The following is a 72,089-nucleotide window of genomic DNA, read 5'->3' as shown; positions in this document are numbered from 1 at the left end:
TTCTCTTGAATATAATAACTATTTTCAATTGTATTTAGGTCCTTTTATAGTGTCCTTTTTTGCACTTTGTCTTGATGCATTTTGATGTTTACGTAATCATCGGCCGTTGTGGACACACCTAGCTGAGATCTGCGCGCTACTGAGTGCTCTTCTATTTTCATTATGCGATTTTCATTGTGCTTCAAACTGAATCATTCATTATCTTTTTGATGTTAAATATGAATGATTTAGTTGCCACCACTGATGGCTCATATGTACTTGTGATGAATTAATAAACAGGTGCCGTATATATCCACAGCTAACAGTCACATATACGGCTGATCTGACATTGTTGGAGAATCTTGCCGCCGTGGCACAATGGTTAGGCCTATAATTACACTTCTCTGCCGTTCTTTTCATTGACAGGTAGAGCAAGTGGTTCAGCGGGTAGAAGTATTAATATGGAAACAGATGATTAAGATCGTGTCTGCATGAAGAGATTTATAAAACAGAATATATTTTTGATGCAAACAACACGCATGCTTGACATATTTCTCTGTGTTTTACTCATTAGTTTGATACATTTGGCTCCTGTTATCCCCAAAAAATGAAAAAAGGTGACAGTTGAAAAATAATTTTGCAATCAGACTTCTCCACTATTGTTTTTCCCATTTAGTATTTACTAGGTTTCAATATTCAATAATTATGCTCATTTCAAAAAATATTTAAAACAAAATTCTTTTAGTGCATGTGAGTATGCCCCAATAGCTCGCTCATGACCGCACCTCTGCACTTTACGGTGGTCGCAAGTGTAGTGCCAAGCCTCCGGTTCCCCCTCAGGTATAAACTCTGTTAGCTCTGTCAGCACTGTTGCTGGTGTTTGCACTGTTAGCGCTGTTAGCACCGTTAGCTACAAAGCTGCCGGGTCAGCCATTATACGAGTCATTTAGAGGCAATAAATATGCTTTAAATTTTGCGTTTAGCACCTTTTAAAACTTAAGACTAGTGAATGATGTTCTTTAATATTTGTCATGTTCCATAAATCTCTGGGGCCTCTCACTCCTGTAAGGTCTCCTATTATGACACCTGAGTACATTTCTCACAACAGCCTGATAGGTCAATGTGGGATAGAGCTACCCAGGGGCTTTTCAGCACATAACACCCTGATACCATTTTCATCAACGGAGAGGTACACCCGTGTACGGTTAATGTCACCGCCCCCCCCCCCCCCCCCCCCGCCACGCAGGCCCTCCTCTATCTATTTTTTTTCGTATCAACTTAATCTGTGTCCAGTTCACAAACCTCAGCAGCTTAAAATTTAATCTCAGAAAGAATAGAACTGCACTGTGCAAGCCTGCAGTTTGTTTGGCAAGCTGAAAAAGATTGGCCATCTGCTCAACAAATAATACAATGTTCATAATTGTATCTTCTTTCCAACTGCATGTGTTCTGCAGTTGCCACTTTTTTGTTTCAGAATTGTGCAGACAAACATGTGCATGCTTTTGTTACATTGCTACATGTTTTACAATTCACCTTGAATTAAATATGCATTGCACTTTCCTTTGTGATTTTGTAATGTTGCTTGGACCAGCAAAAAGAGATGTAGCTTGGGGTGGGAGGCATCTATAAAAATATACATAAACACTATTGAGATGGTCAGGTTTTTGTCCATCCATCCACCTATACTTTTATTTTCTATATGCTTATTACATTCACAGGCACATTTATTTATGGTAATAGTTTGACATTTCACATAGAAGTTAAATGAGAATTGCACCTGAATATATGAGTGCTGATGACAAAGAATGGAACTACGTGACCAAATTCAGAATATATAATATTTTTATTTTTACTTAGATTATACCGTATATGCTAATTTATGATTTCCATTTACATCCTAGACTAGAAAGAAATGTCGTCTTTTGTGCTCCATTTCGATAGGCTGGGTAGCTTGCTTTTATCCTGGATGTGAAGAGCCTCGTAGCAATATGTAAGCATCTGGTTTGGAAGCAGCCAGCAAGTAGAAACTGTTGCAGTGTGAGCTTTGTCAGGTGCATATATGGTGCAGTCCATTGGGAAAACATTGGAGGACTATTTGGGACACATCGTGATTTAATCGTTCTTGATAAACAAGTGACTGGTTTCTGCTCGTGACGATTACATGAGCTTTCGTTCATGAACGACTATCATCCCTCTAATTGCAACTTATCTATTGTTACAGGAGGGTTGGTTAAAATATTTCAGTTCCTTGACCAGGTAGATGTTTCACCAAATTGTGATTAGTGTTGCACAGAAAATATCTTCGGAGCAATGCTGCTTAGTTAACCAGATTTGCTAGCTCGCTAATCAGTCTGATGGAGCTTGACACTACCCAAATCATTAGCGTCATGACTGGCCAGTGGATGAGTGCATTAGCACTGGTCAGACATGTAATTAGCAATATTTCACAGAGTGAAATTAGCATTCATTTGGAGATATTTTTCTGCTGATGTGTAAATTCAAATATTCACTCTCCTTTTAGTTCTGTTTGTCTCTACAAACTCCTCAGCGGCTAAATCGTCGACCATGTTTACCAGCCAATCTCAAACTTTGTTTGTCTGCTGTTTGTTGCTGGGCAGGCTGCATACGGTCGTATTCTAAGAGTTTCTTTGACTGAAAACAGCTGTCTGTAGAAACAAGGTTGGTGAGAAGTAAGAGTGAGCCATACAGTAAATGTGCTGTAAAACCAAAAGGTCAGGTAGGTTTGTCACCAGGAGCCACGTCTTTCACATGAATCAGTCATTTGAGCCATTGTTAATTAAAAAACATTGATTCATCGTTGCTTCAACTTCCAGGTGCGTTAATTGAGTAAAATCAACTAAAATCAATAGCAAGATGATCAGCTTTCATCCAGCAAAGTACGTTTAGAAAGCCAACCAGCTCTTCACAGCTACTGTCCTAATATGGCATGCCTCTTGAAATATTTATATTCTGTAATAAAAACCTCTTTTGCATATTTGACACAAATCTCAAAACTGACGCTCTAGCCACTCTCACTCACCTTAGAGGTAAAGGGAGTGTGAAGACGACTTCCCAATCTTTAGCCGAGTATCTGATAAAGAGCTATGTCGGATTATATTCAAATAAATCTGCCCGGTACTGACTGGACAAGACTATTAAAAGCACATGTGTGACACTGGTGTTCAGGATGATAAGGGCGCACCACTGACTTGCATTAGCTTCTGGAGAACATTTTGCTTGGTTGATAAAAAAAGTTAGAGCCTGTCATCGACTGTAGGCTGTATCCCAAGATGATGCGATGTGACTGGGTTTGAATGGGCTTGCTGCATTTGATGAGGAGAATGAGCTCTAACCATACACTGCAGTCTGGAGGAGAACGACAAAGAACAGTGATGGAGTTATATGAAGCCACAGTAAGCCTGAAAGTTATGTATCTATTCACTGGCTGACTGTAGAAAAGATGTCATGTGTTTGAAACTTTATTTGCGATGGATTAGCATCGATTTTTGTGTGATCTTCTGTCATCGTGAGAATCCAGCTGCCGTACAAGTTATTGAAGGCTAGGCCTATATTTTAAAACCTGGTCCAACTTAGATTTCTAGGAATTTAGTTTATAAACATAAGGAGAGAGATCGTGTGAATGTCATTTCATTGTTATGTTTAGGGAAATAAAAGCAATTGGTTTAGATATGACTAGACATTTTGGGGGAAAAGCTCATTTGCTTATTCAAGAATTGTCGAGAAGATCGATACGACTCGCATGTTTTGTTCGGTACAAAAGAAGTGATCACCTAGATTAGCACAAAGCAGGGTTGAACAGCCACCCTGGCTATGTGCTGAAGGTACATAGTACCTCCAATGCTCACAAATGAACAAGATATAACAAGTGCCCTGGTCAATGACATACAAAGGTAGGGTAAGTAGGGGTAGAAGAGTTCAAAATTCAAACATCTAGATGTTATGGACGGGTTTGGATACACCTCACCTTGAGGTGGCACTTGCGTGGGCTTCAAAGCCCTCCTACATCTTTGATAGCTCTGATGAGTGACATTTACTGGACTGAAAAGCCCTCAGAGCTTTTTGCATCAAGGGAGGGAAGGTGGGAAGTGATTTTCAGTATTGCTCACAGGAAATGTTACTAAAAGCATGCGTGAATAAGCAATCACGTTGCCAGAAATGTGAACATGCAGCCAAACAGAATGAACACAAGCATGCATTGAATTAGCTGGAAAATAGGCAATAGGACACTCTTGTATGGAGCTTGCATTTCTCTCCTCCAAGAGTTTGACTGTTTGCACTGCTCCACATATACTGTATGTTGAATCAGTTCATCAACAGGGTTTTTACTGATGTAACTATAAGCTATTCAAAGCAGCAGATAATAATCAGCCCGGTGAAGCACTTAGAATGACAAAGACCCACCTAATGTCTAGAGCTCTTTGTCCACAGCAGAATTACATAACACTTTGTCATCCAAAAAATTAATATGGATCCTTTACCTTGAGCCTGCTGTGTGCGAGAGACGCTGGACTCTTTCTCCCCTTCTTATATATCACTGCCTATCGCCAACGTGTGTTTTGGCAGAACGCAGCCTCCGTCTAGCCAATGCTGGTGTGTATTTGTATGAATCTGTAGAGCTGAAGATATCTAGTGTTTCTGATGCCAGCGAGTGGGAACTACACGCGGCATGCTCATTGGTGTGAAATCGCGGGGGGAGAGAGCAGCCGAGACGGATAGAGGGAGAGGCAGAGGGGGTGGAATAAGAGAGAGATGGAGGGGGAAGAGAGCTTTGTTTGCACGGGGAAATCTCCAAGGACAACCTGAACATATCTGTGAAGTGGAGAAGTGCTGTTCAGTGATGTTGTGGTTGAAGAGATGTAAATGTGTAGTGCAGCAGGGATGCTGGGGGTGCTATGTCAAAACCTCAACAGAAAACTGAAATAAATAGAATGCATTTGTTTTCACTTCGTGCTGAATGAATGCTCTGCATTTAATGGATCCAGCTTCTGAAATGTGATGATTTAAATATATTTTTTTTTTTTTTTTTTTTTTTTTTTAACCCTTCAATGGACAAAATAAGCTATTTGAAGATGCTAATGTTACATTGCATTATTTAATTAATTGTTGGAGCATGTGACAGAAAGAGACAAAGAGAGAAATAGTGGATCCGGTTTAAGACTAGAAAGGAGAGTTCATTATTAGGCGAGACTAAGTATTCCACAGATGATTTATAGTAAATGCTATGGATTTCGCTCACTAAGCACAGACCACAGCAGGTTCACTACCATGCCATGTGCATCTGTGTACATGTTAATTAACACAGCATATACAGTGCACACATGTAAACTAGCACTCAGAAGGTGCCATGGGAATAATAACATGAACGTTCTTACTGGTAGCAACAGCAAGCAAATCATTTCTCTCACAGTATCTCTCTTCTCTCTTGAAGTCAGGTGCTTTAGTAAATATTGCATATCCACAAACACACGCAAAGGACACAGGAATTGCGATTGCACCTTTATGCATATAAAATCATATTGAAGATGAAGTAAGTGCATAGAAAATAAAGAGGGAGTGCAGAACAGTTATCTTGCAATCTTGAGAGGAAGATATGATCTGCAAGGAGCTGAGAGTGTGGAGGAGGCAGCCTGGCAGAGGACAGATAATTCCTGCTACTGAATAGACAACCAAGTGTTACATAAAATCACTCACACACAAACACGCACGCTCACACACAGAACCATGCAAAAACACTGCCTACACACACACATGTTCCATGTCTCTATCCTTCTTTCTCTCTTTCCTCAATTTCAGACACTTACAAACGCATCATCATTCTATCGTGTCAAGAATTCAGGGTTGCACACAAGTCTGTAAAAGCTATGGTTCAGAGAATTAACTCGAGAAGCCAGCAAAATCCATTAAGACATTTGAGTAGCTTTATTGATCAATACTGTAAATAGAAATGTTGAAACAACCAATTTAAGAATCAAGAGAAGGCGTGGAAATACAAGACCAAGAGTTGATGATGGGGTGTTTGAAAAGAGATTTCTGTATTCTGATGAATTGCATAACCACAGCAAATACCATTTGAACAAAAGAGTGAAAAAACAACAACATTTGGTGCGCTTCCAGTCAGGAGTAACACAGCTAAAATGGCCTTTCTGAATTAAGTCTCTTCCTGTCGCACCCGGCAATGATGCATAGATCCCCTGAATCACCCATTATGGCGTAAGAAGAAATGCATGCACCCTCACAGCTGAGAAAGGAAATCTTGCAGTTTGACTGATTCTATTTTTCCATCATCCAGCAGTGAGCAGATACTTAAACTATGTGTGTTCAAAACCCTTTTCAAAACGCGAGGAAGCAGACCACAAAAGGGTGAAAGAGTGATGAAAAATATTCGCCCACATCGTTGTTCAGATATATGTGACCTTCATGACGCTGCAGATGCTTGTATCGTAGCTTTACCATTCAGACACCGTCTTTGTCCCTCACAGTCTCTCTGGGTGACTAATCAGAAATCTACCGGAAGCAAAAATTCCACACGTCCTTACTCCATCGAGTAATTATTCTTTCACATTGTCTGACAGGCACGTCTCCCAGTTCTGTTTGGCATTTCACACATTTCAAATGCCAATACAAAATAAAATAAGATGATGAATATGGTAAAGATTATACCCGCTAAACATCAGCATGTTAACATTGTCATTGTGAACATGTGACCATGCTTCCCTTGGCATTTTAGCCGAGTATGAGGTTATAGAGACGCTAACGTAGATTATATGTTTTTCATCATGGTTACAATGAGACGACAAACAAAAGTTTAAAGTGTCATAGATTCCAATACCCTATATATATATATATATAGGGTATGCTTATAATATCACTGTTTATAATATTAGTATTGGATCTCATCAACAGAAATAATTCGACTTAACATTTAGCCCATTTCTACAATTTGAAATCGGGAAACAGACAACCCTATTCCACCTAATTTATCTAACGGGGACAGCACACATTAATTCAATCAATCTGATGGAACTGTTCCATATTTTCATCTGCAACCCCTGAGATGTCATGCTGTTTCTTTGCTTTTTTGATTTGCAGGCTTGTAAAAATAAACCTGTTCTTAGTGAAAGGTTATTTTATTTTTGTGATTCACAAAAATGTGTTATGGCTTCAATTTGACAACATCAACTTTCCACCATCACACACTGAGTAGGGCTTCTGTCTGGTAGATTTATTGGATACTAATTTTGGTGTCAAATCCTCTGCATCTATGTCCCAGCGTTCCCCCTCTGATCCCTCATCTCCATTATTATGGCTTACACAACAAAGCCATTATGACTTACACAAGGAGGAGGCTTACTGACCTGCTAAAATAGGTCATAATACCCCTGGAACACATGGACATTCTGAAATGATTGTCCGCAGGTTTAAATATATTCACCCTGTTAGTCATTGTTGTTGCGTCTGCCTCCATGTTTATCTCAGGCTGTCAGATTTAACTTTACAGCTTCTTCATTCATCTTTCTCACCTTTTTTCACATTGTGTTTTGCACAGATGGCCTTAATTTAAACCACCTGTGTAAACAAGTTTACCAGATAATTTAGAATAGTTTAATCTCTCACTATAAAAGACTCAAATCAATACATTGTGATGTAAAACAAAGTTTTGTGTCATCAAGGGGTCCTTTTGGGCTAGTCCAAATCGGACTGAAATTTACACTTTTTGTTTGTTTTCTATTTAGTCTGGTTCAGTTCACAGTGCACAAATTAAAGTGGACCAAATAGTGATCTCGGACCAGTTGTTTTAGTCCTCGCTAAATTATGACTACTGCTTTCAGAACTGACCGCACTGGAGTTCATTTTAAACGGACTAAATTTTGGCTTGTAAAAGCGCCCTAGATAGTAGCCAATATTGGAGTAATTGACTGCTGACCGCTAGAATGCCTCTTCTGTAAATTTCATTTGCAGGTGCGTCGTTGTTTATTACACAGTTTGGCGAACTGGAAGGGGAATCATTCAGGGTTTTGGCTCAGCGGGGGAGAAGGTCTTACACTTTTTTCATTTCAGGTTGTCTAAATATATCTCCTTTGCTTGCAAACAAATTGCTTCTTTATTGATGTTTGGCAACATAATCATAACCTCAATGTGGTAATCTGTGTTGTGAGATTACAGTGTGTTCCACTTTGAGCCAGCATTGTCGGTCTTGATTTGTGCCAAACGACTAGCTTGTGGCTTCCCTACGGTAACCAGACATCCCGGTTTGACAGGGATTGTCCCAGTTTCAAGCTGAATGTCCTGAGTCCAAACAAATATCCATAAAACACTAGAATGTCCCGGTTTTCAACATAATCAAAATAATAATAATAATAACCTGTCAGTTAGTTAGCTAGCTAGCAAGCTAACTTAACTTGTAGTCTATTTTTTACCTCTGGAAAACTTCTAGTTCGGTACAAATAGTCTTGGGCATTTACAAAATGCAGGCTCAAAGTGTTCAGGCGGGAGTTTACTCAGTTTAACCGCATCATTTCGGGTGTTAGGGTGCTGAGGAATGACATACAGAACAGAAACTGTGGGTTTGGGGGGATGTTTGCCATACGCATAATGAAGCAGATGGGACAAACACCATCCATGCCTGCGACCAGAGAGTAGAGGCGGAGATGACTTTAGAGGGCAGAGGGAGAAATGTGTTGCACGTCCTGCCATATTTGTGATTTATTTTGGATGGAGAACTAGCCCAGATGGATCATATGTTTAGCAGAGACACCAGTGTACAGCTCCCCTCCTTCTCATGTAGCCTACCACTGAATCATGTGTGTTGTTAACCCACGTGTTTCCTCAATATTTGTATAAACATCTTTGCCACAAAGTTGGAAAAAAAGTTAAAATGTCAGAATCTGTAGACTCTCCACTGCTTAAGTCTGTAACATTGCGAGATCGTACGTGACTCACACAGCATGCTAGGAGGCAGAGGAGGGAGCTCGACACACCTGCCTCTCACTGTGCATATTTGGTGGATCTGTGTGTCCGTCTACACTTTGAGTGAAACCAATTGACGCTCAAGAAATAACCAAGGACCTACCCATCATCTTATAAACACTGTCGTTATCGGTTTGTTGACATTGGAGAGGATTGAAAAATGTCGAGGAAGTGTACAGTTGCTGAAGTTGTAGCAGCGGTTTGGCAAAGCAGGGATGAGGATGACAGAGCTTCGGAGCCTGAAAGGGTTTGATTCCTCTGATAAAGAGAGCCTTCTTTACATGAACTGAGTTATGAATGTCCTATTTAAAAAAATATATATAATTCTTTACAAAATGGATTCACAGTTGCCAGGACCCGGTGAAACGAGTTGCGCCAGGATAATGTTTCTGGTCGATCTTATGAGAGATACGCTTAACGTGGATCAACCAATCACACCTCTTTAAAAGAATGCATCAACCACGTGTCCTCACTTAGGTAAAAGTTTATTTTTCTTACTTGCTCAGAGTTGCTCTGAGACGTTTCTAAATCACTCTGCAACTAGACGTTTTTAAGAGAGTATTCTCCGACTGTTTGTGAATACGGCCCAAGGACGGTTTAAATCAATATTAATTTAATCACCCAAGCTGTCTAGAAATAGAAATCGTTGGGGACACAGTGACATTTTTCTCTCTGGATCCCGATTCGTTGGACTGGTACAGGACAATTGCAGCACACTCGATTAATCTACATCAAGCCGACTTTTCTCCATTTCAGTCATTTCACCTGAAAAATGATATCAAGTGAATGTGGAATATGTGCAGAGGTGGCCTTGTCACTCCCCACAAAGATACACCAAACTCAGGCTAAACGTAACCTTTCTTTAAAGGTCCAAATGTCTGGAGAGGTCTTCAGGATGAGTCATCAGCAGGTTGACAGTTTGATTACCGGGGCCTGCTGTCCACATATCGTAGTGAGCTTGAGCAAGACTTGGAACTCCAAATTGCTCCTGCATGATGGTTAGATCGTGTGCCGTGTGAAAATGATTGAATGAGAGGCAACATATTAAAGCGATTTGGATTTAAAGTACTGTATGAATGCAGTCCATGTAACTCATTCCCTAAACTGCTGCCAGCCATGTGGAATGCGTTACATTTTTGGGGATTTAATGTGACATGTTCTTGAAATAAAGTCAAAACTGAAGAAAATAGAACTGATTCATCAAAAACAAGTTGGATCACGTACAAAGCCAGTTAAGTTGTTGATGTAATATTGTCTTTACAGGGTGCTCAGTGTGAGTGTCATACAAAAAGTGTCACCAATAAAATCATAAATGTGGAACGGACCTGTAGTTACAGTAGCCTTGCCTCATATAGCTATATTGAGGGAAATACCCTGGTTGTCATTGCTGACCGTAACTATAAATAGAAAAGGAAGTTGTCTGAGCTCCTGTGTGCCCCTTTGCTAAACAACATCTTAGAAACTGGGGTAGACCTGCATGGCAGTTGCAGACATGAACAGTTGGGAAATGAATGAAATTATTTTCTAGTATTTCCAATAGTTTAACACGATGAAATAATCCCACTAGCATCTAACAAGTGTGAAAAAGAGGAACTGCGGCAAACATGTTGGCCGTAGAACAGGTTTGTGTGGGAGGTACAGCAGAACATTGTACAAAGTGATTTCTCCCACTCTAACCAGTGATCACACGGTCACCCAATTGAACAGTTCTTCCGAAGACAAAACATTTGGCATTTTCATTTGGTGATATCATTTTTGTGGAGACCATGAAGCAATCCTCAATAAATGAGGTAATGTGTGATGTTACAATGGAGCCAAAAGTAGTAAGAGCTTACTCTTATGCATAAAAAAAACATTATATATATATTTATTATATATATATATATTTTTTTTTTTCAGTTTCTTCACCATCAGCTCTCTTATTTTCTCTTTTTTAAACGAATATTAAAAAGGTAAAAGAAGAAGTAACGTAAAATGTTTTAGATGCATGCAAACATAAATACAGAGAAAATAAACCAAATTGAACTCATCGTTTTTTGTTGAATTTACCACTTTTATTTATTGCTGTTAGATGTGTGACTTCAACAAGTGAAACAGGTTAAGTATGATTCTTTTACCCTCGGTTAACATACTGTAAAGTTCTGACGACTCATTCCCAACTAGAAGTTCTGACTTTGTACATACATTATGACGCTGCAGATGACCTGTACGGTCCACGAGGATTTTAACATGTGCGAGGGTGAGTAAACCTGTGCGTCAAGACAAAGTATTAAAAAGCTCATTAATTCTGTCGATCTTTAGTACTTCTGCCTCTCGTTCAATAAATCCAAACCCCAAGTGATCTGGCTGTTGCTTTCATTTCTCTCAGAGGTGAGGGAATGATGACTGTGTGACCTCAGGGAGCTGCAATAAAGTGGGTGGCTGTTTATTTGCAGCTGATAGTGAGTTACGAGGCTGATGATTATAAACCTGCTTCCTTAATTCTTTTACAACACTATAGTGTCTACCTCTGACGGAAAGACTGATAACCGCAACTGAATAAACTGTACGCACCCTTTTTTTAGATTCACATGAAAGCTTGAATTCACATGAATAACCTCCGAGACTCCAAATTCATCCTCGTCTGACAGCGCTGGCAGAGCAGTTGTTTTTTTCTTCAAATTTCAGTTAACTCCACTTTAAATCAGTTCCAGGAATATATTCTCACAGGGAGACATGCGTATTATCCCAATAGGTCTTTTTCACAGAAGACATTTTGACCTGTCACAGCAGGAAAAGCACAAGTGTGAATAATGAAATTAATGATGGCTGAACAGCTGCTTCAGTTTTGGGGGTGGGCATGTCAGCTGCGTGTCACACTGTCATGGCTCACTGTGACATTTATGTAGAATACAGACTCATTGTTATTATTCACAGTTGAACTTTTCCAACTATGACAAGTCAAAATGTCTGCTCTTTCCCTTGTTTATATGACATGTTGTAAAGGGCCAGTTCTCCCCAAAAAGCACAAACATGGGCTTATAGCTCGTGGTACTTAATTCCAGCACCCTATAATATGCAGTAGACGTTGATTGGCATTGGGAAACATTTTAAAGCGATCATGAACAATGCTGAAATGAAAGAGCTAGTCTCCAAGCAAAATATGCGTAGTTATAACAGCAGTACAAGATTTTATGCAAAAAGACGAAACATTTTCAGCGGAAGTCAAATCAAGACTAAGAGTCTACAGTCATGCTCACAGCAACAGGGTTAACATGCAGTAGGTATAATATTTACAATTTCCCCCATCTTAGCTTAGCATTTGCTATTTAGCACTAGATACAAAGTGAATTTTGACCTTATGGCAGCTGTACATGAAAAGTTAAGGGAATCACCAAAGTGTTTACAATCCATCCTTATGAAAATACAAACATCTGTACAAATTGTCATTGCAATCTATCCAGTGGTTGTTGATACATTTCAGTGTGGACCAAAGTGGTGGTCCGAGCGACATTGCCATCCCTCGAGCCATTGCATAGAATGCCGCTAGCATTGCTAAAAATACAAGTGTGAAGTCACAATAGCTGCGGCCATATGTATGCATTCACACACACCTCACAAACCCTTGACCTTCGTGGCAAAATGAAAAAGGAACTTGTGCCTCTCACAAGTGTCTATGAGAAACATTTTAAAAGTTATAAAACTGGCCGTGGCTTAAGTACAGTGGGCAGGGCTAACCCACACCAACGAAGGAGTGCAGCAGTTGGTCAGTCAATTTAATGTCAACCACAATCTTTTCCTTAACCAAGGTGGTTTTGTCTTATTATTGCAAAGCTCTGCATGAGGCACACTCAAGCGCACACATAAATGCATTAACTTTAACACAATATTGTTAAATATTGACCCCTCCTTTTAACATGATGCTCACCTGTTTTCCAGTGGATGACCCACAACACAAGCAAAAAAAATATCATTGTATTTGTTGAAATTGATATTTTTACTGACAACATAGAACCAATATGCTGAAATTACTTAATCAACAGCTAGGTAATTGTAATAATCCAACCCTAGCTTTGAGTAGAAAAGAAGCTCGGTAACACTTTATAATAACTACACGCTATGAAGCATTAGTTCAGTGTGAGTAAACACTTCATCATTTTTAAAGCATTGTTCCTACACTAACACTCAGTATACAATTTATAACAGTTACAAATATTTTTTTCTTCATTAATAAGCTTGTCTATTATATGTTTCATGATTGTGTTTTCATACTTTATAAATGATGGATTCCCCATTTGTAAATAAAGTATTATATATATTACAAACCAATTATTAAGGAGTTGTAGATGATTAACATCCTTTATAAAGTGTTAGTAAATGATTAATAACTGATTTAGATATGCGCTAATGGTTAGGGACTATGTTAATATATGCTTTATAAATGCGTATTAACACTGCAATTCATGATTAATTCAGGTAGTTACTATTCGTTAGTTAAGTACTTTGTGTGACCTCATCTAAAGTGAAGACTATCTATGCTTTACAACGCATTTATAAATGACATTGAAAGGCCAGCAGTGCCTGAAAAACCAAAACAAAGAGATTCTCCTTCAGAAGAATATGGCTGTATTTAGGAACAATGCTTTAAGTGTTTACTCATACTTAACTAATGCTTCATAGCGTGTTATTATAAAGTGTTACCAGAAACTCTTTGCTATACATTTAATGAGAGTCTTAACACCAGACAAAACTAAGGGACTTGTCATCATCAATATATTAACAATAAGCAATAAGTGCGACACATAAAATGTGCCAGCTCATTCCAGCTAATAGCTGCCCTTAATATCCATCTCGGGACCTTCATTATTGACTGTTGTAATTATGAATTAAAGGTCAGACGTGACTACGCATGCATCATCCGACCACTTGGGGAGGGTCATTTCCATTTTTTTTCTATCTGCCTGACTGCTGTGTGGTGTCATTCATGAATGAGGACAGAAATTGCTCATCGACTAATATCAACATGCAGAACTAGAGCATCAGGTTTACGCACCACATGCTGAGAATCGCAGCACTGAACTGATTGTAACAAGGTCGCTTGATTGATTACGGCACATGATTAGCAAAAAAACACGTACGCAATCATGTCCCTACACATGTATAATAAAAGCTGTTGTACACTGTAAACCTGCCCGAGTGGCCATGGAGGCAAATGAAGAGTTCAGGAGGCCAGAGTAGTTCAGAAGATGCTTCTTTTTATTTTTAAAAGGTCGACCATCGCACCAACGTTGACACCAGTATCTAGTTGCCTTTACTACTCCCCACACAAACAAAATGAGGCCCTTATATACACACCTGGTCCAGCTAATTGGACCAGCCCTGCCATCTACGGGTAAGTATATTGCTAACATATATGTATAATAAATATTTACCAGATTTTACCCACACCACAAGTATCTATAATAATGAACAACGAATTAGAATGCCTATAAATAAAGTAAATGATAAACACCATCATTTATCTAACTAAATACAGCAACACCTATTTTCACTTCCCCCTATCCGCTTCCTGTAGTTGGTATTTCCCGGAACTATAAATGGGTGCTCGAGCCCCCGGGGAAGTATTTTGCCCGAACACCCTGGGAAGAGGAAACAGGCAGAGGTAAGTTGTTGCAATATATACACCCGATAATGTTCCGCCACACAGACATCCACTACCGCCACTTGTACACTATCCGTGGTCTAAGTAACGGCGGTGCGTCGTTACATTTCCTCCCCCCTCTCGAGAGAGTACAGTACCTCAGTCTTCATGTACTCTGGAGAGACAATCTGCCACAAGGTTGGCTTTCCCCGGACGGTACATGACTGTAAAGTCATAGGGTTGTAGGGACAGGTACCATGCCGTGAGACGCGTGTTGGAGTCCCTCATCCGATTTAGCCATTGCAGAGCACGATGATCCGTCTCAAGGATGAAGTGACATCCCAGCAAGTAGTACCTCAATGACTCAATGGCCCACTTCATGGCCAAACACTCCTCCACAGTAGAGTATCTTGTCTCTCGGTCCAGGAGCTTACGACTCAGGAACAACAGCGGACGTCTCTCTCCATCCGTCTCCTGAAGGAGCACTGCTCCAAGACCAACCCCTGAGGCATCTGTCTGCAGAATGAATGGTTGAGAAAAGTCAGGACTGTGGAGAACAGACTCACTTGAAATTGCCCCCTTGAGGTCTTTGAAGGCCTGGTCACATCCTTCATTCCATCTGACTTTGTTTGGGGCCGAGTTCTTGGTGAGGTCGGTGAGTATGGCTCCTTTCTCAGCAAAGTGGGGGATGAATTTGCTGTACCACCCCACAAGCCCCATAAAGGCACGAACCTTCTTCTTGGTGGTGGGCACAGGATATGTATGAATGGCATCCACCTTTCCCACTCGAGGCTTGACCACGCCTTGTCCAACCACGTGGCCCAAGTACTCCACTTGCTTCTGGGCAAAGGCACACTTGAGTGGGTTGATGGTTAGCCCAGCCGTCTTGATCAGGTGGAGGACCTGTCGCAGGTGAGAAACATGTTCCTCCCATGTCTGGCTGAAGATGACGACATCATCCAAGTAGGCAGCCGCAAACTGTGGAACGTCCCTCAACACCTGGTCCATGAGTCGTTGAAACGTAGCCGGTGCCCCCTGGAGACCGAATGGCATCACCTTGAATTGAAACATCCCATAGGGTGTCTTGAAGGCTGTCAGCTCCTTGGTCTCCCGAGCCAGGGCAAGCTGCCAATACCCCTTGCTCAGGTCCAGCGTGGTGATGAACTTGGAGCTCCCAACTCTCTCAAGCAACTCATCGATCCGGGGCATTGGGTAGGATTCAAACTTTGAAACTGCATTCAGGTACCTGAAATCAATACAGAACCTCAGCGAACCATCCTTTTTGGGGACCAACACCACCGGACTGCACCACTCACTGGTTGACGTTTCAATTATCCCCAGCTGTAGCATCAGCTCAATTTCCTTCTTGAGCTTTGGCACCAGCCGTTCAGGGATCCTATACCACTTCCGACGAGGAATGGCGCTTTCCTTCAGGTGGACCTTATGCCGGACCAGAGTTGTGAAGCCAGGCTTTAGTTGGAATAGCTCTGGGTTGATTACTGCTTTGATCTCCACCTGCCGTTCCGGATGGAGGTGGGACAGCTCAAACGAACTGGCTTCCGAGATATCGCTGGGAAACGACTGCTCTCTCTCTTCCTCCTCAACCAGGGCACGGATCAGGAGCTGCTGCTGGACCGGCAGCTGGTTTGGTGGTGCAGGCTCTTGAAACTCCTTCAGCAGGTTAACATGAAAACACTGATGCTTTTTCACTCTGTCAGGCATGTAAAGCTCATATGTGACCTTACCCTGGCGCTTGGTGATTTCATAAGGCCCCTGCCATTTGGCCAACAGCTTACAGTCACTGGAAGGCAGTAGAAGCAAGACCTGCTGTCCTGGATGAAACGTCCTTTCCCTGGCCTTCTTGTCGTACCAGGTCTTCTGGTTAGCCTGCGCAGTTCTCATGTGTTCCTGTGCAAGAACTGTCATTTTTTCCAATCTTTCTCGCATCTTAACCACATAGGAAACCACATCCTCCTGGTCTCCAGTCGGATTATCCCAGTGTTCTCTCAGGAGGTCCAATGGCCCCCTCACCTGGCGTCCGTAAAGAAGCTCGAACGGTGAGAATCCTGTTGAGGCCTGTGGCACCTCCCGGTATGCAAACAGCAAGTACGGCAACCATTGATCCCAATCCGAGCCTGTTTGGGAGACAAACTTCCGCAGCATGCTTTTAAGTGTTTGATTAAACCTTTCCACCAGCCCGTCTGTCTGGGGATGATATGGGGTGGTCTTAATGCCTTTTACTCCTAAGAGCTGATACACTTGTTGTAGCAGTTTGGACATAAAGTTGGTGCCACAGTCTGTAAGGACTTCTTTCGGTATGCCTACTCTGGCAAACAGTTGTAACAGACAATTGGCAACCTGTCTGGCCTTAACAGATCTGAGGGGAAAGGCTTCTGGATAGCGGGTGGCATAATCACAAATGACCAAGATGTACCTATTGCCTGATGAACTTTTCTCAAGGGGCCCTACTACATCCATGCCTATTCTATCAAATGGGGTAGCAATGATAGGCAACGGATGAAGCTGAGCTCGGGCTACTCCCCTTTGTGATGTTAATTGACATTCAAGACATGAAGCGCAAAAATTCTTAATCTGGACATACATGCCTGGCCAAACAAATCTCCTGGCAATCCTGTTGAGGGACTTTTGAAATCCTAGGTGGCCTGCCCAGGGGATAGAATGACCCAGCTCCATGACTTTCTGACTAAGACTCTGTGGCAAAACTAAGGCTTCATCCTTCCCCTGCCGCTGATAAAGGATGCCATTTGTAACCACATAGGTAGCTTCTGCTAAACAGTCTATCCTGCCCCGTCTCTCACCCTCAACCTCTGTGACCTTATCAAACCAGGATTTCAGTGCTGGATCCGTTAGCTGCAATGCTGCTATGTCAGAAGGGATGTGCAAATCGAAAGGCTGGTTGGGCTTTGTCACACCTTCACACTGCTTCTTGGCCGTAGCCAAAACCTTCTCTCGCCTTCTCTGGGCTCTGGACTTGGGCTGCTTAATTGTCCCTGCCTCCAACTCAGCATTGTAAAAAGGTAACTCCTCAAGATTATTCCTGTCTTTCTGTGCCCTAGTTGTGACCATGTTGCATGCAGTTACTTTAGGTGGGGGGTCCAGCTGCTGCTCAACCTTCTGGACTGGTGCCTCTACAGTGCCCTCTATCTGTCCCTCAGCGGTAGCCTGGCCCTCCCACTTAGCCTGCTGTATCAAATCTAACAGTGTGGGGACATCATGGCCCAAAATAACAGCATAGGGTAGTTTGGGTGCTAATGCTACTGACAATAGGTAAGTCTGCCCACCTACAGTAAGATAAACCTCAGCTGTGGGGTACCTTTTTTCATCACCGTGAACACAACTAATGTTGGAAGTGGTCTCACTCCACAGTTCTCGGGGTACTATACTAGACCGAACCACAGACTGAAAACTGCCCGAGTCCAAGAGTGCTTCCTCACGCTGACCATTCACCAACACTGGGGCAATGAGCGCTCTTTTTTGAACAGGAAATGCGTGAGTGGGTCTGGGGACTGAACACAAAAGAGAAGGCTTACTTTGTCTGGTTGCAGGGCATGTGTACTGAGTGTGACCTAGGGCATTACACTGATAGCACCGTGTATCTGGCCTAGAACTGGAGAAAGGCTTTTTACTGGCATTGGATTTACTGGGAGAGAATTGTCTGCTACTGTATGGAGGCCTAACCTGCGCTTGACCACCCCTTTCACCCCCATTGGACTTACTGCGTCCGGTGAAGTGGCTGTCACGGCCAAAGGTGGTTCTTCTGTTCCCGGCTCTGGCTGACAGGAAAACCTCTGCAAGGCGGGAAGCCTCTTTTGCCGTCTCGGGGTCACGTTCCCGGATCCAAACCTCCAGCTCTGGCTCAACCATCCTCAGAAATTGTTCTAGAATCAAGAACTCAGAAATCTCTTGTACAGTGGAGCTCTCTGGTTTTACCCATTTGGTAAACATGTCCTTCAACCGCACATACAGTTCACGCGGTGTTTCACCACGATTAATATCCAGTGCACGGAACCTTGGTCTGTATGTCTCAGCTGTGATCTCATATTTAGCTAAAATAGCTTCTTTGACCTTTTCATATTCTTCAGACTCTGATACTTCCATAAGCACATAGGCACTGCGTGCTTTACCTGTGAGCAAAGGAACTAGATGAATAGCCCACTCGTCTTTTGGCCAATGGCAGACATTAGCCATTCTTTCAAACGTTGTGAGGTAATGTTCAATGTCATCATCTGCAGAGAGAGGTATAAACTTAGGGTCTCTGTGGATGTGTGGGGCCCGCCGTAGAGGTTGTAGTGGCTCATTCTGCTGGCTGGCCATCATCCTCGGACCTCCCTCCTCTACGTCATCATCACCGCTTAGATTATCCACTCTGCTGTCATATTCACCCCTCATTTCAGTCACCTGCGCTTGAATCCGATGAACGTCGTGCTCCATACTTCTCCATCTCTGGTCTTGGCGTGTGGTCTCTTCTTCAATCAGTTCATCTCTTGCTGCTTGGGAGCGAACCAGCGACTGTACCAGGTTTGTCAACTCCTCCATGTTGTCAGGCGTCCTGGCTGCTGCAGTCACTTGCTGAACCGCTGAAGTCTCTGGTCCCCCCTTCTCTGGGCTCTCCTGGTGCTCGCTCTTCTTTTTCCTTCTCGTCCTTGGTCCCATCAATATATCGACAGGCCTTTACCACTGCCGCCACTTGTAAACCTGCCCGAGTGGCCATGGAGGCAAATGAAGAGTTCAGGAGGCCAGAGTAGTTCAGAAGATGCTTCTTTTTATTTTTAAAAGGTCGACCATCGCACCAACGTTGACACCAGTATCTAGTTGCCTTTACTACTCCCCACACAAACAAAATGAGGCCCTTATATACACACCTGGTCCAGCTAATTGGACCAGCCCTGCCATCTACGGGTAAGTATATTGCTAACATATATGTATAATAAATATTTACCAGATTTTACCCACACCACAAGTATCTATAATAATGAACAACGAATTAGAATGCCTATAAATAAAGTAAATGATAAACACCATCATTTATCTAACTAAATACAGCAACACCTATTTTCACTTCCCCCTATCCGCTTCCTGTAGTTGGTATTTCCCGGAACTATAAATGGGTGCTCGAGCCCCCGGGGAAGTATTTTGCCCGAACACCCTGGGAAGAGGAAACAGGCAGAGGTAAGTTGTTGCAATATATACACCCGATAATGTTCCGCCACACAGACATCCACTACCGCCACTTGTACACTATCCGTGGTCTAAGTAACGGCGGTGCGTCGTTACATACACATACAAACCCATCAGAAGCTCGAGCAGACTGACTCAGACCTCTTTGCACAAAGCTAAGCCTTAAAAAACTAACTGGGTCTGTTACCTGGCAACAACATGTTGCTTTAAGATATTCGTCCTATTGCACCTAATAATGCCTCAATTCACCAAATTCAATCCCAAGTTTATTGCTGATTCAGTGTCTAAACATCAACAGCAAGCTGAGAGGCATTTAGAGGTATTTGCTATAACAAAACATTGAATGATACTTACTGGACATAATTACAGCAGGCTGTTGGTGCTCGGGAGGCTGATCAGCATTTATAAAAGAGTTGACATAAATGTTCATGCAAGCCTGATAAATATCCCGTAGATGCACTTTTGTAGATTCTTTCATCAATCAACCACAAACACAAGAAGCAAACATCAGGCATATATTTACACGTAGGTGAACACTAACTTACATAGAACATACTGGAAACAATATCGATTACAACACGTCAGCATCTCAACTGGAAGGACTACTGAGATTCATAGCTTTGAACGTCCAAAACGTTATAATTCACATATTCTGTCATACTTGATATATTTACTTTGAAAACATAAATCCAGAATGATAGTCTACAATTTCTGTGTTAAAATTAAACCACCACAGAGCTGCAGTGTAGTGTTATCATTGTTTTACATTGTGCAGGTAGTGTCCTCTGGTGGCCACATTTAAGAAATGCACTTTCCTTAATTTCCTCACAGCAGGTCTGTACAGTAGAATCGATAAGTTACATCATGGTGATGACAGACTGATAACTCAACCACATTGAATAGCTTGATGTTCATGTAAGTATGAATCTTTAAACGTCTTTTTTTTGATTGAAAAGATAATTGGGGTCTTCAAAGGCGTGAGGCCTCTGGCAGGTTGGTGCCTCTCTCTGTCTGGTTGCCTCCAGCGGGACGCTTCATGTGGAGCACAGTATACACACCTCGGACTGTGAACAGCAGGGAAATGGCAACAAAGTACGAGGCGTAGATAAGGAACTGAAAAGATGTGAGGGGGTTACTTGCACTGTGGATGATGACTTGTAAATCAAAAAACAAAAATCACCCAGTCATTCTATTTTGATCCGTCTCCTTCTGTATGCTTATTAAAAGGCCCTTCAAACAGCATCATTTTGTTCTGAGGCCTTTAATCAGCACTCTTAATTGTTTTTATTTAAGCTCTAATAGAAGCTCTTTATATTCCAAGTTAAGTTCATACGTATAACTCAGTATTCTACTTTCAATGAATGAAATATAAAGCCTATAAATCATCTCCTGAACTCAACGTGTGATGTGTGAGTACCTGCGAGGTGATGGTGAGCTGGAGAGACTTGGAGCTGATGACGATGGCGGTGAGGACACTCTGGAGGATCGTGCCCACAAAAATGTTCATGCCGAATACCAACGCGTAGCGCTCCCTGCTCAGCATCTTGGCTATCTGAAAACTGGGAAATACATACATGATAGTGCTCATACGCTTTGATTAATTCAGTTATAACTTATAGTAATATGAACATGGACCTACAACAAAGGATAATCAAATATTGAAAAAATGAATTAGACAATTTGGTGGTATGAGCTAAAGTCAGCATGCTATTATGCATGAGGATGCATAGCAGATTGTATTAACCCTATTCACCATCCTATTTTAGGGTTTTAGCATGCTAACCTTTACTAATTAAACACAAAGTATAGCTGAGGCAGATGGAAATATAATTTGTTATTCATTTGGTTATAGACAACAATTTTGAACAAATACAATGTTTGACCTGATTGCGTTTGTTTCCTGTCAATTCATCGAAAATAGACCACAAGTTTCAACCTCAGCGAGCCACAATAAAGGAAAAGTTAGGGCACCACCAAAGTCATTAGGATTCATCGTCTGGAACCATGAATGTCAATCCGTCTATTAGATGTTAAGATATTTCACGAGATAAGTAAAAACCTTAACTTTATGGTGGCAACAGATAAAGTTAATAAGTCATCCGCATTGGGATTTATCTTCTGCGGACATGGTTATACTGTATCTATCAAATTGTATGGCAATCTAGCCTCACATTTCAGGGACCATGAGAGTAATATATCCAATAATTGTTGAGATAATTCAGTTTTGACCAATGTGGTGGACCGGCCAACCGTCATTGCCATCGCTAAAAATGATTTGACTGAAAGCTCTTCATTTTGTCCCACACAGCAGGGACAAGATATGAGTGTCACAATGATATAAAAAAAGGAAAATAACCGGAGTTGAAAACAAGCAGAGTAATTCATTTATCTTGTGGTGTTAGTGGCGGATGTAATTGACTTATGTTGTGCTCAGGGAAATCTTTGCACAATTTGAGTATTAAGCATCGCTGGAGCCCAAATTACACACGCAAGTACAAATAAAAAGATAGATCAACCTGCACGAAGTGATTATGTCGTTAACTGTGCAACAACACCATTAAATACAGTTAGGATGCGTTTGGAGGTTTAGAATACTCTCCACTCGCCATAGAACCATTGCAGCCCGTGAGGATCTAGACTTGTTTAACACACAAAACATCTTTGTGGTGTCATACATTCAAATTCAACACAGTATTTGTGGACTGTTGTGCTGCTGACACTTCTATAATGCATTCTTACATGCAGATGGTGGTGAGCGCCATGTAAACGGTTTTGAAGAGGAAGAAGCACGAGTAGCTGATCCAGATGTTGTCAGTCAGATCCATGAGGAATATAGCTCCTGCGATCAGGAACGTGAAACCCCCCAGGACCAGTTCCCCCCACACAGACCACTCCAGAGACATGTGTCCCACAGCAACAGTGGCTGCGGCTCCTAAAGGAGAACACATTCACTCTGAGTCACTGCATGACTACCGGGTTACTTAATGAATTACTGAAATGTATTCACAGTTCATCCCAACACAGTCAAATATATTCAGCTTTGTCTTCAATCTGTCACATAATATCTATGTCTACATGAAATAATGACAATCTTTAGCAGCAGGAAATGCATAGATATAATTCGGTCCAACATTTGACTAGTTGAACTCTTCTCTTTTGGAAAGTGACGTTTCTCATTTCAGCCACAAGGTGGCACAGTGTAGCCCAGGCACATCACAAGACTCCTCGTATGACATGTGAATTAGTTATGAGACCTTCATCCCTGTCGATGGATGTACGATCGGGGACTCCACTGGCTCTTTGAAGCATTGGTTATTTTATGACACTTGTCTCCCTTTTTTTGCCCTCTTTTTATCTTTTGAAATTCTCTCTGGTTTCATCCCCCGACTCTTCATCTCACGTCACTTTAACTTGCTTGCTACATATTCATCACAATTTCCACAACTACAACTGCCATGTCGAACCTTTCTTGTAATTGCTGAAGATTGAATAAAAACTAAATCTGAGGCGAGTTCAGTGTGGTGAGGGTAAATAGGGAATACCAGAGACATGGATCTCTTCACTCAGAGCTCTTTATCCACACGACTATGAAGAGAAGCTAAGTATAATTGCTTCACTCATCTAAATGTGTACATTGTCCATTCGTGATCAATCAGTGCTAATAGTCCAACATGGACACCACTGGAGCTTGTGTGTATTTAAGATATACTTAATCAATCCCCGGGTGCTGATAAGCAGAGGTGGGTCAAATGGAGACTGAATAATTGGACCAGTTTCCACAGCAGTGTCAATTGGAGGCTTAGCAGGGTCAGCAGGAGCCAGCTGTACAGCTTCATAGAGAGGAATCAATAATGCAGCTGGGCTCTACAGTGTTTAAATTGGTCTCAGTTTAATTGGATACGTTTTTGTACTTATTCTATGTTTTAACCAATTGTATATGTGACAGCAAGAGGTGTTAACAGAGATCTTGAAAGTTAGAGGTTCACCAAAGGTATTAAGACTCATCCCCTGAGAATCTGGAATATCAGCAGCAAATTCCACAGCAATCCATTAAATAGTTGATGAGATATTTAGGTCTGGACCGAAGAAGTGGGCAGACCCTCCATAAAGCACCGATAGAGCCATGTAGGTAGTGTGGCTAAGAGAAGAACAGTCAGAATTGATGGCGAGGGTATCTCGGTATCCTGACTATTAATCCCGATTTAAGAACTGCATTATTGTTTCCAAAGATTTGCTTCTTACTGCCCATGTTTTCCCAACATCATGACCACAGTTTGTAACACGGGCTTTCTGTTTATAATCTGAGGTATTCATGCCCTATTTGAGTTAACCTTGACGCCATCATTAGTTTCACCGTAATTGTAGTTATGAAGGTTCAAACACAAGCTGCATGCAGGTCACCCTGCTTATGAACCACTTTGTAATATGTGTGGCATAGAAGAGGAAAAATATGTGACATCACGCTGCGTTTGGCTTTTCACGCTGATTAGATAACATCATACTGTGTGTGTAGTGTATGTGTGTGTAGTGTATGTGGGGGAGTGAAATATGTATTTGCAAGCTTTAAACTGTGTGTGTGTGTGGCCTGAATCTAAACTGAAAAAACAACAAAAAATATCGCCCCTTTTGATGAATGGTTGGGAGAAACCATAACTCCAATTATGAACAGTCAATTTTTTAATTGAACAAAAGACAGGAGGTATTTCTGAAAATATGGGGCGTACTTAATTACAATATTGAATGGCTAGAGTTAAGCTGACAATGTTATAAGATGTTATCTTGGGTTGTGAGGGATGGCCTGCATTGTAGGTCATTTTGTTATCATTATGATAAGTGTCCGATAGCAATGTGATAAATGATGTCCTGATAGTGGCAGTAAGTGGGACAAGGGTTGCTACTAAAGGCGATTCTTGTAGGGTAGGTTTCTTACATTATGACATATAAATGATACCTCTGAGGATGACATTTTCCCAATACATTTCATTACTATTGGATATGTCCATAGCAGCTCTCTATGTACATTTATTGTTATTTTTTCTCTTATTTTCAGTCGGTTTTTTTATAGTTGTATTGCTATTATTGTTTTAATTCTGTCTGGCGTTACCTCTTTTGCAATAAAAACTGAATTATAAATATGTATGTTTGAAGTGTAAATTATTTGTAATTACTGCTTGAGACCATAGATAAAAAGATGGAAGCCTGATTTTCAAAGGAAAAGGAGTTGCACACTATACAAAAACATATTACTGAACATAACTCAGTTTGTTCTGCATACACATTTTGTTTTATCTTAATCCTAATGAGCTACAAGAAAATGTTGTTTTCGAGCTCGAGGGCGTACAGTTATTAATATACCGAACATGAAAATAGTAAATTATGTGCCGTATTCTGCCGTATTTTATCATGCTGGTAATCCATATTCATAGCTTCCCTTTCGGATTCCACCAACTTTTTTTTTCCTCAGGGAGGTCTCAGTGTGGAACAGAAGAGAATACAGCAGGGATCTTTGGGGAAATATCAGACATGGGGCCCTACAGCTTGACTGCATGTTGGGCAGAACCATTTACAAGTGAAATGCATACAGCTGGATGCGGTTTACACGGAGTAATTGCCTTTGGGGAATACAGGACTGTATCAGTTCTATAATCAATAAAAGTGTACTGGCTGGATGGCAGCAGCTGCTGTACCCATATGGGGATGAGAGCAGGCAATTAAACAGTCTAATTAATGTTGCTGCTATTGTCTGCCGTACTTTGGGGGTTGTGAATACTGATAATAGAAAGGGATTGACTTTTCTTTCTGTCTATTTATTCAATTATTTTTTTTGTAGCGGAATGTGTACAATGAAAATGTTTGGAAAACAAAATCCACATACCAGCACCTCTAAAACTCAATAATCAATAAATTATGTCTCATCATTAAACTGCACAAAAAAAATGAGTTAAAGACTTCATGGAGAGCTACAGTATGTGCCGGGCTATTTCTTTGCAAGGAGCCTACAGTCAAGGCTGTTAATTGTTAATTGTTGTTAAATGGATTATTATTTCCGATGCATTACATGTTCATCTTGAAGCTTGTTAAAGTGGTGCTTGTAACGGTGCATTAGTTACCCGACAGTGTGCTGAGGCTGTCCACCCCTCCATTGTAGGCCGTGAAGTTGTGGGGCTGCATGTAAACCCAGAAGAGCTGGACGTACCCTGTAACCTGGTAAAAGCCACATCTCCCTGTAGCTGCCCATATGCAGAAGAAGAGCACGGCCACAGACGAATAACATTTCTTGCAGTCCAATACGAGTCTCCTAAACATCCTCCTCACGTGCCTGGCAGCCGTCACGCTCTTGACCCACGTGGAAAAGTCTTGGCTTTCAGAGTCGTGACTGTCTTCACCTGAGCTTCCCTGTTGGGCAGAATACGTCCCCTTAAGAAGTAAACTAGTCTCAGGCATGGGCAGGGAAAAGGAGGTTATGAGTGCTACGGAGACAGAGATGAGAGTCACAATAGCTAAGCAATACAAGGACACCCCAGCCAAAGACACTAGCAGTTGACCCAGCAGAGCGCCCACAGCGTAGCCCAGCAGCACGGCCCCTTTGACATAACTGGTCACTTTCTGATAGTAGCTAGGCTGCACCACACTGTAAATGTAGGAGAAATAGGCCACATCTGCTGCCATGGCAATGCTGTAGCTGAAGAAGGCCAACTGAGCCGAGCGGACCCCCGAGCCAACTAGTACCAGCAAAAACGTTGTGACATGGCTGAGCCCCTGGAGGATGATTACAGGCTTGTACCTGAGGAAGTCTGTCACCAGGAGGACTGGGATGAGGAGAACCAGGCTTGAGTAAGTCCACACGGGATACACCTGTCTTGTCACCTGGAAATGGAGGAAGGTGGAGACCTAATTATTCTTTAGAAAATGATTCCTAACTGGTGATTGCAAGAGTGTCTGTGAAACACGATGAGAGCAGCACTCCGTGATGCAGTTCCACCTCTTTTCATAATCAATGAAAAATGACTTCTGCATGCACATGATGGAACAGGAAGCACTTCGAATGAGGCTCATAATGTGATAAATTGATTCATTATAATATTATGACAATAAACACAATGGCTCCAGCTTGGAAGGCAGGTCCCTTTAAGCAACAATATGGTTATTAAATTGCTGTTCCAGTTAAGTTGTTTTTTGGCGTTTCACTTTAGCCTCGACTGAAATCCTATTCAAAGATGGGTTTTTATGGCAGTGGCACAATTTCAAATCTGCCCCATCTCTATCAGCTGTTATGTAACAAAACAATGTGTGTGAATGAGATCAGACAGTTGTTGTAAATAGTGATTTTTATAGGAAGTGTCAGAGTCTTACATAAATAAGAGGTTTGATAATGAGTCATCTGTCCCCAGCAGATAAATTATAATGACTTTGGTGTCCATATTCATTTCCTTAGTGGTACCATAAGGTCAAACTGCCCTCTTAACCAACACTTTGGTAAGGATAAACTGAATAAAGTAACACCCATAACCCCTGCTGTACCAATCAGTAGCTAGAACAGTTAACTTAACATTTTTCACACCAATTAAATAAATGTGCATTGAAATAGAGATGCCATTGTGCAAGCTGTTTGAGAGAAAAACTTAGAAAATTCCTTCATTGTACAGACTTGAGCTATTAGCTAATATCCCAACCCTTACTCTCCTAATTATGTTTGTGGCAAATACACATGGAACACTGCGGTAGTCATTCTGTAAAAGCATGGATCAAACCAACTGTGTTGGTAAGTATTCAGTCTAAATGCATCCTTAAGAGCTCCTTGAGCATATTTTAGTCACTCTTGTGTCAAATGTACTTTGTTGGTATACGTTTGGAACAGGACATTGAATCTCTGGAGTCTGCACTTTGTTCACCAACTTAGTAAATTCCTACAAACTTCATATGGAATCTCAACAGCCTCTCAGGACCACAAGTTGAAACGTAATTTGCATCATACATGGTTGAGCATGAAATGAGTACACCTCGGGTGAACCTGCCATAAAGTGGCTCCCAGCCCGCCTTGTGCATCACAAAGTGATTGTCATTGCAGAGGTGTGAAGGACTCTATTCAGTTTCTTCTTAATGCCCCCATGTGAGGCGCAATGCTGTCGAGGCTCCCCCCGTTTCCTCCAGTCTGAACCAAAAGCTTTGAACTCTCTCGTGTAAAGAGGACAGCTCTGCTGATGCTAGTCTAGCTAGTGCTTACATCAGTTTGCAGTGGCTGTACATTATTATTAGTAGTGGTCTTTTCTCTCCATGTATGGAGAGAAAATAACATGGTGAATAATGTGAAGAAGTACCGGTAATACAAATTACATTAAGAATTCGTCCTCTAAGATGAATCCTTCCTCTTAGACAACATGTTAGACGATCAACAGATGTGATTACTTTACCTTGTACGGGTATTTTACACATTTGCCCACGTTTAAGAATAATCTTAACAAAGACTGGCGAGATTAGCAAAATTTTACTTATAAATTCTTGATCTTACTTATTTAAGTAACCTTCTGAACCTCTTTTTTAGTGCCACCATCAGGTTAAACATTTTGTGAAAGGATGTAATTTGACAACGTTAGGCTACATCTTTAGTTATCAGGTGGTATTGTTCAAAATATTATTTGACTCAATTTAAACTGACAGTTCACTAAACTATATTAGAGGCATAGCCAACAGAATGCCAATATTATGAGCACAGCATTAATATGTCATAATGGCATGAATAATGGAAAACAATTATATTGTCTTATATTTACTGACATATTACATTTGTAACCAATAAAGCAACTAGTTACTGTAGTTCTGACTATGTATTGACAGATGTACCTCTGAACCAAACATCCACTATTTGGATTCATCCTGTATATTCATAACTTTGTTTACATGCATTTAGATTATTCATATTATGTATATTAAAACAAAAACCTAGCAAACCTAATGACCTTAAAGCCTCCATCACTGCGCAGCAGTCACAAATCTCATTTCATAGCTCAGTGCCTCACCTGCTCGGTGGTGAGATTCTTGTAAGTCCCTGTGAGGAACTCTGTCATGAAGGGCTCTATAGGCCTCATCATGGAGCAGAAACCATAGATGCAGAGCGGCACGGTGGGGCCCACCCAACCAGCAAGGCAGGGCATATAATGGCCTGCCCAGCAAGGACTGCTACCACACTCCCCGCTCCAGCAAAAACCCATCGTTCCTCTCCGGCTCCCCGGGGACGTCTCGCCGTGTCCGGCGAGAGCACAGTCTACTTTAGGCAGTTTAATCTGTTGAGATATGGAAGCGCCTGATAAGGCCAAGGTGAGACTGATTGTGAACACCGAGTCACCTGCTTTGCCATTGTTGATTCTCTCCTCTGAAGTTTTCTACGATGAGACAGAAAAGAAGAAAAAAGTGAGGCTGTAAGGCATTAAGATGAAATATGAGGTAGGGAGCCTCGGGGACTCCAGCGGGTTATAATAAATACTGTCTCCTCCTCTGTCTTTATACAACACCTCCTCATTCCTGCAGATATTGAGGAAGGGGTGGAGGTCAAGCAGAGGAATATGTATGAGTGCGTGTCTCCATGCAGGTGTACACATCATACTGCCCGTACACACAAAGCATGTACATATGCTGTGCCTGTTTAGCTTCTGCCACTATTAGCCAGTGGAGTCTAAAAAACAAAGTGAGTGATGCATAAGATGATTCAACACTGTTTTAATCAAAGAGATATTAGATTATATAAACTATAAATTTACAAAATACTTAATGCACTTTCTCCAGACTGCTAAAGAGTTATGTAGACACTTGGACACATCCACAAATATCACTCAGCTCGGAATTAAATCGACCCAAATTTCAATTTTCCAGAGTAGCTCATCTGATCAAATTATCTTAACTTTCAGCGTTTTGTCTTTGTGACCGTGATAAATAACGAGTTCATAACTTTAAAGCCAGTTAGCAGGATGGCTTGGCAGTCAATTCTTAATACTTAGGGAAAGAAATAAGCAAGGCAATCATTCCCGAGCTGAGAATTACTGTAGTCTGTAATTTAAAATATCCCACGGCGAATTATGAGTCACCAGTGGGGTGTCAACAGAAAGCTCTGCCTCAGCTCAAACTGTCAGACCGCTGCCATGACTTAATTCTCAACATCAAGGTCACCGGATAGGAAAAATATTATTCATATTTATACATTTGGCATTTCTAGTTTAATGTTGTCAGATTTACTGTATGTGATGCTCAGTGACTATGGCTGGAGGGAGCAGATACAGAGACACACAATCTGACCTTCACACCATCAGAGTAAAACTGTAGTGTTACGAACATTTGGTTCTATTATCAATCCATGTTGTAGAACAGTAATAAATAAAATATTCACCCCTTTCATCTACAAAGTACCTGTGTTTTCTACAAAGTACCTGTGTTTTCATTAATGTGCTTCTGTATCAATGTTGCTGAGGTATTTAACTTAGTTAAATTCAAAGCTAATACCCATGATTACATGATAGGAGTAGTTATATATTTTTTGCATTGGCTGCACTGGCAGTATTTGCATCAGTACTACTCTTCCTTTGCTTCCTCCTCTTACGTTTCCCACATTGAAAGAAGCTTATACAACATAACAAAATACATTCTTAAAAAAACCTCCAGACCAAAAAATACGATTAACACAACACGACTGCAAGATGCTGTGCCAAGATCGCACCATCCAACACCCTCGCCCTACTCTCTGGACTCATTACGCTCTTAATCATCTCTGACCCGCAGTCTTATTCCTTATTAATCTACAGCAGACAGAGATGAACCTCATTCTCATTTGGAGAAGCCAGATTAACTCATTTTCTTTCTTTTTTTCCCCTCTGTAATCTCCTACAGTCTGTACTGGGACAGAAGTGATGATCAAAGGTATCTCTCCTCCATTTCCCCTTCCTTTCCGTCTGCAAATTCATGTGTAAAGATGGTGAGACGGCCTGATGATAGCTGGAGCAGAGTGGGGGCCATGGGAGGCAATGGCAGGTAAATGTCTGAAATTGCCTGCTGCGCGCAGTCGGGCCCAATGGAGCTCAGTGTGGGGAAGGACATCTAAAAGCTCAGGCCGCCATATATCGGTGTGTCACCTGCACCGGCTCAGTAAAAAAAAAAAATCCTTATAAGAAACCATTTGGAATTTGATTTTGGGGTGAACACGGTCGACACTTTGTTGAGTAAGCTCTGAAATGCCCGGGTTGACCCTGCTGTGAACAAGGAGTTTAGCACCATAAGCAAACCTTACTGTACCAGCACATCACAGATAGAACACGAGCGCCAGCTCTATACTTTTTTTAATCTCACCTTTGTCAAAGGGACATCTTTTACTACATGTTCTCCTTCTCAACAGCATTGCTCTTGGGTTATGTGATTTCCTCTCCATACCCTCACTTTATATTTCATCTAACCTATAGCCTATTTGTCCTTTCTTCATCATCACTTCTGAACTGCAGGATCTGAGATACAGCGAGTGTTCAAAGACAGCCCTGATGCATTGATTCCTAATTCTTCACAGACTAAACCCCTCTTCCCACAAGCTCCCTTCCCCCCCCCCCCCCATCCTTGCTGGCAAATCATATGAGGCCGCGGCAGTCAGGAGCCTGACTTTGAAACAAACAGTGAGTGTGGGATGGGGGTTTGGGTTGGTGTGTGTGAGTATATTGAGGTGTTTTGTGCGGCTCAGATAAGCATATGTTGGCAGTGGTTTGGCTGGAAAACAGAACTCCCACTGCCTTAAGCTGATAAGACTTGGAAGTTCTGTGCATGTGTGTGTTTGTGTGTGTGTGTGTGTTTTTCCCACCCTCCATTATGGCTCTTGTTGATTTCACTGGACAATGAGTTGGATGTATAATAAGGTGACTGCTGCAAGTTTCTGGTTTAAACAAGAAGACAAACACAATATAATCCAGCACCACTTACAAACACTTTTTTTTTTTTTTTTGAAATACTTTACATAAGTGCAACACTTCATTTCCACAGTGCCATTTTGATACAGTTCTCAACAAGACTAATGCATATTGAACATAGTGTAATTGGTGGTCTGTTTTATTCCTGAATATCTAGGTGAGTGTAAAATGAAGTAAAATACTTTTGTGTTAAATTTACAATATATTTCTTCAAAAGCCAAGTGATCTGCTGTGAACTATAGGTCTTTGGTGCCCCTAGAATCACGGGGCCCTGAGACAGAGTCCCTAAAGCTGGTAATTCAGCCTTCAACTATTACCTGCATCAGATTCTAACCTTATCATGAACCAACATCTAAAACAAATTTCACCATTTGTCAAACATAGATAAAATCCTGAAACACAGACTACATTTCACTCAACTCTACCAAATCAAACACATTACACCTGTGATGTAATAAGTTGCATATCAGCACTGGACTGTCTTAATGAAGCGAGTACTCATCTAAGAGTGCATTTCATTCCAATATACTGGATTGAATTGGAAAACATCCAAATATTTACTGCGCCAACAGATTGTTTGAGTGCAGTCTGGTAGTAAGATCGAGAACAGAGTGTTGAAACATCACGTTGTAATCATCTATCTGAAGGTTCTCAGGAAGCCTTTGGGCCAGAAGCACTAAATGCTGGTCATCATGGAAAGCACCCGTAACACTAGATGGAGCTCTTGCTTCATCATACACCCGCAACATCACTCCTCATCTCTGTGACGCACGGCGGTCATGACACATTCCTGACGATTTTTGACAGTCTCAAACTTGTGGGAGCTTCAGGATGAGCAGCACATGATTGACACGCTGATGGACGGACAAACAGTGAAAACCTCAAAAACCAGCTGTCCTTACCACGCGGCCATCTGCCGCTTCCTGTCTAATTGGATGATGAGTGCTTCATTTGGAACGCTTGCTTGATTGCTTAATATTTTGTCTCCACATGTTTTGAATTATCTTCCAGGCTTTCTATTGTTCCGACACGGTTGCAATGGATGTAGCAGAATTAGTAATAGCGCTGGCAGTACAAGCAGTAACAGTCAATAGATCGTAGCTGTAGCTGACAGCAGCCGTGATCTATTGACGTGCTTGTGGTGAAGATATAACTTGGTCTGCAGAATCATATAAAGTGCTGGTTGTTGGCTTACAGCTAAGCCCCTTTTGACATTTTGTTCACTCAACCATGGGGTAACATCTCCTGACACTGAGAAATATTGTAAAGATCCAGGATTTCACAGTATTCACCTACAGTAATGTGTAACAAAAAAATCATGCTTTATCCTCTCAACTCTGACCACAATGTACAATATGATGGATATGTCTGGACATTGCTGCTATGATCAAACCCAGAAAACATATGAATTGTACAGTAGAACCAATTTGTCACTCTACCTGTCAGTCGAAGGAAACATTTCCATGATGCATTCTGGCATAACTCTGAATAACCCTGCTGGATAACAGATAAAGGGTATGCAGGTATACAGTAAATACATGTTATCAGTTTTTACTGCAAACACTGCCACACCATTGCTAATTACTGACTGTGGACAGCCCCCAAAAAAGAAGAAAATCAAGAAATATAGTAACAGTATGTTACAGAATAATCAAATCAAATGAATATGTTAAGAAAAAAACAAACAAAAGAGAAGCTTGTGGAATTCAAATGTCACTGAATATCAATACGTCAATGGCACTGTAAAGCTCACAAGGAGCTGCTTCCGATCAACACTTCACATTTGAGCCAAGTGGACCTATGGCTGTCAGCGCTGATCCCAACCCTGTGACATTTAAAAGGGGAAACAAGGAGGTTTTTCACTGCCTCATTGCACAAAATGACAGTAATAAGGTGTGTGACAGGGATGATAGTCGTAGCTGGAATTTCTGGCATTCAGAGCTCAACTCTCTTGGCCATACTTGTTATTTTGATTTCAACAGAAGCTTTCTTCCTATTCAATCATTTTGTTTGTAAGGTAACTCTTTAAAGGACGACATTGGACTGCAAACAAGACTAAAAGCCTCGGGACCCTGAGGCAGTGTTTTCCATCAGTTTTCCATCAGTTTTCCATCAGAAATTGTCGCACATTGAAAAATAAGCACAACCTCATATTGTGTCGATAAAGTTTACACACAGACTCCAAAACTTTCGTTCGTCATTAATGTTTCATGAAAAGGTTTGGTCGCGTGCATTTTTTTCACATCCGTCAAAAGCCTTTGGACCGCTGTTTGATCACTCACAGCCACTGTATATGCAAAACGTCATCATCCAAAAAGGCATTTAATCAGCTGATTCACTTCATCTCCCAGAACAAAGCACTTTACGACAAACAACCTAAAGACTACAGAGATGCGGGATTTGAGGTGTGGCAGATTGCAGAACAGCTTAATTTGGAGATGATAGCAACCTATCACAAAAAAAAAAGAATATATGAAATATTAGACAGTAAAGAGTGTGCTCTAGGCAGCTATTTGATAGTATCTTGCTAATGTCATGCATTAATTATCCCCCGTTTTGGACTAGCGGACATACAGCTGATGCTGAAGGGGATGCCATTAGTTTTGCAGCTATTTGGCCATAAACCAAAGAAAAAAAACTGGAACTGATGAAGGCGCTGGACGCGACATTTTACAGAAATGCCAACCTCAGAGGAAAATTCAGAGGGAAGTCAGTTAATGTTACCCTCTCTGGACCATGAATGTCTGTGCAAAATGGAATGGAAATCCATTCTACAGTTGTCGAGATATTTCAGTCTGGACCAAAGTGGACCCGCTCATCAACCTACTCACCAACATGGCCATCCATGAAAACCCTTTATTTTTCTCACCTAGAATCCCCATCCTCTCTGATATATTGTCATGGGAGTACCTGGTACTTGGTAGGTATATATAGTTACTCCATGAATTCAGAAAAGGATCAAATTAACTTTCTTCATTTGCCAGAGTGTCATTCAGTGTATTTAGGGATCATTTGGGCTCATTTTAGTTAAAGCTTGCCCGCAAAACCAGGGAAGAAAATTGAATTGATTATAATGACTTTGCTGTGTGCAATGTCACACGGTTGTCCATCTATCAAATGGTAAGCTTTGTAAGGCTGGTGGACAGTGTTAGGGAAGTGACACATTCTAGAGTCCCTCGGAGCAATTTCTTCTGGTCCTACAGAGGTCACCGATGACTTAATACCACTTTAACAAGTCCTAAACAGATAAATGACTTGAAAAAAATTACTCAATATGGCAATGTTCACGGCAGTTAGAATATATCTATTAGGAGCCATGCATTAAAACTCATTAGAGCTTGTTTGGAAAGGATAGGAGGTCTTTGGCACCAATCAATCAAGGTCATTGCTAAGATGATACCATGCCATAGCTGGAGGGCTCTTAGACTGATGAGTGTCAGTGGCTTCTGGTGAGCGCTTGAGGGCTAATGTCCCCCTCACTGGGCTCCCCTCCTCGCAGATGAGTCCTGCTCTGACAGAGAGAGCTGCAGGAGGGGGATGGAAATAAAAGCTGACATATCAGCACCCTCTCCACATCTTGTCAGAGTAGTACTCTTTTGCCCCGATCCAATATCCAGAACCTCTTGTTCTCTTTCCACCCCCCCTCTTTCACCCTAGTTCTCAATCCTATAGGCTGCTCAAGTTAGCTGTGAATAGACTTTGTCTCTGTCTTTTCATTAACTCCCTGTGTGGGGGTTTGCAAGCACCCGTGAACGTGTGTGCATGCAATATTTTTAAACTTTCACCACTCCTTTACCGGTACCCCTTTCTCCTTGCCTCCAGTCTTCCTGTTTCGGTCTTTCCACCTTTTATCATCTTAATTTCTCCCCTTTATTCTCTCTGCATCTTAAGGTAATAGATCCAAAATTGTGGGGGTAATTATGGCAGAGGAGGAGGAGTAGCAGGAAGAGCACTATACGAAGAAGGAGGAGATGATTAGCTCAACAGTTATTTTGTGTGGTAGGACGGATTATTTTGTGCTGCATTTTTGGTTCTGAGCACCACTCAGCCTTCCGTTTGACAGCTCTCATCCAGATCCTTCAGGGTGCTTCCTTCCGCAATCAACTAATCATATTCTTTATAGTGCTGTCTTTCATAAGACTCTGTATTTTTGGCTCCCGTCCAAACAGGAAACAGTACTTAGTCTACATTATTTGGGCGGAGATCTGAGAGTCCTAAAAATTCAGGCAGGATTTAAATCATGGTAATAATTTACGTAATTGGTTAAAAAGCAAACATTTAGTCCAGACAAACAGACAGATAGACAGAAAGACAGATAGATAGATGTCCTTTTTCACATATGCCAGTATGTTTCTCACAAATCTTAACAACACTGGATATCTCTGGAAACACGAATTGTTAATTTTAACCTCTAGGCAGTGTTTCTAGTAAATGTGCAGTTGTGTGTCTTCTCTTGGAAGTGCAATTTGCAGCCATTCCCATTAAGCCTTAATGGGAAACATTAAATGAGAAAGAGAAAGAAAAATCCAGGCAAGATAATCAACAGTGCATTTCAAGCAGCTGACAATAAGTTGCACTCCGCTAGATTTAGGCATTATTTATTCTAATGAAAGCAGGGAATTCACTCTGAGGTCTAATGTCATACTATATGTTAATATAATCTTCATCTGAGAGAGACAGTGTGCCAAATCCTGCTTTCTAAATGACCTTGCAGATCAAGTTACCCTCGTGTTGATGCTCTCTCTTAATGGCATTGCCTCATTAGGAATTAGTGCTCTATTATTGGCCATGTGAAAATCAATCAACGCTCTGTGAATTGCAATCAGTACTCAACACTTCACACAGATAAAGAAGATATATGGTGGAATCACAGCACCTATTTGCTATTGAAGACTACATTAGTCACTTCAACTTTCAAAACAATGTAAGTCTCCTAGTTTAGATATCCCAGTGCTTTGGCATAACAATTTAGATTATATATGTCAAAACAAGATTCATCTTCAGTGATAGCACTTCTTACATCACTGCTCTCCTGGGGCTTGAATGTTTCCAATTTACAAAGTCTGTACTTGTATTGTAATTGCATGGTGCAATATCTGCGTGAACTAAAATGGTTTGTAATATCACCGCAGGCGGGGGGGGCTGACATGGTTAGCCATTGCTGAGCCCTTTGTTGGACTTATTTGAGCACTATTGTGACTCAGTCCACTACTTTGTGTCGTGATATTAATCACCGTGTAATGTATCGAGTACTAATGTCAAAGAACTGTTCGTTGCTGGGAATTTTTACATTGTCATTTGTCTTTTTTCCATCTGCACAAATCAACCCATGAAAAAAGGGCAGCTAATGCTAGCCACACATCCTATTGTGGTACGAATGCAACACTGAATCTGTGGGAGCTTTCGATCATTCAGCAGGTGCTGAAAATCATATTTGAAAAGTAATATTTCTCTGCTAATATTTGCAAGCTAAACTGGCTTTCACTTTCTGAATACAAACTCAACAGCACAATGGATTCTCCCAAAATCTGAATTATCTTCAGGGACAGAGCTTAAATCACAAACCGTTTATGTAATTACGCCATAGGCAGCGCTATTAAGAGGCATGGAGGGGGCTTGGCGGTGTGCTATGACCGGCTCTAGATAACTGCCTGCGATGAAAGTGACTTACAGGTCTGGCCTTGAGATTTATAGCACCCCTTGCCTGAACCTCGGGACCGGGCCCCCTGCGCCCGTCGCGTCTGCCTGGCATCACCATATACAGTATATCTATTCAAGCACTTTGTTTACAATTAAATTGTTTACTAGAGCACACAATTGTTTTCAAGAGGACAAAGTACTTCCCACATCTAGCCTCTTGCACCAGATTGATGCATTTCATTTTAAAATGTACAACATTTTTTGAACCCTCCCAGGGTCAGAGGTCCACCCACCCTAGTGGGAAACACTGGGTTAAGCAAGAATCGGACTGCCCATCGGGAGCACCATTGGGCCAGGGCTTTGATTGTGCACCATCATTTAGCTTCCCCATGCCTGATGCCCTAGCGCCGCCTATGGCCAAAGCTATACGAGTTTGTTCATAAGATAGGAAAATAAATGGCATATCAACATCCAAAAGATATACGACCATGACGTGCTCCAGTCAGTAGCGCACCACAGAAGTTGACAGTGCATCTCCTAGCTTTGCCTGCTCTCAAATGTCATCTTTACTCCCAACTTTTCACATAGCTCCTTTCAAACAGAGAACAGATACCAAGGCACAGTTTATTGTGTGCGTATATATGCCTCCACTGCTCTGTTAAAAAGATTCACAACTGACTTTAAAATCCACATTATACCACGTCTCTGGGACTCTCTGACTTGTGAACATGAGCATCTGCGCTGCTGTCAACACTGAGGTGCTCCTCCGACAAAGAGAGGAAGTAGGTATGAACTTTGTGAACTTGTAAAATGTTGGTTTGAACTTTGCAGCTGTGCTAACAGCTCTGAACCAGAATACAGACCCATATCCTGTGCTCTTCCTCAGCCACCTTTTCTAATTAATTCTCTATGGAGCTTCACAACCGCGGGGACCGGACCAACTCTGCTCTCTTGTTTCAGGCTGCATGAGACAGTAATAGATGTTCACCTATACAGAAAGAATTGCCCCAGGTCGCAGGGATGGAGGACAGTATAGGAAGTCAGAAGCTCACTGAATGCCATTTTCACAGTGGCTTTGTTTGTAGGAGTCAAGAGTTTTGTCACGCCTACATTTAACCCTCCTTGTCTGCTTGCTGGACGTCTTTACTGTTGTTCTCGTCTTGTGTACCACTGCTGCCAAGAAATGAGATCGTTGCCCGTTTTGGAAGGTGGAGCAACATTAGTGCACAACCAAAAGTGAACAATACGTACTTCTTCAAGGGCAGGTTATTTTTGAAAAGAACTCGTTTGTAAAAAGCATTGTCCCACCATATCTAAAGGTTTGTACACACAAACATTTGACAGAAGTGGTTGTGTGGAGGATGAAAAAAAAAAAAGAGCTTGAGACTTGTACTTGAAGAGAAGTTATCAAAGCTAAAATTCGACGTCTGAAAGGTGTGAGTGTTCAAAGACTGAAGAATCAAAGAAGAACTAGATAGCAGTGTTGGGGTGCTTTGTTCTTCCCATGCAATGCAGACATGATTCTACTTCTGCTCCACATTTAGCGTACCCCGGCTCGACTGGAACCAAACTTGTGGCGCCTTGTTCCAGAAACAGCGTTTATATGAACCAGTGTTTTAGGCAAAACCTCTCCCAGATTCAGATAAAACTGCCAGCATGATAGCTCCCCAAATTTCATCCCCTTAAATTGTTGGATAAGGATGCAACCTTGGCTGCTCTCACTTGGCACCCAGTTGTTTCTGATTGGAAGCCTTCAAGCTGAGCCAACGAAGCGAAGCATCACGTTTGATCTGCCAGGGCTCAGTTCCTTCATCCACACGGAACAGTGGGAAGCATAAAGAGGAAAGCCAAAAAAGGACATCTATAATTAGTTAGTCAGTTAGGCTTCACCTCTCTCCAGCTCTCTCAGCTGGCCAAGACCCCCAGTATAAACACACACAGTCACTCACACCCACTGTGCCCGCTCCCCCTTTGAGATTCATCTCGACTCACGGCTCTGCTTTGTAATTGCCTCACAAGCCTGGTTACTGAGAGCCAGCCTATTAGGAGAGCACCGGAGTGGAACATAACATTTTCAGTTTCAATTAGGTCTATGAGGGCATACATAATGCACGGGGGAGGTTTGGTCCCCTCGGAGTGATGAACTGATGAACTCATGTGGGGAAAAGACACAGCAGTGGTCAAAAGAGCTGAGCTGAGCTGACCGTTTGCGCTGCATATGGCTGTACGATTTGTCAGCTTTAAGTGAATTAGTTTGTGCTCATTGGAATGTGGAGATAAGTTTGGAGAGAGCATTTATGTGTGTGTGTGTGTGTGTGTGAGATACAGGGAGAGAGCGAGGCAGTAAGCTTTAAAAAGAGAGGAAATTGCACCAGGCTGAACTAACTGAATTACATTCACACTTATGTGGCTGCAATTACCTGGTGTGGATTTTGGCTAACCGAGGTTGCAGCAATCCCCACACATTGGGACCTTATTATGGAAGTATATGATTTTATGTCATCTTGTAGTATGTATGTAATCATCTCAACCGACTCCCTACGGATACATTTGCATTGAATTATTCTCCGCTGCAGTTGAATCGCAGTCAAGTTGAGCCACTACAGCATACCACTTCCTCGTTAAAAGCTTACGGAGAGACCCCACAAATTACAGAAACATCATAATATGGGAACTAGCAGTGTTAACAGTAGTGCTCATATAGATGCAAACGGCCTTAACATAAGAATCCCAGATGAGCAGAAGCAGAGCCCCAAGGTCACGGTAGTTTGATTCATGCTTCGATCATTCACTGATGTGCTTTTAAATGGTGCATTAGCTTTAGCATTAGCTAAAGAGACATTACATACATAGTCAGTGACCATAAATATGTGCATTGAACTGGATGAAATGACTTTGACTAATGTTTTGAACACCTAACCTTTTAGTATGCCCTTCACTAGTTTTAGTTGCCCAACCATACATTAACAGTACGTTTATGATTTGTAGTTGATATAATACAATTAATTAATTAATATGGGAGAAAGGAGCAAATCAAAGAAATCATTATAGCAACGTCGCAGTTCAATTTCACTGCTGCCTCCCTCATGCATCCATCTCCGTGGGCATACATCTTACCTTTTTCTCTACCCTCTTTGGTTCCTGTACTAATGAATGCATCCCTGAACTCAGAAGGGCTTGCATACGATTGTATAGACTTGCAAGACAGATGCTCTGAAGGCCCCCGTTTCTCAGTAGGTTTCTGCTTCCCTGTTTTGACATTGTGCACCTTCAGGCTTCCAACCTTCATATCTCTGCCATCATCTATGTCTGCCAGTTAACTAACTTTGCAGACTCTGAACTCCCTGGCTTCCCTTCACCTGTCAGTTCCTCACAGCCAAAGGTCTTGTGGAGCATATCGTTGACTGTCTCCCTCACTTTCACATTCACTCTCCCTTCTTACAAACATTATGTATGTAGAGGCCCCGAAGCGGTGTTGTAAACCAGTTTAAAACTCAGTGTTGAAGTTGAGCCAGTGCACATAGTTCAGTGGTTCATTTGTTACCTGTATCAAATATTTTTTCCAACATTTATATAGAATTCTGGTCTTTATTTTTGCATTGTTGAATATGTTCAGAAATAGGTAATCAAACCCTAAAGAGGTAAAAGAACAGGAAAGGGCACCAGTTAACAGTCTAGATTTCACTTTGCTTTAAAAAGTAGTACGATTTATTCGTACTTTTTTCAAATTTTCATTTTGTGTCGTCATGTGGTGCTATCAAGATGATAAATTTCAGTTTTTCCAGAAGTATCTGTTTTATTATGTCTTTAATAATTATTTTTTGCATCCTAGGATCATTTTGTGAATAATATATAGCTTTCTTTAGGTTGTTCGACTTCACAACCTCCTGTAGGGCCCATCTCTCAAATGTGCACTGGGTTGTTTTTGTTTCCGTCTATGTGACACACAAACAATCAACCACTTAAGGCTGCATCGTGATGTGTGACCATCCACAGGCAGAAATTGACTCTACCAGAGAATGACAACAGGCAGCAGGCCTTCACCCATGCAACGGCGACCTCTTTGTGTGTGTGTATTTATGGGATCCGTCAGGCCAGAGAGGCCAAGTGTGGCCGGGTGCCCGCCTCAGCCAGGGCAAACAAGACAGGACAGAACAAGCCATTTTCTCCAACCCCCTCTGGTTAAACTCCCTGTTTCCACACCAGTCGCCCTGGAATTGCTCCATCTCTCTCTTTGAGCGACATCCTGATGGCACAGTGGGCAGCAAACCCAGTAAGCAAATAGGAGCAAGCCGAGGGTGAGACAGCAGTGGGAAGGCGTGGGTGAACACATTAAATGCCATACCACAGAGAAGCAGCTGATAAAATCTCAAACGCTCTGTTTGGGTTTGTTTGGTTTTGAGTTGGCCTGCAGACATGCCTCTCCTGGGCATTCGAGATCATGTTGACATCCATCTTGTTTATGTCCATCTGCTGTTTGTTCAATTCCAACATGGACGGGGCCGGGTCGAACGGTGTTGTCTTGTCGGCTCTCGGAGGTGTACGTGACCCTCCCTCGACCCTCCTCTGAGCCTGACTGGCCCGCATGTCTGTGCTTTAGCTCAGCAAGTCGAGCTGCTCTTGGATTCCCCCCAGGTCCTGTTCACTAGCGTAGGATCACAGGGTCAAAGAACCTGGCTTTACTTTAATTTCAGACTGAATGTCCCGAGGGCTAAATTGTTAAGAACACACTGTCCGGTGCGTTACGTTGATTTCCGAGGTGGCTGGCCAGGTATTACAGCACAGGCAGTGGACTGTCCATCTTCTATTCAATGATTTCCCCACTTATCCTGCTGCAAAATGGATTATTCGTTGTTGTATTGTGTGTTTGTGATCTACCACGGTACAGGTATTCACCATGTGCCTGTGATTTGCGTTATTAATTTGTTTTTAATATGTGTGCTCCTTTTCGTGCCTACACAGTGAATACATATCCTCATGGGGAAAACACAATTAATGAATCAATCAATCATGAAGAGCTTTGGAATATTTTTTGAACCGATATCAGCAAAAACATGCATGTGCCCGTTTAATAAAATGATATACGTAGGTACCCAGCGACAAAGATAATGTAGTTTTGTTCATAATAACGCCCAGTCCCGCTAGGAGGCTGTTCATCCTGTAAGCATGTAACACAAACTTCACACCCGATTGTTGAAGAATCCTTTCCAAAACCATTAATGGGCATTAATCTGCTTTACGTGACCATTATTTAGCAGTCAGTGGGGTCTATTCACTCAATTCTGCCCACGCACTCATTAAAGTCAACGGAGTCCTCCACATTCTGCTAGCATTACAGCAGTGGGTATTAACAATTGCCATGTCCGTTGTTTACGGTCATTATGATAATTTTGGGTGAGTGGCTGTGGAGGGAGGCCTGAAGGGACGGGCTGTCAGGGTTGCTGCTAAGCAACTTCCTTGCAAGATTTTATAACTTTTGGAGCCAGTGCTGCAAGCAGATTTCGTTGGTAACACTGGGCTGCGTGTTACAGCTGGACACTTTGAAAATCTACTCTTGGTTTCTCCAATGTTGCTGACCACAGTTCCAATGGAAATGTTTGATTATCAAAATGATGCGCTTGCATTTCAACAAAGTTCAGGAAAATTCAACTGCAGATCATGCAATATGATAGCAGCTATTGAATGGACCTCGTGTTAAGCTGTTTTGTAAACTGCCAAGTCAAGAATGAACCTTTCGTCTCAGCTTTAAAGACAAAAAATAGAATATCAAACCACGAGTGCCTAGATTTTGCACTTGCTATGCAATTTACAAGTGACTGCACCTGCTCAAGACGGGTATAACGGGTTTTATAATCTACTGGAATACCAAGAGGCTCCATGTAGTGAATTTAAAAATGGGGAGCACTCATAAATAATAGTTGTCCATGCTGTCAGTGGATCTGTATGCAGACTCAGTTGTGAAAAAGATACTCTCTGCTTCGTATCCCTTTATCTCAGCTGTACAGCTAAAAGAAAACAGACCGTACAATTCACTTGATAGTCCATGATTTTTTGGTAAAAAAATAAATTGCTCTTCAGGGGAGCATAGACAGTCCCAGTTACCACTGGGCAGCAAACTGTTTGAGTGGGAGAGAGAGCACGATCCCGCTCTCCGAGGATTCAAATCGTTATTTGTTTGCGCTTAGATGTTATGTTAATTGATTTTGAGTGAGAAGGCATCTGCAATCCCCTTTTGTCCGCACTGAAGCTGGATTTTGATCAGCGCTGGAATTGACTTTTGTGTTTGAGCCAACACAAGTCAAGCATGTTAGAAAGCAAGAGTGCCGGCAAAAACACCACAACGTCCCATACCGAGTCTCGGTTTAAAACTCTTTGATCTTGCTCCCACTCTTTCATTCCTCATGCATGTATTTCCTCACACATGCAGAAGGCAACACATGAAATATAAATCATTAATATCATATTTGTATAAACCATTTGTAAATTATCCATGACTCTTCTAATGAGCTGTCAGAGCACTTTAACTACCTCATAACGCCTTATTGATTGTGGCACGATGTGTACATGCGCAATCAAGGCTGGTGAGCTGAAAATGCATTTAGAGTTCCCATAGAAACCCAGGTTTGAACAATTGATCCATGCTTTCGTACTGTATATATTTAAAGGGCAGTCAGCAGTCAGATTATATGCAATAACACAATATAATGAATAATTGATTCGTTGCTCTCGGGTAAGGGAAGGAAATGGTTGCCAGGACAACCAGTAAAGCACTACATCTTCTTTCTCGCTCTCTCTCTCTCTCTCACACACACACACACACACAGTGATAAGGCTGTCTAATTTGCCCCGACTTCTCTGTCTCTAGACAGAGAGGTCTACCTCCACATGGACAGCCTTTAATTGTTTGACTTAGAGGTTCCCCTTCCATCTCACCTGAACACACACACACACACACACACACACACACACACACACACACACACACACACACACACACACACACACACACACACACACACACACACACACACACACACACACACACACACACACACACACACGCACACGCACACAGTAGTCCTTCCTCTGATAACGGGAAAAGCCAAACAACTCCCTGTATCTATATCACAGATGTAAGAAGATGTATAATCTTTGTACCGTTTTCTTTCATCTGCTGGACATCGTTTCGTTACCAGTGTGACACAATATAAATGGACCAACAGTGCCATCAGTGTCTGATATGTTGATTAGCATTTTATTCACAGATCCCATATTTTTATAAAAACAGGGTAATTAGCTGGCAGCAGAATACAGTGTGTGCAATGATGGGCTGTTCTGCAACGTGGATGGGCGCTGGGCACTGCTATCTGTCATTTTTTGGGGTCTATTTAAATCAACATTCATCTGAATCCACCAGTTTCAGAAAGAAACTCGCTCAGGATCGATAAGTGTATTGGTACATTAACAAAAACATGCTAAATCTATTACAGTTGTGTAACAAAGGGGATTTGGGGATTTAACCCGCCGCGAATAAAGAACTAAATCTGATCAGGAATTAAAGATAACTATTGTTGCCTGTATTACAACCCGGCTCAAAGGCTGAAACATAAAAGGGAGACAAGACAAGTGTAAAAGTAATATATACACATGTATTTAAAGAATACAAAAACTAAACCAACAAAACAAATAAGCAGCGTGTCAGCCAAAGAAGAGGCAGCGCGAGCCATGTTCAGATGGTGCGTCTTTATAGCGGTCACCACACCAGACTCACGTGGGGCTCATTAGCTGCCAATCAACATCCTGAAAGACAGAAAAGACAGCAAACAGGGCACAGACCCCTAGTGGAAGGGAGGGGTCATCACACCTGCCTTTGGGCCGACACACAAAAGAGGTTGAAAAGTCACAGCTGCAGTTATTCTTGGAGTACAGTAATTCTCACAAACAACATCATGAGAAATCTGAGATAGGTTTTTGCTCTTGCAGTGAATACTCGGCTTTGATCTAATGGGTATAAAGCATATTAAATGTATACAGATGACAGGCCCTATACAGAGCTCCATTCACATTTTTCTTTGATTAAAAAAAAAACGTCCTCAAAGCTCCAGGTTCCTTTGATGCTTTTTAGAAAAAAAACCCTCAGGTGTGGCAGAATGATGTAATGTTGAGCTGCTCCTGCGAAAAGCAGGCAGGGACCTTAAACATCCATGTGTATGCAGGGGGTTAAGATGGCTCAGGCTCAGGAGAGTTCCTCTTTCTTCCTATCTCCCTCCCTTGCTCTATTCATTAATCAACCCTTTATTAAACAAAAGCCGCTTCCAGCACTGCCTAAAAGATGCATAGATAATCTTGACATGAAGGCAGAGTATTTACCCTCCTTACCCTCTACCTCTTCACTGCATGGTAATGGGGGGGAAAGCTCTTGCGCTGTATAAAGACCAATTGAAAACACCAACCTTTGTAAATATTACATACAGTTCTGTTTAACGGTCTTTGAGCTATTGTCCATCAGAAAGCCCAACGTCTGCTGCCAAGTACAGTCTGTGTGGATAGAGGTGACGTGCGTGGACAACATGAATGGTGAGGTGAATTATCCACTGCGGAGAGTCTGGAATTTAATTACCACCCTTCGACACTGACGTTTTTAAGGACACGGGCAATTTCGAGCACCATTGTCTAACCACTCGCAGGAAAAGCGATACAGCCGAGCCGGGCAATCAAACATCCCACGGCCAAGAAAACTGGGCCAGGGTGTACTTTCTTTGAACAAGACAATTTAAAAGTTATAGTTTACTAGTCTATGGCAGAGGCAAAGGCACTCAAAGGGCAAAAAAAAAAAAATGATAGCGTGTAAAGGTTTCGATGTGTGTAACAATGACAATGAGGTGTCGAACTGGAAAGGAGCCCTTAATAGGTGCCTGCCTGCCCTGGGGACCGCACTCGCGTCTTTTGGGTCATCCATTCACAAGACAGCGGTGCATTCTCCTCAGCGCCAATCAGACAATTACAGGCTCCATAACAGGAGGCCGCCTACTGGCAGCGAGGCAGTCTTTACAAGCCCTGCATCTCAGGCAGGGGGAGACGACCCTGTCACTATATAATAACTATGATGAATATGGCAGTGGGTTTACGGTAACACCACTGTTTCTGGTAATGTGAGGTTGGGTGCGAAATTACCATTCATGGGGACCAGACGGTGTACCCCCCCTTTGAGGCTTCGAAGAACAGTGTATAATGATAAAGCCAGGGAGAGTATTAGTATTAATCTAGACGTGGTGAACATTTATTAGCGTTAGAGGGAAGGGGCAGCACTAATGTTGCTTCTCACCAGCTGCTAATGAACCCAGTTATGATGGAGATGCCAGTTTGGAGTTGAGCAGGAGGGCAGAGAGAGGGGATGTTTTGCTACCCCTGCTTTAATATGAAGTTATTTTATAGAGTGGTGCCAGTCCATTTTATCCTGCAATTATTAATCCGTTCGTTTCAATGAGGTCTAAGCAGACCCCGCCTGTTTGGCTTAAGTCCACGTCTCTTCGATTGCACTGAGCATCAATGACTCTTCAGCACATTATCCAACCGACCAATGATGCTGATCATTTGGGGGGCTCCATGCATTTTAATGTTCGACCTGCAGCCCATCTAGACATTACAGCAGTGGTGTCTGAGAGCAGTGATAATGATACCACGCAAAAGTGTGTGCTAGTTGTTGGGAAAGAAAAGGAGCCGTGTTTGAGTCATCAGCATATATAAAACTAAATTGTTGACATCAATAGAATTATTAATGTCAGTAAACTTATTAACGATTATTAATAATAACGGGACACCACCCTGCGAACAGGGACCAATAACCAAACTATAAACTAAGTCTCATAATTAGTATTCACTCACAATGTCAATAGTCAAAGTACTATTACTGATCTGGCTCCACAACGCCACTGCCATATGCACATTATCTCATCTCCCTCCCCCTCCCTTCGCAGATGTCCTCCTTCTCCTCTGCCTGCCGATGCATCCACCAAGGTTCCCAGCCTTGCTATTGTTTCCGTGGGAAGAGGGTTAAGATAATAACGTTTATGGTGAAATCAGGATGACACTACAGCAAGCCAGAAATGCTAAAATACCTTCGATATAACATTTATTATTAGGTTTTAAATGAGTCTGGTTGGCCTCATCTGCATATGTTTAGGTGTAAGCGATACAAGTTATAACTAAAAGAACGGCATGATACATTTCATCTTTTAAAAGTAAATATTACATCACAATTCAATGATTTTCATGGATCCATTCAATTTCCGCAGGTTCCTCCTTCAATGCGATTTTCTTTCTCCCTCTGGTTTCACATGTTCAGTGGCACCAAAGATAGTCAAGTGGGGAAGCGCCCCACTTAGGAACACGAGTGTTTCTTGCTGAAAGTGTGCCGAAGTGAGCAATAAAAATGCCCTACACAATGTCCATGTATATTCTAAGATATACAAATTTCAGTGAGCGTCATCCAAGGTTCAAATGAGAATGTGTCACACAATATAGTAGATGACTATGAACGCAGCAGCCAAGCATGTGGAAGCCTGATAGGTGAAGCCCTGGATGGCGAACCCATGTAAATTAATCAGTCCACAAAAAACTTGCCTTGTCTTTAGCTATATGATCTCATAAGTCGTTCCGGGTACACCACCCACAGGGATCTCATTTCATAAAGGTGCTAGTTAGCTACCCAAGCCTGTTTGAAAGTGTCAGCTAGATGACACAGCCCTTGCAGCATCTCTGCGCATGCATGTTATCAGTGACGGTACAGCCGTGCCTTCCTTCATACATAAATCAGAGAGCAACACATGAGAGATATGGAACATTTTGATCTTTATTCTTTGGAAGACATACTTTGCAGATATGTGCGCTGTACATGCTGGTACAAGCACAAATCTCATATGCTTAAGGCTACTGACAACTGCTTCCTTGGCTGATATTTACTGCGAGCAGTTTTTAATACAGTGATTTCACCAACAGAGTCAGAGAGAGAGAGAGATGAAGGCTGAATATTGTTCCACTATCAGCAGAGAGAGGCGATAGCCACTGGCCTTTGTGAATAGAGCGGAGCAGAGATATACTGGACCTCTTTTGACACAGGTATAGACTTTCAGCTATTATCTATCTAAGTCGTATGGAGCAGAAGATAACAGGTGTTAACCATATTATAGAAGAGTTCTGTGGACACATTATTCTATGCAAGCATCACAAAACTTGCCCAGATAAAATAAACAAGTCTAGTTAGAATTCATCTCTGTAAACAGATTCTGCATTCATTTGCAATGGGACGAGATTTTGGAGGCGTTCCGGTTTCCGTTTGCGCTCCATGTAGTATTGACCAATCACGTTTGAGCAGACTATGGTTGAATGTAGGTAAACAGTCCGTGTGGAGAGCAACAGAGATGGATCGCATTTGCTGAAATGCAATATAGGAACCCATCGGTTATCGTCTGACGTTGATTAACAACTAGCTTTAGTGATCCTTTGGTGATCATCAGGCCAACATTTCAATTTGTTAAATACTCAGTCAACTTCTTTTTTGTGTTCGGGGTTTCTCCGTAGATTCTATAACAGAAGTGGACTCAGCCACTGTAATGTCACCCACAGGTTTAAAGCCACGATTGTTGCATTTTTCTTTTTGCAGCCAGAAGGTACCATATTTGGACAAGAGGGTGGAGCTGGGACGGAGCAAGGCAAACAGCACAACCAACTGCAAAAGTGCTGGGTGATAGCACAGTGTGTTTTGTATATCATATATTTGCCCTTGTCACCATTTTTATTTTTATCTTGGTCTAACTGTGTTTATATATTATAACCTAGTTTCTTTATGAAGGTAAAGGGTTAGATGTTTTGGCTAACTTTCTGTAAGCGGGCCACACAGATGGATTCATGCGATGTCACAACATCAAGCGAGACGTTAGCGTAGATGCTGCAATAGCATCAGTTATATCAGAAGTGGAAAGTATTTCTTCACTTAAAGAAGAGTAAAGAATGGCACTGAAGGCTTTTTTTGATGGAAAATAGGTTCTCTCTCCCCTTCCAACTCGCTTCGGTCAGAGTTTATTTGACCGATGCTTGCCTTTTTCCTAACAGTCAAATGACGGCTTTTCAGATGGTTCTGTGTAACAGACCATCTGGCGAGTCAGGTTACCACAAAGAGGCCTGTAGTCTGCATATCCCTGACATTTACCATAAGGGATGGGAGTTGTGTTTTTCTTTGGAACTTTATCTGTTGAGAGGCATATGAGGACACAATTATCCCCACAACCTGGGTCTTAACAGATATCAGTCTGTTACCGCTAGAAGGACTTGTCTCATAAAGCAGGATTGCTGAGTCATCATCTTAACTTTGCTGAACCTAGTTAACTTAATTAGCTTGCTGAGAGTAAATCCAAAACCACCTTTTTTTGTTTTGTTACTGTGCTATGTAGACAATGACCCGTCATTAATCAAATAAGTGAAAAAAACAATAGCTGGATTCTACATGGTATACATTTGTAGTAGATAACATTATTTTGAGTAAAACAGGAAAGAGTGGACAAAAATCTGGCTCTGCACTGTCAGCTGATTAACTATCTGACTTGCATTCCATGTGTTAACATTAATGCATTGTAATTCATGCTCTAAAATGAATCTTTCCCTCTCTTGCCAATTTTTCCCATTTCTTCTATAATCACCTGTCACCAGCTGATGGCGAGCAATGCATCCCTAGCTCCATATTCATCTGGCTCCCCTTTTTTCTGAGCGAGATATACTTCCCCATTTGCTATCAGACCCTCGCCCAGCTCAACCCAGCGGAAAAGTCCTTTGATGTGTCGCTTCACATCTCACCCTCAAAGCTGTGAAATCTCAATTTTCTGATAAGGCCAACCTCAATTTGTCAGGAAGCACTATTTATAGATCTGACAAGAGATAGAGCTGCACGAGTTGCGATAATTCTTAACAAGTACTTAGAGGCCATTGCCACTTTTGTGTGAAGTAAAAAGCAGCACTGCCCCAGTCGATTCACCTGATAAAGACGCATCGAGGAAGTAGATTTGAAATGACACTTGGCAGCACTTTTATTTTGCCACTTTATTAGACACGGGTCCGGCGTGGCCCAGCTTCCCGTTTGAACTCGTATACCTCCTGAGGATTGAATATCTTTTAATATCTCAATTCAACCCACTTTGTGGATCTTATAAAGTGCTGCCTCCATCTACACAGCAGTCACAGTACACACACCATTGTCGGGAAAGCATACTCTGAAAATGCAGTTAACTGTTCATTACTCACACAAGAGGTAGCTGAGCTGCAAACTACAAGGAAGAAAAAAAACAAAAAAAAACTAACAGTGATGGCACAGGAATGATTAGTAATGTTTTATTTGACAGGGCCATAACATCCTAATACTGTTATGGCTGTGCCCTCTCATGATTATGTTTTCTTGTGTTTCACCATCCCTGTGTTCCCCCCTCTCTCTCTATCTATCCGTTTTATTTTCTCTGTATGTGCTCGCGTGGGTGTGGTCTCCCATCATTCTCCCACCTCTGCTTATCACACTGACCTGTCTGCAGTTAGCTCAATAAGCACAGCTGCCACCAAGTTTTCCAACCACTGATCGCCATATGAGAAATCATTTTCTAAAAACCTCTTATTGGCACTGAGAAAAATAAATTATACAGTCGAGACGGCATTTAATTAGGTGCACCTCCACTTAATTATTCCAATCAAATGCTAAGATAGCGTCGTCAGTTCAACTGTATAGGGATTAAATGGAGCAATTCTTTCAAGGTAAAATTCATGAAACCAACAACTGCTTTTAAAGTCAACACACGTAATTCATAATTCACTAAGAACTGTCTCAGAACGCTCTCTATTTTCCTCTTAATTATCACCAAATTACATTGTGCTTTTCAGGAAGTGATTAGAAAATAACAGACCTATAAAATAAAGCGGCACAGATCACTTTTCGTATATGGGAGCACTGGAACAACCCAGAGTTTCTTTGTCTGGTCCGTTCACTCTGCACAGCACACAGAGAAGGCCATCTACTACTTTCCAAAATTAGTAGATGGTTTTCTTTGACTGGTATCAAACAGGAGCACGAGACACTTCCCTTAGACTTAAGCAATTATAATTAGTTTCAGTTTTGCAATGAGATGAAAGTGAAAAGGAATTTAACTTAAAAATAATATTTTGAAGACATGCAGAAACCTCTCGTGAGAAATTGGGGAAGAAAAGCACTTCTGTGCAATAATAGACACTAATCTGAAGTAAGATTTGAAAAAGGACGAAGCAAGTTTGCCTAATTCATGATCACTGAAGTTGAGTTTCTTTCATGAAGTTAATATTCTGATGATTTTAAATTCCAGACCATCAAATTAACATCATTCCTCCTCCAACACAGGTTCATTTTGAGTGAGATCTGCTCATGTAGCCTAGATTAAAGTATTTTACACATGCTAATGTTCTAATAAACATATTTTTGATTTATTTCACACCACATGGCTACTGTTCATCTAGACAACGCGAGCAAGAATACAACCATACATGAACTGATTGAGCCAGATATGTTTATCCCACAATAAAGTCATTAAGTGATGTAGTCCTCACATTTTGAGAAGCATGACATCATTTTAAGTGTACACATTATGTTTAAGAAAATTATGCCAATATGGATTATTGAAAATATGAAATTGGAATTTAAAAAAACATGCCAACTTCAGCAACAGTGCAAAAACACTGACATTGCCTGGCTTACTTTGGTAGTTTTCTGTCCAAGCAAAGCAGTCTATGCAGTCTCATGCAGAAAAGAGATGCTGAGAATGAGTGCTTTTTGGATAAAAGAAAATATAATAACCTGAAGGTTTTAGAAGATCAACAAGTATGGAAAATCATGTGGATCATTCATCAGACCACCTAGCTTGAACACTGCTTGCTTAAAAGTAGACAATGTCCAGCACTTTGTAACCTTCAAAATTCAACTGCAATATAAACCAGGTGTGCTTAGATGTGGAAAAAAAACAGGTTGCTCTCATGGCCAAACATACATTGTAACTAAACCAGTTATTCTCTGTTTAAATGAAAATAAATGCAGGGGCGGCTTTATGCCAGTCAGTTCATCTGTGATAAAAGAGACAAACATCACCAAACAAACAGGGGAAGAGGGGTCTGGAGACTAGCTGACTGTCTCCACCTTAAGTAATGCAGCAGCTGATCAGGTGAGCCAAATCTACTTAACGAACTGACTCCACCCTCCTGGCTCTTGCGCGTAGATACCATGGAGGCGAATCCCTATTCAACGTAGCTGTCGCTTTCCCCTTTACAAATGTAAACTCTCTGCTTCACTGAACGTTCCTCAGCTATGTGGTTACTTACACTACCTGTAACAGGTACTTATTTACACAAGATTGACTGCAAATTATCAATCGTAAACTTTCAAGGCCATGCTGTGATAGCAATGTATTTTTCTGTATTTTATGTTTATAGTAATTTTATCTTGAGACAGTTTGCACCCACTGCACTTAAATATTTACTTGGATCACCCCTGCCTTACTTACAATGTTTGTAAGGCCTCAGCAGCCATCTTCTTCAGACTTCAAACTGGCTTCGGTTTCAATAACGGCTTTGTAACCATCTCTAATGAGCTTTCCCTTGCATGTCAACACCACTAAATATGATGCTCACCTTTCTTCATACATGCATGTCTATCCACTTGTCTCTGTTAAAAGCAGGGTGATCATGCGACAAGGAAGATGGCACCACAGTCCTGCAAGCAATTGCATCCGCAGCATGATCTGTGAAATGATTTTGAAATGAAGATTTGTATTCACTGTGCAGGTGTCTCTCTGTTTTGGGAGGAAGTGGCCTGACGGCAGAATATTCTCGCGTAATTTGTATCCACAATGTTTGGCACATAATGTTGATTTCCAAAAAATTCTATCACATACCAGCTTTACATGTATATATTTCTGTTTTTTTGAACAAGAAAATGTGAAAAGAAGTCGAGACTAATTGCGGACTATGTTTTTTACAACAATGGAAGTAAATGTCTTGTTCGATGGTTCTTCAGCTGACCTGAATTTTCCCAGCCAATCTTAGGAATTTAATTGACATTTTTGTGGTCACAAGCAGGAATCGTAACGCTCTGCTTTGAAGTTTCTTCTATTGAGGAACAGGACAATTCTGTTCTTCCAAGTCCACATATTACAGTATATATCCAGCTCACACAACTCTGATTTTATACAACATACACAGCAGCTCGCTGAGTAAAGGGCTCTGTGTTTTGTTCTGACCCTCAGACAAAAGGCATTTACTGTACTTGTTTCTTTCATTCCAATGATATATTTCAATGGCAAACTGATTACCAGCCCTTGGGGAGCTAGAAAGAGCAATTTGACCTTCCTTCTTCACTCTATGGCCGCTTGCTATTCCTTTCCCATCTAAACCCTTACCGTCTCTGCATAACAGGAAGGACGTGTGTTTGTGTAGCCTCTCTGTTGTGTTCCAGAATGGTGAGTGTTGCCAACTATTTTCCTATAAAAGCTGCTATCAGTAGGTCCAAAAGTCGCTGAAAAAAGACGTCATACGTTCATTTGTATAATGGTGTTGGCATCGCGCATTCGTAAGTGTGAAGCTTAGTGTCGGTTGCAGTGAGGGCGAGATCACAGAAAGTCATATAAAAAAGGTAAAAAAATATTTAGCCAAATAATCACAAACTCTCTACAAGGACAAAATCTTAAAAGCGAGGGTGAAAATCAAACAACTATTTCAATACACTGTATATATAAAATAAAAATTCAACAGATTCAATAGAAATGGCATGAGAGCTATGGCGCATACACTACAGCTTCCTCGCACTTTGTAAAGACACTCCAATCCAGAGAGTTTCAGAGCGAAAGCGTTAATGTAACCATAGAAATTCTACTACAACTGAGCCCCCACTCCTGAGGCAAGTGGCGTCCTACTGTCTGCAGTATTAGAAATTAAGTCACTAAGAGGGTCTGAAAGGTCGCTGAATCTAAACAGAAAGTACTCACTGTGACAGAGAGTTGCAGTGGATACCTCCGAGTCTGCATTTTTAATAAAGCAAAGACAATACTGGCTTCACTGTTCTGTGTATTTTAGAAGAAGAGAGAGAAAGAGAGATGACTCTGCCCTGGGGCATCGTCATATATTACCTTCACAATGTGAATTCAAAACATTGCTTCCTCATTCCGTTCAGGGAACCATGATGCTATTATGTTTCGAATATAGGAACATGCCGCATCCATGTATCAATTTACCACTGAACCCAAAAAATGCCTCGTCGGCAAGACGTGACCCAGAAATGTCAAATGACTCCGACGTAGTGTCCTACGATGGGAGGAAATTATGCAAGGAACAAACCTGCTGGCAGCAGTGATCAACCACAAATTATTCTATTCAGATTTACAAAGCAACGGCTAATTTGAGAGAGTGACACCAATTTCCCACAGGCTGACCCGCGCGCCTTTTTTTCCCTCTATTTACCATTAAATACCAAAGAGACATGCATCTAGTGAGTGAGCATGGGAGAGACTTTAATGAAGGAAGGATTCCATTCAGGCCCCCCCCCCCCCCACCTCTCACCATCCCACCCTCTCGCGCCTTACAGATTTTGCGCCAATCTCCTAGCAACTACAGCTTGTGACAGCAACCATATAGGCTCTGTAGAAATAATAGCAGAAATATAACAAGACAAGAGTTACCATGCTAACAAGGACAATGCTAGCATGGTGATGTTGAACAGGTACTGTTTGGCTTTGATTTAATTGTTGACAATTTAAACATGAAGTGGAAAAGTCAGCTAAACATCAAAGTCATGACTATGTCTGAGCACCATGGATATAGAGGCCTATTATGCCACATTTATTTTCTAAGCTTGAACCTAAATCTTGAGATTCAGTGTGGACCAATGTGGTGGACCGTCCGCCTCGTCAAATGCATGGTGGATTTAGCTTTGAGTTCTGATTCTCTGCCCAATCCAGATTTGAATCAGTTCGGGATCATGAGAATTTTAGGAAATTAGGCAACTTTAAGGACTGTACTGAAGAGTTTGAAGCTTTTTTTTCATGACAAACAAATCTAAATTAAATCAAATGCCGTACTGTTTTTGTTTTTTTGCATGTTTGTTCACAGTCGAATATAACGAGGTTGTTTCACAAATGTCTCTTAAAGCCCTGAAATACAACTAAATAATTTGTTAAATTGAGAAAAATCACAACATAGAATACATTAAGCTCAGTGCTATAAACTAAGGGGCCTCCAATATGGCCGACAGAGCCTGTGTCACTTGCATATTCACGTGCAATCACACTAACAACTGTAAATCTGAGTATGATGTAAAGTTTGGTTAGATGAGAGGCTCAAGCTGTTAATGCCACCTCAAACTGGTAACTCTATCTGTCCTGCATATTGCCATGTGGCTTGAGTGTTTGGAGCGCGTGCTGACCGCATCCTTGACATTAATCTCTCTTTCGCTCTGTCAGTCTTGCTTTCAGTCTCTCTCTCTCTTTTCTCCGGACTATATTTCTGAAAGTGTGACAGCACTCCAGGGATCATTTTACAGCAATTTAACTTCATGTCAGATGTGAGGATATTTGGAAGAGGGCAGCTGATGTATATTTCCTGTATTAGTGGTGGTGGAAAAGTACTCAGATCTTTTACTTAAGTGAAAGTACATGTAGCCAGGAGGAGCATTAATGACCAACAGCTCTACCACAACATTAAACCCGACATACAAAAATAATTATTGACCTTGGAAGCAGCAATTGAGAAGTAAATTATGAATTTCCATTTTATTTGAGCACTTAAAGGACTTAAAGCTTAAGTTGAAAAGTCAACCATGACGTTGGAAACAGCCAATGCAAAAACAATCTCACCACAAGGTCCTGTGATCTTCATGGAGTATAGATATCATACCATCTGATGAAAATTAATTAAATTAATACTCCAGCTACCAAATGAACCTTAGGGTTAAATTATTTTCTTGTGTTAAAGTACTCGCATCACAAGAAAAAGACCTTGCAAGAAGTATCAGGAATGGTTATGCAGAATCGCTTTTCTGTTTTATTTCTGTTTGATTTTTATTTGTTGATTTTACTAAATTATTTTATTAAATATATATATACTATTTTATTTATTTCTTTGTTGATTTTCATCGTATCAACTGTCTCACTGAGCTTTCTGTTATTGTTGTTTTTGCTGCTTTGTCTGTCAAAGCACTTTGTAAACTCTGTTTTTAAAGATGCTATATAAACAAAGTTATTATTATTATTATAATGACCCCACTCAATTTGTTACTATAATTGGTGTATTAATATGTCAGCAGTTTTTTAGCAGATTATTTATATAGTAACTTTCAACATCAAGGCAATTCAAAGGGCTTTACATAAAGCAGAAAAAGGCATTATGATGAAGGCTATATACAATAATGGGCAAAAAGTACAATATTTCTCATTGTCAAAGAGCATAAAATGCTACTATTCAACGCAAGTACACTTCAAACCTAAACTTAAGTACTGTAATATGAGTAAATTAGTACTTTTCGATTACACAAAAATTCTAGTAGAAAGTGCAAGGGTTTAGTAAATGTATGCTTTTCAGTTGGTCTTAATTACAGTTGCAATTCAGGCCCGGATCATTCTTCCATGAAATGGGTATTCACTGTCAGATAATATTTGCCGTCATATGCCAAACTTTAACATATTTTTCGTACAATAACTAGGTAAATAATGGATTGTAGGGTCACATATACAGTAAGAACTGTGGTAGATTCATGCTCTATAGCAGTTTGTAGTAAATGATTTGGTGAGACCGGCTTAAAAGTGTAACAGGAACTGGGAGAACTAGGTGACATTGTGTTTTGAGTTAGACAACTGATGTGAGGATTTGCAGGACGGACCGGCTTAGCAGGTTGCGGCGGGCAAGTTGGAGAGGAGCCGGCTTAAAAGGCCTGCTAAATAAGTCCAGTCGCAGCAGTGCCAACTGCGGTCTCCTGCAATGTCGTGATTTGATTGTGGTTTGCTATTTGCTCATAATGGCACTTCTTTATCCCCTCTAATATTATTCAAATGAGAGTCCAATGACACACTTCTCCAGGGTAGAAAAATCCACCGAGGCTTCAGATTAGTTCAAGGGCCCCATGAGAAATGGGACGGCTAAATGGAAGAGCCATTACATTTTTTATTTATATACTTTCTCAAAGTGTGAGAAGAGATGAGAGCCGTTGCAGAGCAGAATCATAATACAGAAATATGACATTTCAGCGAGTTGTAAGCACTGCAGAGCTGTGAGCAATGCTGTTTTGCTCGTAAACAAAAAGATCAATTTGGATAGAAATGATTTGTTATGCTAATTTGTATTTTGTGTGGTCTCAGCTAAGATAGGTCTCTGAATTAGAAACGGCAACAACAATAATCCTAAAACAAATTTGCTGTCACTTAAATCTCTACACAAATATACATACAGCTTTACAGACTCCTTGAAGTGAGCTCAAGTTTGTTAGGAATGATGTCACCTTTACATTTACAGTTTTGCCACCAATGACCGCTTGTTACCAATAGGTGGCAATCTGTCCTTGTCACTCAATGCGTTGCTTGTTCAAGCTTATCTGCAGAACTTTAATACGTGCCAAATGAGATTTTTACAGCTATATGTGAGGGAGAAGAGACGAAGAAATGCCGAAGAGAAAGACAGAAAAAGCCTCGGAAAGGTTGAGGGTGGTGAAGGGAGGACGACAGGGCTGCTGACTGGTCAAAAGGTTTGCTTTCTGCATCTGCTACGCCTTCTGTCCATGTGACACCAAACCCCATGGCGTTTTAACACTCCTCACGTGGGAGTACACATCCCAGAATGCTTCGTGTCTGTGTCCCCCAGTCGCACTGTATGTCAGGAGTTCATCTATTCTGCATAAAGGTTAGCGGCAAGGACGCAACGGGTGTAAGTCGTCTGGCTTGTTCCTCATTAGAAGGCTACCATCAAATGAGTGCTCGGGGGGGTAGAGATATGGCTGATGATTGCATATTTTACTGCGGTGGTGGTTGTAGCTGCACAGCTGGCTGGCACAACACACCGGGGTCTCAGTCAAAGCCAGCGCAAAACAAACGCCAATCAACCTGGTGCCGCTGGATGCCTCTCTGCGTGAAGTCACTCGAGTACAAGCTGCGTCTCAAAAGTCCTCTGTCGCTTCTTGGCTTTGCTCCCTCCGATGCTCCTGCATTGACCTGAAAACAGACAGAGGGCAAAGCAATATAGTCAGTGTCTTCTGTACTTGAAAACAGTCTCTTAGCTCTGCTTTCAAGCAATCATGCAAAAAACAACTCTCTGGTTCCTAGTTTTAAAATTGACAGGAGAGCCGGCAATTCCTGCAAATCTTCACAGCTTTAACATCACACACATAATTGCCATTCCCACATGGGATGTTAATAAGACTATTTCCTGCCATTGACTATATAAATGACTCCCAAGTATTTAGGCAAGGGCATTGCAAGTAATTGCTTCCCACCCGCCCTTTTCTGTTTTTTTACAAGCAAGAAGCAGTGTTTTCCATTAAGACTCAATACATACTAGTTATCTTTTGCAAACATACCTAATGCATTACATATTGTATCTCCATGCAAAATACTATATAGCGATATCTTAGTATACATGGATCCATTTACCCCAAGAACTGTATCGGAATGTAAAAACATAATCTGTCTGTGGTATTCTGGAAACATCTTTTCCATTATTGCATTGTAAGGAAGCGATGCATTTCTTTGTATACGATTGTAAAAGATTGCAAGTGCAGAAGGTCCAAGGCTCGCTATATTGAGTAGAATGGGTGAGACAAATAATATGTTATCGGTAAGGAGAAAATAAAACCTCCTTCTATCTCTTCATCTTGCCCTTGTCGGAATCAGCAAATGAGCTCATAAAAGGAGGCGAGAAAGAGGGCACAAACACTGGACAAAGAGGAGCTCTCAGCAGCTCTGAATAAACAAAGCAAGGTCTACTCTCCCTCTTTCCCCAACTGCACGGGTGGAGGTCTAACCTGCCTTAAGATCAGGCTTCACGCTCATGCAAGAAAGGCTGTGGGTTCTCAATGAATACATATGCATGCCAACATACAGCTGGAGGTCACGCTGAATATTTGTACCAGATGGGATTGTTAGGAGGATTGCGTTTGAGAAGTGGTGCGGGCTGCTTGCCTTTATTGAAATGAACAAATCTTGACAGACACACTGTACTTCACTGGGGCGCTTGTCCTATAAGTTTGACTATTAGTATTGGACATGATGGGACAATGGAAAAACATTATAGAACAAAACATTATGTATTGATCAGATGAATCACAAACAAGTAACTCTTAAATGATCTCCTGTCTTGACTGTAAATTATATTCTTTACTGTTAATATCAGTTTTTGGATTTTAGGCCAAAGACTGCAAGTATTACATCCGCTTTGATCATTAATATAATCCGTTACCATAACAAACGATACCCCATGACAGATATGGCAGTAACATGCTATGCTGATCACGCTATCTGTTATCTTCAGCGAAGCATATATTACGTATATTTAACTTTGTGTTTTGAGCACAAGTAAATTGGATTAAGATCTGGAGAGATTAGAGCTGTTCCATAGAGTATGATGCATTTAGCTGATAAATTTAATCTACAACATCTTTTAATGACAAGACAATGTCACAGTATCACCTACTGTAGCGACAAAGATAGGAGCGATTGAGTTCCTGATAATATAATAATGGAAAATGTAGCTGTCGGTGAAACAGTTAGGCCTATATCAGTGAGTTAGAGACAACCAGTATAGAAGGTTTGAGGCTGATACAGTATTCAAAATTTACATGAAAAAAAAGATAGCAATGTATTGCCCCCCACACACACACACACTGTTAAAAACATTGACCCCTCAGATTTGGCTATTGATGAATTTGTCCAAGAAATGTTTATTTTACAATTGATCAATAAAATTGAGGCGTTCAGGTAAGTGTTGGCTGGTGCCAAAGACTTGTATGGGAGCACAATCCCCTGCTAGGTATAGCGGCGTTACCCCTTTGGGTTCGTCTGTTTTTGTTTGTAGTGCTGCGGTAAACGTGGTTAGAGCAATTGCTCGGGAGCACGCCATAGTCTGGGGAAGGTTGCCAATTGCTGGTAAATTAGAGGGGATTTGCTCTCTGTTCGGGTACGGATCGGACCCTGTAGGCACCTCGCTGACACTTGCTTTTGCCCGCGGCCCATACGGTAGTTTATTTACCTGTTTGGTGTAGAATATGGCTGAGATATCCGAGTTTGTTACAACTCCATCGGAGGAATTGTTGGAGGAATGTACAAGAGAGCAGCTATAAAAGAATAGCAAATCATTATGGAGTTGTGATTTCAGATAAATGGCTGAAAAATACTGTGAAAAGTATATTAAAAGCAAATTTGATTGAGATGGGTGTTTTAACTGGTAGCGAGGACCAACCTCCCTGTCCAACCGGGAGTTTAACATTTGAGCAGCAAAAAGAGATGCTTATGTTACAGTTGAAACATGATAAAATGATGCAAGAAGCAGAGCTTGATAAGCAATTGGCGGTGGAAAAATTGCGCTACCAGACGGAACAAGCAAAGTTGACTCTGCAACAATACAAGCTTGATTTAATAAAAAGTGGGAAAGTTATAGCTGACGGTTCTCTGGAGCTGGAAAGGTCCTCACCTTACCCGGGGCCTTCAGAGGAATCTTTTGACATTTTGGGTAACCTGCGGCTGTTGCCGAAGTTTAATGAGAAAGACCCTGAGACTTTATTTTCTTTATTCGAACGCGTGGCGGACACGAGAAAGTGGCCTCAGTCTGCGCGCACATTAATGCTGCAGTGCGCTTTGACCGGTAGAGCACAAGAGGCCTATGGATCATTGTCGTCAACGGATTGTGCAGATTATTTGGTCGTCAAGTCAGCGGTGTTAAAAGCTTACGAGTTGGTCCCTGAGGCGTATCGCCAACGTTTTCGGTCGTGGAGAAAAGGGGATAAGCAGACACACCTTGAATTTGCCTGAGACTTGACGTTCATTTTGGGCTCTGGTGTTCTGCATTAGAGGTGGAGAGTTTTGAGGAGCTGTGTGAGTTGATAGTGTTGTAACAGTTTAAAAACTCCATACCTGAGAGGATCGCCACATTTATCAGTGATCGAAAGGTAAAAACTGCTACGGAAGCGGCTGCTTTCGCAGATGATTATGTCTTGATGCACAAACGGAATTTTGGGGAATTGCGTACTCGCCATGCTGGTTTTGGGGAGAAAGCAAATGTCATTGCTGTGTATCCTTCTTTCCAGTCAGATAAATCGGAGGTGAGGGATCGTAGCATGCGGAGTTCAGATAAGGTTTGTAACTTTTGCTATAAGAAAGGGCATTGAAGGGCTGATTGTTATGCGTTTAAGGCAAGGCCTAGGCAGAGTGGGGCTGCAGCGCAGCCAAAAGGCGCTTGCCTAGCTGTGTCTGTGCCCGGGGTATCTGCGGTGGCTGTAGAGAGTGATGGGATGCAGGGAAAAACGTTGCCCGGTGAACTCGATTATTTTTTGCCTTTTGTGTCAGATGGCTGGCTCTCTCTGGTGGGAAGCGATGTGAAAGTGCCAGTTAAGATACTGCGTGACACAGCGGCTTTTGACTCCTTCGTCCAGGCTTTAATATTACCATTCTCAGAGGAGAGTGACACAGGATGCTCTGTTCCAGTTTTGGGGATGGGCATGACAGTTTTTCAGGTCCCATTGCACACTGTCATGCTGGATTCTGATCTGTTTCAGGGAAAAGTGGATGTTGGCGTGCGTCCGGCGCTGCCAATTCAGGGCATCACGTTCATTTTGGGAAATGGGGTAGCAGGAGGGCGCGTTTGAGCTGACGTTCCGCCGCCACGTCCTGTGGTTTCCTCGGTTCCACTGGTAAGGAAGCAGCCTGACAAAAACAAAGTTAACTTCCCGGAGGTTTTTACTGCATGATGCGGGACAACCTTGATTCGCTGTCTGATTCTAAAAATCTGAAAGGTGACACGTCAGAGTTGTGTGTGTTTTCCACACAACAGCAGACTGATCCTTCCTTTGAGAGGGTTGTTCGAGCAGGTGCTTCCCGTGGAGGAGGTAAGAAATAATTCTCAAGGTTATTTCATGCACAATGCGCTGCTGCTAAGAAAATGGATGCCCCATGGTAGTTTCATTGGGGACCCCATTATCCAAATTATGTTGCACTTTACAGACGAAAGGACGTCTTCAAAGGTTGAAATCCCTTTTGAGTTAACGGTTCAGCCAGCATGACTATTAACTTGCGTGTCAAGCCTCTTCTCGGCTGGGTCATGTAGGAAATTTGGGTTTAGAACTGTGCTTTAAGAAATTATAATAGAAGTGTTTAATAATTCATAATTAAGAAATCATGATTAGAAGTGTTTTGGAATACATAATTAGAAGATTCATAATTGTAGAAGTGTTTTAGAATTTGTATTCAGAAGTGTATCTTAGTAGAATTTGTAACACCTTAGATCTATGCTTGTGAAACTTATGAAGCTTTTGCCAAAAGTTGCAAATCCTTATCTTTATATAGAATGTTTATCATAGAAGTGTTAAACCATAAAAGACAGTCATTGAATGTATTAAACTGTAAAGAATAGCCAAGGGAAAGTCAGACTTCTAGACAGACATTTGCAGATTGTACCCGCGCGAGGGTTTTCGGCAGCCTGAAGCCAGGAAGAGGCTGTCGAAATTAGCCAATAGGAATTAAGATGGACAAAAGGGGAGGGGATTTCAAACTGTAAGTGGGAGTGCTGGAAAGGAATTCTCTCTCTTGTCACTCTGGTCTCAACTTGGAAACAGCTGTGTTTTCAGGCTGAGACGAGAGTGAATTGCTTTTCCGCGCGGATCATATTATTTTATATTCTTTTAGTAGTGTACTTCACATTGTAATTGTAATAGTTTCAGTAGGATTAAATACTTTTGATTGTAAACCAGTTTATGGTAGATTTATTAAGTAGCGACTCTACTGTAGAACAACAGTGGAGCGTGCTCTCCGGCCTTCCCTCATGTGAGGAAGATTGAGACCCTCAACAGTCAACACCCTTAAACTGTCCAACCAAAGGAACTTCATTATTTTGGGACAACATCAGAGATGGCATCAACCTTACAGTAGAAATTACAAAGGTGATTTTGTTGCTTGTATATTACGACAAAATGAATGACCGCCTGACGCTGAACAGGTTGGAATGCGATGTGGAGCGAGAGATAGCGAAGCTAACTGGTTCCTTTGTGATGGAGAACGACGGCTGCGTTTACTTGAGCAGAGGACTTGATGCCTATTTGGCGAGGAGACATATGCCCATCTCCCGTGAAATATTTGGGCGATCAACAACCACCTCGTCCTCGAATGTGTCGACGGTCTCATTTTCAGACGAGTCCCCCGTCTTCCACCGCATACCCAAAATAACATTTGTGATCCCCAGTCTCTAGAGTTCCGTCCCCCTCCTGACCCCCAGTCTCTAGAGTTCCGTCCCCCTCCTGACCCCCAGTCTCTAGAGTTCCGTCCCCCTCCGGACCCCCAGTCTCTAGGGCTCCGTCCTCCGGACCCCCAGTCTCTAGGGCTCCGTCCTCCGGACCCCCAGTCTCCAGAGCTCCGTCCTCCGGACCCCCAGTCTCCTCAGTCTGGCAGTGCAGCCGTCCCTCCTCCGGACCCCCTCCACCCACCCGGTTGTGCACTCTGACTCTCGGCCTCGGAGGAGTTTATTGAATTCCATTTCACTCAACTTCTGGTCTGCGTTTGAGTCCACCACCATGCCCCGTGACAGGGAGGCTCTCCAAAGCCTACAGGAGAAAGTCAAAGAAGTGGAGATTCTGCATGAACAGATTTCTTCACACGAAGAAGAGATTCAAACGCTAAAAGAATCTCAGAGTGAGAAGGAAAGCCTCCTGCTCAAGGCTGAGGAAAAGCTTCAGATGCTCCAGACAGAGTTGTCTGCAGTCAACACACTCATAACTGATAAAGACCAACATCTGATCACTCTCAAAGAGGACTTGGTTCACAAAGCAAAAGAGGAAGCTGAAGCCAATGAGAAAATGCTGGCTGAGATCAAGGAGGAGAGCTCCAAACAAAAAGATGTTCTTCAACATGAGATTCAGGGTCTGAAAGGGGAAATGGAAACCGCTTCTCTGAATCTTCTGGCTAAAGAGCAGGTGATACTTGAAACTCAGCGGGAGTCCGCTGAGCAGATAGACCTCCTCCAGCAGCAGCTTATCTCCGTAAATGCAGAGCTGAACCAATACAAAGAGACAAAAGCTGCAGACCTCAGACTGGAAGAGGCTGCTCACGTTGCCGCTGTTGGGCAAAAGAATGCTCTTGTTCAGGAAAAAGAAGTACTCACGGCCAGGATACTCCAGGGAGAAAATAATCAGAAAGCTCTGGAGAAACAACTGGAAGCCACAGTGTTTGAGAAAGAGAGACTTGCTCAAGCCAAGCAGGCCATAGAGAGGGAGAATACTGCCTCTCGTGAATTAGAATCCGTGCTTCAGCAGGAGCTGCAACTCTCTGTTCCTGCAGCACCATGATTTTGTTTGTTTACGAATAAATGCAAACTTTCCGTCTAAACCACCCGTGTGTCTTTCGTTCTGTCATGTGCTCAAGAGCCGGGTCGTGACACAGCCAACTGAATACCCCATCACTCACAGCTCCCTGGCATGGCAAAGAACCTACGGTGGCCTCCAGACAATGAAAATAGGTGCAAGTCTTGTTGGTTCTGGGCTACTGGCATGATGCAAAATAATAGTGTTTAAAATTAACTCTAATATTGGCCCGCTGATATATCAGTGAGGCTCTAGTTGCAACAGTGTTGAGACTCCACTTAAATCATGCTTCGTGAGTTGTAATTCTAACTGGTGTTGGGATCTGACCCTGCTGTCCTGGCTGGCTGAGACCTTCACACGTGCTTTTCAAACAAAGGAGCAGCCATGTTCCTTCCTTTCACCAAAACGCCTGACATGGGGTCTACAAGAAACCTCATGCCGGATGACCACACCCTCCAGCTCCAGCAGAAACCTGATGCTGGTCCCTCATTGGCCAAGAAAGGGCCCCCCCACTGGTTGTGCCACCTGGTTTATAAGCCTGAGCACAGCTAGAATTCTTTCTCTTCCGTCCAGACACCGCTGGTGTAAGGAGATCCACAAGGCTCTCTTCACCCCGGACACGCGCTGGTGTCGGGAGGTCCACAAGGCCTCTTCACTCCGGACTCGTCCAGGGGACAAGAAGATCCACGAGGAACCGCGGCCTCATCAAATCCTATCAGGTCACATGCAACATTCGCTGGTCGAACAGACTGTGTTTTATTTTGAGTTTTGGATCCTGTAGTGCGAGAACGGATAACTCCTATGCCCCGTTCTCCCACCCTTTTTGTGTACACACCGCCGGCAGAAGGTAACAATCTTTCCTCGCCGAAGATTTCCGGGAAGGACGACCCAAACCTCGTCCCTCAGCCGAAGTTAAAAAGCCCCTCTCTGCAGCGAGGAGGCCGAGTCTGCGCCAGCCAGCCCCGAGGCCGCGCCACCGAGAGCCAGCAGCTACTCGAGGACCGAGTGATCCCCACCACGGGAAACGTACCCTACCGAACGAAGCTTCTACAAGTACGAGTTACTGGTATCTGGGCCTAGCTTAGCTTAGCATAGCATTAGCTTAATTTAGCCTATTCGTTATGTCGTTGTTATTCCTGTGTCTTGTTACGTTAAGTTACTGTCGTGTTATAACGTGTTATTGCGCAAGCATTGCGGACCACGGAGTCCCGTTATATTGTGTATTTCCTGCCGTAACTGTTTGCATTAGATCCGTCGCTGCTAGTGGATGTGGAGGTTGTGATTTTATCACTTCAAAGACCAAAACCACGGTGGCGAAGCCTCGTCTCGCCGACCGAGTTTCGGGGTGATAAGAGAGCAATACTCGCATCTCACCGCAGTGATAAAGATGTGTTTTGTTTTGGGGATTATTTTATTTTGTTTGGTTTTATTCTCTGTTCATTAAATCGGCTCTGTGAGTGAGATCTAGAACCGCAACTATCACCGTACAAGCGTGACCGGTCGGTTCAGAATCCGACCGCAGAGTTTACGAGTGATCAGCTGTTCCTCACATTCTCACTGCAGCGCTGAGCACCGCGCTCAGAGCTCCTCTCTCTCCCTCTCTCTCTCTCTCTCCCTCTCTTCCTACTAACCCGCATACACATAGTTAGATTCACTGATTTTGGGTGAACCTCTCAGACACGTGGTCGCGTAATCTATTGTCCCAACCCACATTGTGCGCCGTCCCACGTGGTTACACGTAGCCACCTCTCAGCTATCTTGTCGTGGGTCAATAGACTCCGCCATCTTTGCTTGTAGGCTCACACGCCCCTTTTTAGGTTATGTACCATCACTGTTTGAGTAGGCCCCCCCCCTTTGTTTCCACACACACACACTCACACATGTACATATATCTATATACATATCCTTACCCCACTTTATTCATTTGACTTTAGGTATTAGACATATAATTGTATGATAGTGTTTGTTTATTTTGATATTACTTGATTTGATCATTTATTATTTTATTTAATAAACTCTGTTATATTTTAAAGAGCAGTCGTCTGTGATTACTTGTGCATATGTGTGTAATAATAACTGGATGTAGTGGCCTGTGCTCGAACTTAAACCTTCACTTTCACTCTGAATGTGTAATAGTACTCAGACTATTGACATTATGAGTGAACGCTAATTATGAGACTTAGTTTTATTGTTTGGTTATTGGTCCCTGTTCGCAGGGTGGTGCCCCGTTATTATTAATAATCATTAATGATTGTTACTGACATTAATAATTCTATTGATGTCAAGAATTTAGTTTCTTAGATGCTGATAACCAAACACGCTCCTCTACGTTCCCAACACTGGGGTCCTAGGTAGCAGACTTCATCGTTATCTCATTAGTCAGTATACATTCATAAGAAGGACTAAGACTTTCCAGTCAGCCAACCTTAAATTATAGCTCTTTTATGAAAGCAGCAATACACTCGAGGATGATCTTTGCTGTGATTATGGGCACTTCATTGCTGCTCGACACTGCTGTGCTGTACCTCAGCATTGCCGGCATGTCCATCATCTTTTACTGAACCGGCTCTTGGGTGCTATTGCTAATAGCTGGATTTCATCCTGGGATGTCAGCGCAGGAGCTAAAACTTAGCGAAACAATAATTCACGACTAGACAGTTCTCCCTACCCTTCAGACCTGGTTTTAAAGCCTTTCGTTATTACAGTTTCACCGTTTGTGCGAAGTGACACTGCCTGTGTCAGTTTACCTTTACACGCTTTGCATGATGGAGCAATTAAGTGAAGAAATGCCTGTCGTTTCCATGCCAACTGGTCAATAAGTGTCTGACAGATTTGAGCCGACAGGATGTTGACACTGATGACTGCAGTGGAGTTATAACTAGCAGGACCAGCAGTGCCATCTAATTCATAGTCATGACCTGAGCCCACACCAACTATGGAGGCTTGAGGACTGTCATGGCCACCCAAGCACATGGTTGTCTCCACATAATGAGCACTGGTGGGTTGCTTGTCCCCATACTGGCGAGTGTTTCTGGCCTGCGCTCAAAAGTCAGTTGGAGTGGTAGCAGGGCTTCAGGGTATGGGATGAATGTCTGAGCAGCTGTCCAGACCCCACGTATTTGACAGTTTTTTTCTGCAGAGGGAAATGAGGGCATATGAAGCTGGACGGTGGATATCCTTTAAATAAAAATTCGGCTGAAGTATGAATCAAATATATATCTCCTTCATAAATTAAATGTTTTTATTATGAAAAATTGAATAAATAATTTAGCTTTTTCATGTACTAAGTAAGATGAGGAGGCAAAGGCTGACTTACCAAACAAAGTCAGAAAGGAAATAACTGACGTTAATGAGTTTTTTTCTGGCTGAAAGTGAACAATAACCAGCAAATGAATCTAGTGGTAGAGTGGTGCAGGAAACAAAAAAAAGTCTGTGCCCAAGTATTTCAAAACAATCGTGATCCCCATATGACCAGTTAGGGATTTCTAAATTTCGAATCCCAGCCCCTGGGTCTGAACCGAACAAAAAAACGTGTTTGACCCATGTCACGACCCGGCTCAAAAGGCCGCAACATGAGGGAGACAAGACGAGTTAAAAGTAATAAATAGACGTTTATTTAAAGTACAAACTAACAGACCTAAACTAAACTAAACAAACAAACAACCAGCCAGGTCCTCCAAACAGGAGGCTGAGAGGAGATGCGCCCCGAGAGGGACTGCGCAGCGAGGCCCAGCCACAGAAGAGGGACAGCCTTTATAGCTGGGACCAACCCAACTCAGGTGTCGCCCATCAGTGGCCGATTAACATCCTGGAAGACAACCTGAGAGGAAACAGACAGACCCCTGGTGGAAGGGAGGGGTCGTCACACCCCCTCCATAAAAACAGTGTTCCCACCAGGAACACCAACAAATTGCATACACATTTCAAATTTCACAGATTTCACATTCCATATAAAGAGTGTATCCCCCCAGCCCTCCAACCAATCTCCACTCTTTAACCCAGCAACTCCAACATGTGGAGAAGCATCTAAGAGTGAGAGTGGATAAGGAAGGAAGGCCAGAGAGATTACACAGTGATATGGTGAAGCTCATGATGGGAAGCAGGGTTTGCTGCGAGGGCCAGTTCATGCAATGAGCTGCATGAACGAGTGGTGAACAACCAGAACTGGAATTATCAAAATTGCCAGCTAACAGAAAGCACCAAACTGAACTATCATAAGCGCTAAGCTGTAGTAGCCTAGAGGTTCCCCTGACAGACGCGCAAAGAGGTAACCCAACTACAACTCAGCTCACCCAACCAAGGCATGAGCTGTAGCGTTTATGTTCCTGAAGGTAACAGGCCAAGTTACCAACTTACTTGTCGCCACACAAACACAAAAACCTGTTCACCACATCCCTCCTTTTATTACCCACTTGCTTACCCTATGAACCATGAATACCTACTGCACACTGTGCAGCAGCAGTCTTCAGCCTCCACCTGGAAGGTAACTGGGTCCAATACCCAGACACCCAACAGGCTGTGCAATGCTCTTGTTACAGAGTCCAGAACATAAAACCAGAATAAAAAACCAGAAACCAAAACATGCAGTAAGCAGGAAACACCAGAAACTAGTTTCCCTCAATAACCAGGAACATAATTTAACACCCCAGCAAGAGCAGCCCTTACACAGCTAACATCACTGCGTCCATGTCCCTCTGACTGCCTAACCAGAGCCTAACTAAACTCCCCCCTAGTCTTCAGGTGCTACTTGTGGTGGGTAGGCCTACTTATGCACTAAAACCCGCAGGCCCGCTAAAGCAACCAGGAACTGGTCACCCACCTGCAGCCTCGGACGTGCCCCCGAGACAACTGCTCTAACCACTTTCACACCACACTATAGAAACCTCCCAACGACCTCCAAAGGGAGTCCGCTCTTCAACCTAACAGGGACAGAACAACAGCAATTAACTCAGCGTGTAAAAAGGACCATCCACACTCTGACACAAAATCACCAGCATAACAGGTCGGACAGCTGGGACCAACCCAACTCAGGTATCGCCCATCAGTGGCCGATTAACATCCTGGAAGACAACCTGAGAGGAAACAGACAGACCCCTGGTGGAAGGGAGGGGTCGTCACACCATTTCAATTGGAATTGATTCATACATTGCCAAACACCAACCCGTTGAGAGCATTTGAATCTATGATTTAGTTGTGCTAAAGCTAGCGTCAGTCTGCTGCAATACTTAAAACAAAATATGACGTTACTTAGTACCGATTATGCTGTTTATTCAGAAGTGCTCTAGTAACTAGGCTGAGTTTGCGTTAAGTGTTTGCATACATAAAAACAATTGTATTCATGTGGCTACTTAGAATCCCTGACAATGTCATAAAGATAACCCAACTTCATTCTCTCTCAACTTCTTCCACAATACACTCACTCCCACGGTCCCCACTCGCAATACCACTGCAAATTAGGACAGCCATAGAACACAAACCATGACTAGTAAACTGGACCCCAATAGCAAGGTAACATTATACAGAAATGAGTATTTAAATGCATTTTATTGCCATTGTTTTGTATGTACATTCATTGTGAGTTACAGAATAGTCCAATGTGAAGGTTATTACTGCATCATTTGTAGCAGTTAAGTAAAGCAGGAGTAGTGGTGGCAGTACTACTGTAGTAACAGTAGCATCAATACATAAGTATCAAACATAAAGAACATTATGCAAAAGGAGGTCAAATTGAGAGACAATTTGCCTACATTGCTTTCTTGTAAACAAGAGATGGAGTTTGACACCAATTCTTGAGAAATGCCGTTTGCCATATTTGATCACAACAATCACGACTTTAATCCCCAAGGTAAATTACATAGCAGTAAAGTCCATGTAGTAAATGTTATTTTACGTTAACTCTAATTAATACACATTGTTGTATGGTTGAGCTGTCATGATGTAATATTTTTGTAGTCAGTGAAATAGTGTCATTTTAAACTGTGGTGTGCAGAAGCATTACATTTGTTTGGGGAATATCCCTTTTGATGTTTTTACCTTTCAAAGAGAGCCACTTTAGCTCCGATACTGGGACCACATCCGCGGTAAGCCCTTTACCACCTGTAAATCAAACCTTCTGTGGAATACGTGTAATACATTGAGTGGATGAATTAAGGGTTTTGAAGTGATGTGAATAGGAATGCTAATTCATAATTCCTATTTGCTGAAATTGGCTGACAAGAGCATCCATCTGCTGAAGGTGAGCAATGTTGCAAAGTGCTTGCTAATTAAAATACCTGAAAGATAATTTGGGGAATTGAAAATTATTTAATGCTCATTTATGTCATTCCAGTGCATTAGGAGAAACAGGATGCGAACATGCTCTGTGTTATTAATGGGTGCTTTTGTGCATGTAGGAGTGAAGGTAACAGAGGAAGTCGGGGGTGAAGGGAGGGTGAGTGGAAAATGCACAATATTTATGAAGCACTGTCAGGTTAATGTCATGCAACATTTATTGATGCAATAATGTTTAATTTAGCATACGCTCCTTTAATAAGCCATTCGGTGTTGTGCTATGATTCAGAGGTTGATGGTGCTGTAATGACAATCAGATGCCCTTGAATATCTCACTAACACTGTCTGCAGCAGTTAAAGGCAAAAAATAAATATAAATCACACATATATTTTTTTGACGGCTGAAGATGCTGTGCAGTTGTGCTGGCCATCGATAACATGAGTTTCCGTCTGTCAATGGCTGGCTGTAAAATATTAAAAATTTCAGACAGGGACATGATTGGATTAGCTTTGATAATGGATGTCATAAAAGCAGGCAGTGCTATTTTAATAAATCTGTCACATTACAAAAGAGATTGTAGAAGCATCTCAGACAATGACAACAGAACCTTTTTTTCTGGCCAGCACCCACTTAAAATACACAAGTATACACAACACAAAGAGGCCTTGGTTGCAACACTCTATAGTTAGATTTGTGGAGTGTCCAAGTTTATCACCTTTCACAGCCTCAAAGGACAAAACGACCAATGTCAGCTCAAGGAGTACAAGGACCTTGAAGATGAACCAGCAGGCTTCCCTGTGTTGCCCGTGATTGCATGACACTCCATAAATGACCTTTTGTCCTTTGTGATTAATGCCCTTCATTTGC

General features: G+C 41.9%; 1 protein-coding gene across 1 annotated transcript; it reads right to left on the bottom strand.

The window, feature by feature from the left end:
* Window positions 1-20,755: 20,755 nt before the first annotated feature.
* LOC142946629 (thiamine transporter 2-like) lies at window positions 20,756-41,946 on the bottom strand. Its single transcript, XM_076088067.1, has 6 exons — window positions 41,776-41,946; window positions 28,804-29,166; window positions 25,897-26,653; window positions 22,526-22,718; window positions 21,204-21,345; window positions 20,756-20,899 (listed from the first exon to the last, which is right to left on the bottom strand). Exons 1-6 carry the CDS (start codon window positions 41,944-41,946, stop codon window positions 20,756-20,758), a joined length of 1,770 nt encoding a protein of 589 aa, XP_075944182.1.
* Window positions 41,947-72,089: the final 30,143 nt, after the last annotated feature.

Source organism: Anarhichas minor, unplaced genomic scaffold (assembly GCF_050575085.1).
Source record: "Anarhichas minor isolate MPS153535 unplaced genomic scaffold, ASM5057508v1 ptg000010l, whole genome shotgun sequence".
Classification (NCBI taxonomy): Eukaryota; Metazoa; Chordata; class Actinopteri; order Perciformes; family Anarhichadidae; genus Anarhichas; species Anarhichas minor.
Note: the sequence above shows the minus strand (reverse complement) of the source record. Positions and strands in the feature narration are given on the sequence as shown.

Excerpts from the sequence above, each read along its gene's own strand:
- LOC142946629 (XM_076088067.1), bottom strand. The coding sequence starts at position 41,946 with ATGCGGGCCAGTCAGGCTCAGAGGAGGGTCGAGGGAGGGTCACGTACA. Across the intron at positions 26,654-28,803 it reads AGAATCTCACCACCGAGCAG|GTGACAAGACAGGTGTATCC; the intron begins GTGAGGCACTGA and ends CTCCATTTCCAG. Across the intron at positions 21,346-22,525 it reads GCGCTCACCACCATCTGCAT|TTTTCAGATAGCCAAGATGC; the intron begins GTAAGAATGCAT and ends TGTATTTCCCAG.